Source organism: Lactuca virosa, chromosome 5 (genome assembly GCF_052849685.1).
Source record: "Lactuca virosa cultivar CGN04683 chromosome 5, Lactuca_virosa_CGN04683_v6, whole genome shotgun sequence".
In the NCBI taxonomy this organism is placed as follows: Eukaryota; Viridiplantae; Streptophyta; class Magnoliopsida; order Asterales; family Asteraceae; genus Lactuca; species Lactuca virosa.
In genome coordinates, this window is record NC_136430.1 from 364,861,082 (window position 1) to 364,933,170 (window position 72,089).

At 39.4% G+C, this 72,089-nt stretch overlaps 1 protein-coding gene across 1 annotated transcript; it reads right to left on the reverse strand.

The window, feature by feature from the left end:
• Window positions 1-9,980: 9,980 nt before the first annotated feature.
• On the reverse strand, window positions 9,981-54,635 carry LOC145113561 (uncharacterized). Its single transcript, XM_079049630.1, has 5 exons — window positions 54,385-54,635; window positions 54,089-54,225; window positions 25,706-25,854; window positions 25,089-25,630; window positions 9,981-10,221 (listed from the first exon to the last, which is right to left on the reverse strand). Exons 1-5 carry the CDS (start codon window positions 54,633-54,635, stop codon window positions 9,981-9,983), a joined length of 1,320 nt encoding a protein of 439 aa, XP_078905756.1.
• Window positions 54,636-72,089: the final 17,454 nt, after the last annotated feature.

Below are 72,089 nucleotides of genomic sequence, written 5' to 3' on the forward strand. Positions count from 1 at the left end.
GCTCAAATAACTCAAGGACACAAGATGATTGGAAGAAAACCCTAAAAGCTCCAAAAATGGGATCTAACAAACAAGAGGTCAAGATGAGAGCTTTATACCTCTGAATAGCAGCTAACGATAGAAGAATGCAAGATCCACAGCCTCCTCTTGATTAGATTCACCAACTCTTCCAATCTTTCCTCCAAAAAGCTCAAGAATGCTCAAGATGGCCTCTCTCTCTATGCACGAATAGGGCAGGTTAGGGTTTCTCTCTAGGGAAGGTGGCCACAAAAGAGGCTATAAGTGCCTTTAAATAGGTCTCAAACCCGGGGATTTAGGGTTTTCACTCCCAACGCCTACTCAGCGAGTCTACTCCCGGACTCGTCGAGTAGATCATTAAACCCACGTGGCCATCCCGTCTCTACTCGGCGAGTTATAGCACCAACTCGTCGAGTAGGTCAATGAACCTCAAAAATAAATACTTAAAATAACATACCTGGGAATCCGAATGTTACAATTCTCCCCCACTAGAATCAGACTTCGCCCTCGAAGTCATGCTCCACAAATAACTCTGGATGCTGCTCCCGCATCTTTGACTCCGGCTCCCAAGTCAAATCGGACCCTCTCCGATGCTGCCACTGGACCTGAACCAGGGGCACTTCCTTATTCCTCAGAATTTTCACCTTTCGATCCATGATCGCGGTCGGCCTCTCAATATAATTCAGGCTCGCATCTACCTGAATGTCCTCCAGTGGTACCACTGTCGTTTCGTTGGTTACACACTTCCTCAACTGGGATACGTGGAAGGTGTTATGGATGTGACTCAACTCTGCAGGTAGCTCCAAACGATACGCTACCTTACCCACTCTGGCGGTCACCCTGAAAGAACTGATGTATCGGGGACCAAGCTTGCCCCCTTTCCTGAATCGGATCACCCCTTTCCAAGGGGATACCTTCAGAAGGACAAAGTCTCCAACCCGAAACTCGAGCTCGGATTGTCGCCTGTCTGCATAACTCTTCTGGCGACTCTGGGCCGTCAGTAACCTCTGCCTGACCTGCTGAATCTGCTCGGTCGTCTTGAGCACTATCTAAGTGCTACCAATCACTCTCTGTCCCACCTCTCTCTAACAATTAGGAGTCCGACACCTCCTCCCGTATAAAAGATCAAAGGGAGGCATACCAATACTCGAATGGTGGCTGTTGTTGTAAGAAAACTCAACCAAAGGCAGGTATGTGTCCCAACTCCCACCGAAATCCATAACACATGCTCGAAGCATGTCCTCGAGAGTCTGGATCGTCCGCTCACTCTGCCCATCTGTCTGTGGGTGGTAGGCTGTACTGAAGTGCAGTCGCGTACCTAACTCCTCATGAAACTTCTTCCAGAACCTGGAAGTAAAACGCACATCCCGATCTGACACTATCGAGATCGGCACCCCGTGCCGAGATACCACCTCTCTCACATAAATCACAGCCAATTTCTATGCAGAGGAGCTCTCATTAATAGCAATAAAATGAGCACTCTTCATCAATCGGTCCACAATCACCCAAATCGTGTCAACTCCACGCGCAGTCCTCGGTAACTTGGTGATGAAGTTCACAGAGATCTGTTCCCACTTCCACTAGGGAATCTCCAAAGGCTGCAATGGACCGTATGGATGCTGATGCTCTGCCTTGACCCGACGGCAGGTCAAGCACCTCTCGACTACCCACGCAACATCCCTCTTCATGCAAGGCCACCAGTAATCTCTCTTTAGGTCCAAATACATCTTAGTGGCCCCGGGATGGATTGAAAATCTCAATCTGTGCGCCTCTTCCATCAGTATGCTACGTGCTCCGCTCGTATAGGGCACCCAAATCCGCCCTCTAAAGGTCATAAGCCCTCGGCTATCCGTCACAAACTCGGATACCTGCCCACTCACCCGCTCCCTCTATCGGTTCTCCGGTCACACGACCTCCGCCTGAGCCTCTCGAATGGTATCCAACACCGGAGTCACCACTGTCATCCTCATGCACACGTCTCGAATCGGAGCACTCTCCGCCCTGTGGCTCAGGGCATCGGCTACCACGTTAGCCTTACCCGGATGATACAGGATCTCACAGTCGTAATCTTTTACCACATCCAACCATATCCTATGACGCATATTCAGGTTGGGCTGATCCATCAGATACTTCAAACTCTTGTGGTCCGTGTATATGGTACACCGAACCCCATACAAATAGTGGCGCCAGATCTTGAGGGCGAACACCACCGCCCCCAGCTCTAGGTCGTGGGTGGGATATCTCGTCTCATGAGGCTTCAACTGCCTCGATGCGTATGCTATCACGTGTCCCCTCTGCATTAGCACCGCACCCATCCCGGACATAGATGCATCACCATAAACCACGAAGTCCTCCATTCCCTTGGGAAGAGCTAACATCGGGGCTTCGCACAACCTCTGGCGAAGAGTCTCAAATGAGGTCTGCTGCTCGGGACCCCAAGTAAAAGTAACGCCCTTCTGGGTCAACCTGGTGAGGGGGACGACAATCTTAGAGAAATCTCTGATAAACCTCCGGTAGTAGCCGGCCAATCCCAGAAAGCTCCTGATCTCGGTGGGGGATCTCGGCACCTCCCACCTCATAACAGCCTCAATCTTGGCCGGATCGACCAAAATCCCATTCTGATTAACGAGGTGCCCCAAGAACTGGACCTCTTGTAACCAGAAATCACACTTGGAGAATTTGGCATAAAGCCTCTCCGATCTCAATACTCCCAAAACCTCTCTAAGGTGCTCCTCGTGCTGGTCCCTGGACCTCGAGTACACGAGGATATCGTCAATGAACACGATCACCGATCGATCTAGCATAGGCCTGCACACCCGGTTCATGAGGTCCATGAATGTTGCCGGTGCGTTGGTGAGCCCGAAAGGCATCACCACAAACTCGTAATGTCCATAACGAGTCCTAAAAGCTGTCTTCTGAATATCCTCCTCGCATACTCTCATCTGGTGATATCCTGATCTCAGATCAATCTTGGAAAACCAAGATGCACCCTGCAACTGATCGAACAGATCGTCGATCCTTGAAAGTGGATAACGGTTCTTGACCGTCAGCTTGTTCAACTCCCGATAATCAATGCACATCCGATGTGAACCATCCTTTTTCCTGACAAAAAGGATCGGCGCTCCCCATGGCGAGCTACTCGGTCGTATAAAACCCTTCCCCAACAGCTCCTGAAGCTGCGAGGATAAATCCTGCATCTAGGGCGGCGCAAGGCGATAAGGAGCCTTGGCAATAGGCGCTGCTCCCGGAACTAAATCAATCCGAAACTCCACCTGCCTCTCGGGAGGCACCCATGGTAACTCTTCGGGAAAAACATCCGGAAACTCACTCACTATCGGAACCTCAGCAGTAGAACTCGGTCTCTCAGCAGTAACCCGCGTATCCATCACATATGCCAGAAAACCCATGCAACCATGCTGTAAACTCTATCTCGATCGGGCGGCAGAGCAAAAAGCTGATCCAGATCGGGTACCCTCGCCATATACTGTAAGCACTCCCCTACTAGGATCTCGTATGGTCACCAACTGATGCTCGCAGTTGATTACTGCTCCGTACCGGCTCGACCAGTCCATGCCCACAATGACACAGACGTCACCCATCGCCATCGGCATCAGGTCTATCGGAAACTCAACACCAAAAATCTCGAGTACACATCCTCGGATCACATCAATGGCAAACACAACACGCTCATCGGCTATAGAAACTCTCAGAGGTCGACTCAACGACTCACGTCCGACATTGATGTGGTGACTAAATGCTAATGATACGAACGATCAACTCGCACCCGAGTCAAATAACACTAAGGCAGGTACAGAACTCACCAGAAAAGTACCGGCCACAACATCGGGTGGTGTGCGGACCTCCTCCGCTGTCAGCTGAAAGGCCCTCCAACGAGCTTTCGGTGCCTTGGCCTTAGCTGGCTGACTCTCTGTAGCTCGAATAGCAGCAGGTACAGCTCCCTGCGCTGATCCTTGAAGCAGCTGCGGGCACTCGGCCTTCCGATGGCCAGTCTGGTTGCAGTGAAAGCAAACTGCAAATCCCTTGGGGCAGTCCTTCGCCATGTGCCCCTCCTTGCCACACTTGTAGCAAAACCCTGCTAGACATATCCCCTCATGACCCTTGCCGCACTTTCCACAAGTGCGAACCTTCTGACCTCCTGATCTCGAATCAGCGGGCTTTGCCCGCTTGGATGTCGGCTGAGACTGTGCCGGCCGCCGATCCCTCCCCTGAGACTCCGCCTCCTCCCTGGCCTGAGTCTCTAGCTCGATCTCCCTCTTCCGGGCATTTGCCTGAAGCTCAACAAATGACCGATAAGACGAGTTCGCCACGAACTCACGAATATCCCTCCTCAGAATGCTCAAAAACTGACTCATACGTGCCTGCTCGGTAGACACGTGCTCAGGGCAGAACAACGCCCTCTCATGGAATATCCTCGTAATCACTGTCACAGACTCTGTCCTCTGCTTGAGGGACAGGAACTCCTGGGCCAACCGTTCCCTTTCCACTGGGGGAACATACTCATCTCTAAACATCGTAGTGAACCTCTCCCAAGTCACGACAGTGTGCTCTGCAGGAGTAAAATGAGCCGTCACAAACTTCCACCAATCCTTCGCTCCCAAGCGAAGCTGGTTCAGTGCGGACCGTACCCTCAAGTGCTCTGGTCAAGAACAAGTGTAGAAACACCCCTCGATATCAAAAATTCATCTCATAGCAGTAATCAGATCCTGCGTCCCATCAAAATCTGGTGGCTTCGTGTTGCTGAACTCCCGGAACAACAACGAGTCACCTCCCTGTGGCCTAGCAGCAGCGACGGCTGCGATGGCGGCTGCAGCAGCAGCCTGAGTGACAGCAGCGTATCGCTCATCAAATGTCTCAATCAGGGTGGTCTTGATAGACCCAAACATCTCGGGAATCTCTGTTCGAATGGCTGCGGCTACCTCCTCATGAATCATCCTCCGGATCTCATCGTCACTGGTACCACTGGTACCACTGCGCCCTGGGTTGTGGCGCGTACCCACCATGATGTCTCTGTAATACAACACAAAATAATCAGAGACTCGCTCGAGTATACTCACACTCGATCACTCCCCCTACTTGTTCCCTGGCATCCCAACGATTCTTACTTGGACTGCTCACCGACCCGGTGCTTCTAGTAGTACGGGACCAATACTACCTTCCACACCGCATCGATAATCACCGAAAGTCCTCCTCCTAGGATTCCAGATAGCAGGTACTCTACATCTCGCCGAACCCAGACTACTCTCATAAGCTCATTCCCGCTACATACTCGTTCTCAAACAAATCACAGGTAGCAGAAACTCCTAGGCTAAGGCATCACAAATCAGGCCACTCTAGTCCTAAAATATGAAGTACCTAGCCTACTCTCTAACATGCATAATATATCTCATAATATCTCATAAATATCTCATAACACAGAAAGTAAGGGTATTTTGGGAAATCACTGTTTGGGCTCTGGCTGATTGTACACATCGCTCTTTCTCGTTTTTTTCTTAGAACTCTTGCTCGTTTTTTTTTGAAAAATCGTTTCTCTTGGAAAAATTCTCTCAAATCCTCAGTTTGAGTCCAGACTTACCTGGAGGTGCGTCCGAATCCCTCAAACCAAGGCTCTGATACCAACTTGTAACGACGTAAATTTTCAACCAAATTTTCATTTTTAAATCACATAAAACTCATATATTATATATCATAAAAATCAGAAGTGTCTCAAGTCAACATAAATCCATGACAAAAGTCAAATCCCAGAATCCTCAATAAAATCTCGAACATATGTGTACAATCATGCCGGTGCCTTCCCACGATCCTCTGAGGTACCTGAAACACATAACACATAACACATAACACGGTAAGCACGAAGCTTAGTGAGTTCCCCAAAATACCACATAAAACAATTAGCCACTCGAGGCTATAAATCTAATTGACCCTCTGGTCAGTGTGTCTCAGTGGGACCCTCCAGTCCCACAACTCTGGTGGACCCTCCAGCCCTAACTCTATGGACCTTCTGGTCCTAACTATGTAAACTCTGAATATTACATAGCAATAATCACATAGAAATAATGCAGTATATCACAGTACACAAATAACATATAAGATACTCTATCACACAGCTGTGGTTACCACTCTAGGTATGTATAGTGAGAAGACTCACCTTGAAGTAAGCAAGCTAATACACCTCGTACACGAATCACCGATCTAGCCTCCACCTAATACATGCGATGATTATCTCTAATTAGACCATAACTCTAATAAACTCATTCTAACCCCTCTTTAACTGTTGGTAAGGGCAAAAGACCCTTCTACCCCTCCATGGTCCCCATTGCTCATATTTGGTCAAAGCTCCAAAAGTCAACATAAGTCAGACTTGAGTAAACAGTCTGTGTTAACTCAACTCGTCGAGTGCACCGGGAAGACTCGTCGAGTTCCCTCGTTCCCTCAGGGACCTTATGAAGACCAACTCTACACGTCGAGTAGGCCCGCCAAATCGTCGAATCACAGCGTGCTCAGACTTATCGGGACAAACCCTAAGCGACTCGTCGAGTCAGTTCATGGACTCGGCGAGTTCATCCAGTCTATATTCCCATTCAGACGTTTTAGGGCAGATCTATCACTCCAAACTCTAGATCTAGGCTCCCTAGGCTCGAATGTCACGTAAAGCTTCGATCTTTACGTTCATGCATGGCATATTTGCTCCAATATTCCATTACAAGCTCCAAAGAAGGTTGAAAGCACATGAGCTTGCCTCTAGCTCAATAAAGCTTGACTCTTTGGGCTCTCAAGGCCTCCTATAGTCCAGATCTGAGGTCCTAACCTCAACCATGCTCAAATAACTCAAGGACACAAGATGATTGGAAGAAAACCCTAAAAGCTCCCAAAATGGGATCTAACAAACAAGAGGCCAAGATGAGAGCTTTATACCTCTGAATAGCAGCTAATGACAAAAGAATGCAAGATCCACAACCTCCTCTTGATTAGATTCACCAACTCTTCCAATCTTTCCTCCAAAAAGCTCAAGAATGCTCAAGATGGCCTCACACACTCTCTCTCTCTCTCTCTCTATATATATATGCATGAATAGGGTAGGTTAGGGTTTCTCTCTGGGGAAGGTGGCCGCAAAGGAGGCTATAAGTGCCTTTAAATAGGTCTCAAACCCGGGGATTTAGGGTTTTCACTCCCAGCGCCTACTCGGTGAGTCTACTCCCGGACTCGTCGAGTAGATCATGAAACCCACGTGGCCATCCCGTCTCTACTCGGCGAGTTATAGCACCAATTCGTCGAGTAGGTTAATGAACCTCAAAAATAAATACTTAAAATAACATACCTGGGAATCCGGATGTTACATATAGCCTATATGGACCGCTCTCCGGGCCTTCGTCCTGGATGGATCGCTTCGTAGGGCTTACAACCTATCCGGACCGCCTTGGGTATCTTGGCCTTCAACACAAAGCAAGGACCGCCTCAACCCATCCACAATATGTTGAATTATACAATAGATAAACATAAACATATATTCAGCAAGTACAGGTAATCATATAGATCTACTAATCTATCATATAACTAGCATAACATTATCCTATATACTAGGATACATAACCTAGTAGGTCGGCATTGGTGCCTTCGACCCACAAGTGCAGTGAGGAAAACTCACCTCTCATTCTGAATAGATCTCTGAATAGGACTCAACTCCAAATGTTAGCTCAACCGGTCACCTATTCATCAAATAATGACCAATCTCAATTACCATTCAAAATACCCTTAGGCCAAACTTGGTCAAACCCTGGTCAAATTCAACGAGTCAAAAAATATACCGAGTTGACTCAAGACGAGTACGCCCATCGTACTCAGCCTGTACGCCCAATGTACTCATGTTCTATCACCGGGGGATAAATGGAGTACGCGCAACGTACTCCAAAGTACGCCCATCATACTCCGCAACCAACTACCCCTTTAAGTCATGCCTAATCCATGAAGACTTTTCCTTTCATATACAGATCTAGGATCAAAACAAGGCTCTTATTCATAAAGTTTCTACCTTTATGACTTTCCTTGGCTAGGCAAGTCCCAAGTGCTAATACCCTAACTTCTTATCCCATTAAGACATTACAACAGTTGCATGGAGGAAAAAGAAGATCCAAGATCACATTTTTTTCACCCAAAACACCCTAAGACGTCCAAAAGGACAACTCATTTGTTCTAGGGTAGCTCATACCCAAATAGACCAAGATTATGGACTAGAAAGTATGAACTTCTAACACCAACAAGATCTAGAGATATGATTATCAAGTTCAGAACTTTATACCTCAAAATGATGCTTGAGGTGAGATGTTTCTGGATCTAAGTGGTCTTGATATTCCAAGGTAGTTCTTCAATCTCATCTTGCTTCAAAGACACCAAAACACACACTTTCAAGCTCAAAGGAACACACACAAGATATTAGGGTTGCTATGGATGAAATGAGGACTGGAGGTTGGTGAGGGAATGAACCTTGGTGAGTTAATGATGTTTATATAGGGTCCAAACCCTAAATATTAGGGTTTAAGGTGTTGGCGCGTACACCATGTTCGCCCAACGTACATGTGCTCCGCCCAATAATTACAAAAATGCCAACATGTGCCCTTTTTGCAATACTTCCCATACAGAAGGGATAAAATGAAAATAATCTTCATGCATAGGGTTAAAAATGGAAATAGCTCATCATCAGGATGTTACAAGGTGATACGACGCTTTAGCAATTAGGGCCGCACCTAGGATAAGATCGATCCTGAACTCCACCGGCCTCATAGGAGACACATCGAGTAGATTTTTCGGGAAAACATCCAGAAACTCCCTAACCACTGAGACATCCGAAATTGACTTCTTCCCCTCAATTCGAGCGTCAATCACATATGCAAGATAACCTAAACATCCATGTTGCAGATACTGCCTAGCCTGGAAGAAGAACAAAAAGCTTAACCAACTGTGGTACCCTCGCCATATACGCTTAGTTCTCCCCCACTCGGGGTTTGAACCACCACTAGCTACATATCACAGCCAATCATAGCTCAAAATATGCTAAGCTAATCCATTCTACAATCACACACATCCCCCATAGGGATGGGAATCTGGTCAATTGGGTAGGATACCCCGAATATCTCTAAGGTGCAGCCACGAAAGACGCTCGAAGTAGAAACCTTGTGTTCGTTGGTGATGGAAACTCGCAACATACACTCCAAATTCTCAAGGGTTTGAACCGCTTAGCTATAGGTTGAGTCTAAACTGCGACCTGCCTTTTCTCTCTTGTCTGAGTCTCAATCTCAATCTACTTCCTTCAGAAAAATGATTGCAGGTATGAAATGGAATGATACTGCTGAGTCAACACAAACTCCCGAATCTCAACCTTGAGCCTGCTCAATTATAGTGACATCTGAACCCGCTCTAAAGAAACGTACTCGTGGAAGAATAGGGTTCTCTCAGTAAACATCTTGGTGATCTTCGTTAACGATTTTGTCGTCAGCTTCAATGAAATATACTTTTGAGCTAATCTCTCTCTCTCTCTCTCTCTCTCTCTATCTCTCTCTCTCTCTCTATCTCTATCTCTATCTCTCTCTCTTTCTCTCTCTCTCTCTCTCTCTCTCTCTCTCTCTCTCTCTCTCTCTCTCTCTCTCTTTCTCTCTCTCTTTCTCCCAGTGGAACATACTCGGTACAAAAAATCTCAATGAACTACTCCCATGTCATAATGGTCCATTCCGTAGTGGAAAATCCCTGAGTGGAAAACTTCCTTCAATCCTTTTCCCTCGGGAGAAGAAGGTTCAGTGAAAACTTTACCTTTTGGTTCTCCAGGCATCAACACATGTAAAAACACCCCTCAACATCATATATCCATCTCATAGCGACAATCGGGTCCTTTAACCTATCTAACTCTAGGGGCTTCATGTTGTTGAACACTTAGTATTGCATAGACCCCCTCCCTAAACTCTTACAGCTATGATGACTGTTGTGGCTTTAGCGGAATCGGCCATGATGATGGCAGTAGAACGCTCATCAAACATCTCAATCAATGTGGTTTTGACAGACCCAAACACCTCTGGTATCGCCTCCTTAACTACCAAAGTCACCTGAGTAGTGACCAACTCATGAATCTCGTTGTCACCCAAACCTGGCCTCTTTGCGCCATCTACACCTGATCCTGAACCTCTTGTAGTCACCATACTGAAAATAAATCGGAACATATCAGAAAATAATATTATACCTTAACACATCATTACTCGACTACTCATCCCTTGGAACCCGTGACTTCCTTGATACGTGTACGAGTCCTGTGCTTCCAGTAGTATCAGCCCATACTACCTTCTATACCTACCCGCAGTTGTCTCGAAGGATCACCATGAAATTCCTAGGCCACTAGGCCCAAAGCAACTAGGGTATGCATACACCCTACAGTCACTCTCTCAAGAGTAACTAACAATTCCTTACTTCTTCTAGCACTCTAACAGTCACACACCCAACTCATGAAACCTTCACTATCACCGTGATCTCCTTGCGTATGATAATCATACAAAACACCAGACTCAATAGATAGAAAAATAGTTGACTCTACCCTAAGCCCACAACCAAAAAGGAATTTGACATAAGGCTAAATCAAGCATTCTTAGGCCATAAAATCCTAGTTATGTACAATCATTATGTATAACTTAGCAATCACAACAATAATGCCAGTTTCATATGGGACATCAAGAAATACCCTAGGCTACCAGACATCATAAATTGAGCAATTCTATCATGCAATTCCTGAAGATCCATATCCTATGATCTAGCATGTAGTTCCAAAACCTTAACATATCACCAATATACATATAACAAGTGTGAGTATCTTGGGGAATAACTTTCTCTTGAGATCCGGCTGACTGTACACATCACATCCTCATTTTTATTTGCTTAGAAATTATTTATGAAAAGTATTTTGCAGATCCATAGTTTGAGTTTGGAATCCCACGAGTGTTCATCCAAATCCCTCAAACAAGGGTTGTGATACTAACTTGTAATCTCCCAAAAACCATAGTAATTTTCTTATTTTTAAAAAACATTTTCATACAAATCATAAGTCACAAAAACATTGTTTTACAACCATATCAAAATAAGAGTAGTAATATCAGAATATCTATCAAAAACATGAATTTACTGGATGATGTGTACAATCACGCCTTCACCTTTCCCCGATCATCTGAGGTACCTGAAACATTTAAATCAACAAATGTAAGCCAAAGCTTAATGAGTTCCCCCAAAATACCCCACACAACAATACACATACAATGAATGCACACATGAGCCTACAATATGAATGGACCGCCTCGTAAGGCCTACAATACACCTGGACCGCTCTCCTGAGACTATATCATATATTCGGACCGCTACTTTGGGCCTACAGTTTGACTGGACCGCCTCGCAAGGCATACAGTACACCTGGACCATTCGAGTACCTTAGCCTACAAAACAAAGCAGGACCGCCTCAAACCAACTAACCACAATATGTAGATATATGCAAAGAAAATAAAAATAACCAACAAGGCACATGTAATCATAACAGATCTATCAATCCAACAGATCACTATAGCATACCAACATTCTACACACAAGGATACATACTGCAATACAAAGTATAATGAGAAAACTCACTTTACAGTCTAACAAATAAACAATATAGTTCACATGAATCCAAGAACTGGCACTATGAATCACATATACAAAAAATAGGGACCAATCCTCAATCTACAACCCAAAACCCTCAACTTGGCCAAAAGTCAACCGTCAAAGGCAACAACTAGCCACCACGTCGTGGCAAGCATGCCACCATGTCTTGGAAGCAACCCAAAAAATCAGTCGCGAAGAACCACTCCTCCATAGCGTGGTGAGCATGATGCCACACCGTGAGAACTGATTATGAACAACTTAATGGATTAAGCCCTTAATCCATTAAGCAACACTCTCATCTCTTCCAAAAAGCTTCCTAACGTCCATAAGCTTCATAAAAACCCTTGTTAGGTCAAAAATGGTGAAAATAAGGTCAAAATCTAATGCATGGAACCAAAATTCAACCATTATTCTGATCTGGAACACTAAACCTCAAAGGGACCCCAAGGATCCATAAAGTTGCTAACCTTATGGAATCCATCCACTCGAACTTTCCCAACATGGAGAACAATGCATAAAAGACTAGATCTAGAAGCATAGCACATAAAGGTTGGAACTTTAGGACTTACAGTGGTCCATAATATGTACTACAAGGTGGTGAGGGAACTTGCTTGTTAGATTGTTTCTCAAGGGTCACCTTCTTTTCCTTTATTATCACCAAAACCACAAAAAAGCTTCAAAAACTCACCAATGGTGGCTAGGGTTTGATCTAGGTCAAGAGGGAGTGATTGAGGCTAAGGGTGAGTAAACCTTAACCATCACATCCCTTAAATAGGAAAAAAAACCCCAAAAATCAGGGTTTAGCATAAAACGGCTGCCACGCCGTGGCGCGCAGCAAAATGTGTGTTTCTTAACGGGTGAGGCCACATCGTGGTGCCTTCCCCCACCATGCCGTGGCTAACCAAAACTTCATATTTTATTCTTAAATTCCAAAAACGCAAAGGGAAATATATACTTGGTACTAGTGTTAGAAGGAGGTTTTGGAGGCTTCCATAATCGATCTAAGTAAGAGATGAGGAAAGTATTTGAAATTGGATAAAATAAGATTATTTAATTGACTTAAATTAGCTTTATATACAAGTTACCTCAACTATAAATATACCCTTTGGGATTCATTAATTTCATTCCTTTTCTTCCATGCACTTAAAGAATCTGATTTCTCAAGTGGTCTCTCCTATCTCCTTAATTTTCTAGGGTTTTAGAATTTTAGGTGTGAACCTTTAGAGGCATTCCTACTTTGGATGCTAGATCCTTCCAAGAGCAACCAAGAGTTCAATATCTTCAAATAAAACACTATTATACACGATTATACTTGAAATTTTTGTAATTATATGCCTCTTGTTGGTTTACATTCATAGTTTTGAAAGTATGTTCCCATAATAGTAAAACCTAGATCTAGGGCTCGTGTACATTTAGGGTTATTTTTGAATGCTTTCGTTGCCTAAATTTAGTGTATATATGCATATAAACTTCAGCTATGGTATCAGAGCCATTAGGCTTTAGTTATGAAAACTACTTTGGAAAATTGTAAAAACATGTGAATCGCAAGACGTGACATGCCTAGTTCTGGACACGGCACGCCCTGGCCAGCTTCTAGGGTTTTAGGATTTTTTCTATAATTTGAGTTTTAGGGTTTATCTTTTGTTTTAAATGGTGTTTTAATATGTTAAAATAGAATAATTAAACTAAGAGTATAAATATGACTAAGTGATTTGAAATTATAGATAATTGATTTAAAATTAATTAATTAATAGTTAATTAAAGATAATATGTTTAAATCATGTATTCTTAAATAGTTTAAAATACACCTTACATATAGTTATAAGAGTTTATAAACACTATATGTAAAGTCGAAGGATTTATATATGTATAAGAATCATACAATATGTGTCCTCACGTCACAAAGCCAAATATGTATCCTAACCTTAGTAAATAATAAATTAGGGTTGAAATTTTTTTAAAGGATCAATAAAACAAACCAGAATGGAATTAATATTGAATGATGTCAACAATATAACCCACTAAAATCTACTGTTATAAGACCTCTCAAAAGGATTAGCTGGAAGGATGATCAAATTCGTATTTTAAGAATAGTTCTCATATGAATATAAAGATCATGTCTTAGATAAAGCTCATCCTAAGATTCCACTCTCAACTACATTCCAAAACTGTTAAGAACAGTTATCAAATAAACATATTTAAGTGAAATGGAATTTCATTTAGTTGGGAGTTGACTATGGTAATCAACTAAGCTACCAATGTACATATAATCAGTTCACTCTAATTTTGATATAAACAATTTAAAAGTGTCCATTTAGGAGTTGAATGGCATGTAGAGACCCTTTGGAACTGACATGAGCCAACCATAGAAACTCCAACTTCAAATGCTCCCATATTCACTATCATGAATAGAAGTGTCAAAAAGAATAAAGCCAGTTTCCCATATGATTTGTGGTAATCCGAACCCAAACGCTAAGGAGAATAGGAAGGCTTATTTTGATACTTGTTCTGATATACTATCATTTCAAAAATAAAAAAAGGACTTAGAAAGCATTCATGCCCAAATATGTCTGATGGATACAAATAAAACATAGAGATGACAATTTGATCATGGATTATGAGCCCATGCTAGTATCCATAGGATCAAATGACAACTTGTTCTTGCAAATGTTTGGTCTACAATTAGATATGAAAATGCATAATACCATTAGAACATTACTTCCAATCCTGATGTATTTTACTAAATGATAAAATACTGAAATGTACAGTAATGAAAAAAGGGGAGCAAAAGGATTGAAACAAGGGGAAGCAGATTTGATCATGAATATTAGGCTCCTGCTACTATTCATAGGATCAAAAGACATCTCATTCTCCCAGATGTTTAGTCTATGGTTTTATGATTCAAAATATGTTTTAACAAATTTCATGAGATTATTATGACTTATTTAAATGTAAAACATTTCATATGTTTTGTATTTAAAAGAAAAGTCATGAAATTTATGAAATGGGTATATTAGGAACAGTTCAATAAGGTTGATTCAAATATTTAGATGGGATGCAATATTGTGCAATCATATTCTTGAAAATAAAAATTGCATTGCCAAAGATCCAATTAGATAGAACTTTGGAATTTATTTGACCACAAGTCTTATGATAAATGCAAGACCAACTTCTCAATATAGATAATAAAAGCACTATGTGATATTGTGAATATCTATTGGAATTAGTTTTGACTAATAGGCCATTTAGACTATCTGCAATACATACTAATTAGAATACATCCAAAAGTTTTGATAAATGTATTTATGGAATCATTGTCTTGAGCATGTAAACATGAAATGCATTACCAAGAATCTAATTGGATCGGATCTTGGGTGTCATTTGATTACAAGTCTTATGATAAATACAAATCATGTTTATCAAGATAGATAGTTAATACTGATGAAGTGATGAATCAAGTAAAAAACAAATCAGAGTTAAACGAATGTAGTATGAACACGAGATGTAAATATAATCTGGTTTCAGCTCTATTATGCTTTCAATTATTACAGAGAGAATGTTTACAAGTTCATACACTGACCTTCTTGTATCTCTAAGTAATGTCCCTATTTATAGGAAACATGAAAGCACACAAAAAATTACAAGGACTAAACTGTTGGATTAATGTCTAAGTCCATAACTATAATTGGTAAGACTTGACCCGACCCGGCATGGTCCATTTGGGTTGCATGGCATCATGCATTTGGATAGACTATAATGAGAGAAATAACACTTAAGGTTGGTTAATATATTATAAGTTCTAATATATATTAATAAGGTTATTTAACTAGTATTGATCAAGAATTAATTTGGAATTAATTAAGTGATCAAAAGGAGACTAATTAAATATATGGGTTGATTGTGTAAATCATTCATTCTTATATATGTGGGCTTGTGATCCAAGATTCCTTATGTTGGACTAAGTCCATGGGGTGACCCATGGATACTCCATGGAGGTTAAAATCCATGGAGCATAAGGAATGGGTAAAGTTATGAGTTACATGGTGTAACCCTAATAGCCACCATATAAAAGAATCCCATGGCTCAAGAAATCGCACACTAATGTGTGAGTGTGAGGGCTAGACGATTTCAAGGAGTGTTCAAGTTTCTCTCAAGTTATTCCAAGTGTATTTGGTGTTGTGTGAACCATTTGAGGTGTCACACTTGGGGCACTAGGCACTCAAGCTTCATGAAGACATTCTACATCAAAGAGGTATGTATTCTATCTTGTTATATTTATTATTTTGTATGCTAGATTAGGATAATACCTTGGATGTTCATAATTGTATGTATAATAGAGAAAACATAGATCCAAGGTATTTAGGGTTGCATGTACACTTACGAGTGTTAGAATGCTCATAACCCAACAGTGGTATCAGAGCCTAGGCTTGTTTTCTTGTTATACTTGCAAAAGTAGCTGAAAAATCGAGTTGGATGCATATATTCGATTGTTTTGGCTGGAATTGGACTAGGAACATTACCCTAAGATGTTTTTGGACTTATAAACTTGTTTTTGATGTGGTAATGTTCATGCTAATCCAATTTCTAAGATAATTGTCATAATTTCAAGATTTGTATTAGTTTGTATGTTCATGCTAATTTCTTGAAGATTGATGATTTGAATTATCTTGTTCTTATGAGGTTCTTAGATTAATAGAAAAGTTGTGTGAAATAGTTGTTTTCAATCCATTTTAATCTAAGAGTTGATTCCAAAGTGTGTTTTTGTAACTTGTCCTCAAGTTATATGAAAAGTCACATTTAAGAATCATAAAACTCATAAAAGTTGGCAAAGGTTACAAAATGAAGAGTCTAGTTCTAATTAAATGGTTTTATGACTCCATAACTTGTCCTCAAGTTATGGAGGTTCAAGAGTCTCTTCATTAAATTAAAAAAAAAAGTGTAACCTTAATTAGTTCCATAAGTTACAATAAAAAAAAAGTTATTTTTTTTTATTAATTAGTTTAAAGTCTTCCATAACTTGTCCTCAAGTTATGGAACATGAAGAGTTTTTTTTAATTAAACCTACTTTAAACTCATAAGTTATGGAATTAATTAGTTTTGAATAGTTTCAAAACTTTCCCTCAAGTTTTGGAATTTGAAAAGTTTTCACTTATGAATACTTTAATTCCAAGTTAGCCCTTAGAATTTTAAAAGTTAAAATTCAACCCTTATACTTTATAATATTATAAGTTAATAATATTATATATATATATATATATATATATATATATATATATATATATATATATATATATATATATATATATATATATATATGTATAAGAGTAAAGTCAGTCTTACCGTTAGTAGGCCTCATTCACGAAGCCGGTCTATAAGGGGGTATAAGGTTACTGCCTATAAAATGGCAGTTTAATGAGTGCCACTCTCACCCACCGCTTCCTTGACTGGTGGAGGGTCGTTAGCCGAACGGGTAGGACAATGACTATAATTCTCCTTTCATTAAAACTATTAATGATAAATACTAAGTAACTAAACTCTTATTAATACCCAATCTTAGTTACTTAGGAAAATGTGAATTTGGTGCTAACCCATGAAATTACACTTTGCACTTTGCTTAAGTCGTTAGTGGAGCGTGTGTGGTTAACCGACACACTAACCTGGACTTAACAAGGTAGGCAAAGGGTAACTTAATATTTATCATAGTATCGGTGGAGCGTGTGTGGTTAACCGACACACTGATTAAGGGGTAAATATTAAAGGTACCAAGTATATTTGCATGGTTATTCACACCTTGTTTTGTGATCCTCGGCATCCCAGTCACAAAACCTGAAGGGCACACTCGAGATTGAAACATGCCTTTGAACAGTTCAATGAATCTCATAGATCTAGGACTTTCAAATCCAATTAAAACCTAATAAATTATTTCGTTTTTCATGGTGGAAATTGGTGAATCGTCATTCACCTACCTTCAAATATTTTATAGCTTGGATTACGGCATCCCTCTTCTAAGTTATAAAATAGTTTGTTGGGTCCTAGCCTTAATATTTCATATTGGGTGTCATATTAAGGACTTTAAATCAACTATCTTGAATATCTCCCAAAAAGATGTCTGGTCTAGACATTTATGATCTTCCCAAATCTCTTGAAACAAGCTTTCCTAAATGAAGATGATGTCCCATGGATATCATACTTCTTTCACCTCCTCCAATTATTCTCCCTAACCCACAAGTTCCTAAAAAGTTTAAGGTCACTCAAGCCCTATTGGCAAGGCAAGGTCTAGGTGTGATCACATCTTGGAGATGTAGTCACATATTGACAAGCCGGGAGAGTTGGGTGTCAAAGTCTTAAGAAAGTTGGTGGCTCAACTACTTTCTAAGTCACATAGTGAGTTCTTTTGGGAATCCTATGAAACAGACTAAGACAAGACCCTTAATGATCTTATCTATTTGCTAAGATCAACTTCCTAAAACGCTATGGACATTGACAATGATGACATTGGATATCCAGTAAAGCTCTCTCTTCCCAATGGAAAGGGATCGGCCATAGTCAACTCTGTTGACCCAATGGTAAAGAGAGAGGCGAAGTCTGAGATAGTCCCATTATCAAGGATCCATAGGTAACTATTGCCAAAGGAAGGGGCATTGGTTACGAAGCTGCAAAATTTACCTAAGGATGTTAAAGTCAATAAGTTTGGCTCTACTTCAGGTAAAGTCCATTGTCTAACTCTATTAAGTACATGCTGATTCTGATCGCGAAGATGGATTTCAATCACATGGTTCGGTGATCAGAATTTTGGGCTATTACTTAAGAGTTATGATATTTATATTGCTTAGGAATAGATAACAACAAGGTTTTCATATGGATTGTAAGGATAAGTTTTTCCGCAAAGTTTTAAAATAAAAGAAAAAGGTTTTGATTTTATTTATTTTAAGTATCCTTACAATGGCATTTGTGAAAAGTTGTTGCTTATAAGATTCCATTGATAACAATATTGGAAAAATGGATTTGATTCTTTCGGTTGTGGTAGTGTCTAATATTACCAAATAAGGAAAGATTCTCATCACCCAAGGTTCAATTGGACCGAAACTTGGAATCATGCAAGTTGTATAGTATGATGAATGAGAACTTTCAACTTGGAAAATTAAGACTAATTCCTTATGTGAATAAGGAAAGGACTAAGGGATCGAGTACACATTCTTGTGCACTGGTCAAGTCCACCACAAAAGATCAAGAAGACTATTCGTCATGATTTACTTAAGTTCAGTAAATATGGTTATACTTATAAGTTTAAGTATAAGTCTGTAGCATTGGAGAAGTTTCAATGTGAGACAGAACGAATAAGAAGAATCAAAGTATGGCAGAAAGATAAAAGTTTCTCAAATCTGAAAAGATGGGAGAGTACTTTAGTATCATGTTTATGATCATCTTAACGATTAAGATACCATATCACAATTGGTCCTCTAAAGTCATCTTAGTGCATTCTTATGACTAAGAAGAGGAGTCATGAATTGTTGAAATGGTTAAATCAAAAAGATGAGTCATACTTCGTTCCAAAACAATTCTTAGAGTCATAATCCAAGATTGTAACTTGAGTGACATATCTTAAAGAGGGTTTGTTAACACTAGTCAAATGTAAGAGTAAAAGGTTATCTACTCTTGTACATTTGAAATTGGTAAGTTGTGATGTTTTGGATAAAACAGAGACCAACTTAGGCCAATTGTGTAAAGTGTTAGTCTTGATAAAGAATCCGCACTATCTCTTGAATATTTGACCAAGGGAGTCTTATATGTCAAGAGGACAGTGGGAGTCTTAAAGCTCTTGAAAGTTTCAAGACTTAATCAAGAATAAAACCTAAAGTCCTTCACTAGCACACGACTTGAGGTTTATAACCTATCGTGTTGACATATTATGTGCCCATTCCAGTTAAAGTTGGCTTTGCATAGGAGTTCTGAAAGTTCTCAATTGGTTGCATAACAACTTGGAAGCAATGGCAGGCCCTGTACTGCCAGGTGGCAAGAAGTTAAGATTGCATAAGTTCAGTCCATATGAGTTTGGATTTGTCATTATCCTTGTCTTGTGACTATGGTTTTGACGATTCACATGGATAAGAACACATACACCATAAAATCTAAGGGTCATAAGGTTTCTCTCCGATTAATGAAAATGATGGTGAGGAAACACTTTCACTAAGTAGATTTTAGCTAGATAGCAATTGTGATATTTTCATTCTCAAAGTCGTTAGTGGAGCGTGTGTGGTTTACCGGCACACTAACATGGACTTGTGAGAAGTGGCAAAGGTCTAAACAATTGAGACTATGATTACGGCATCCCTTTTCATAGTTCTAAAATTGTTTAGACACACATGTGAGCTATCTAAGAGAGGTGTATGATTTTGATAAAGTTTTATAAAAACAATCTAGTATCAGAAATCTGAACTTTGGTAAGAAAGTCAGCTGATTTTTGAGTACATGTCAAAGCTAGTGGGAGCATAAGTGTTATGCTAATAATCATCATGTTAGTGGGAGCATGATAATTATGACAAAGGTTGCAAGTTAACAATGTTAATTATAGAAAACAAAAGTTTCAATTCGTGAGGTTGCAGGGGTTGAAAAAGTTGTTTTGCTATAATTAAGGGAGAGGAAATTATACTTCATTTCAATTCTAAAAGCTTAGATTGAGATTTTAATAGTATTTAATCAAGGATATATATATATATGAATTTCATGTTGGAATGGCTCAACATAAGGAAATTCTATATATGGGTCCATTATTTGCGTTCTAAAATTCGATTATGATTACGACATCCCTTTTCATAATCTGAATTTTGAGAACTTGGCAAATTGAAATGGAAATATTATAGCAAAAGATTGGTTTAGTGTTTATATGAGACATCATGAATCGTTACCCATATGCTTTAGATATAGGATCGATTACATGTGCTATATTCATCCCTTGTAAAATTTTCCAAATGCATGGGGCATTATGAAGGGAAAAGGTCTAGAATTGGATATGACTAAAATGATTAAGCAATTGTCGAGGACAATCTAAGGTTTACCAAAGATTGGTTGCTCAAGGACAGTTGGAAGTATAATGTTAATTCTGGAAGGACCATATTGACATAATCTGTAAGGAGGCAACTCTTGTTCAGAAGTGATAGTCAAAATGGAATATGGAAATGTTTCAAAGTTAGAAATTATTCAATCTGTGTAAGATTAGGAAACTTAATGAAAGAAGGATGTTTCCAAGGAGCTGATCTCCTTTGGAATGCTCTGTAATGATTGTTGTCAAGTCTTTCTGACTTGGTGCATAATCATTAAGAGGATCAATGCATATAAGTTTAGAATCTAACAGATTTCAGTAAATGGCATGAATTTGGAATTATTGCATTTGCAGTAAGGATTTGGGACTGTGAAAAGAGGATCATTGGAGTGATGTTCAATTGATCTATTTTACAAAGTAAAGATCATAGACAAACATAGTATGCATACTTGGTTTATGGCATGACTAGTGTTTAGAAAACATAGTGTACATGCTTGGAGCATGGGACAACTATTGTTTTAAATTCAAGTATAAAGTTGATAAAACCGAAACAATGAATAATGAGTAATCAGTATGGTGATAAATAAAAGTGTTTATTTATATTCATAGGGTTTGATACCATATTTGATTCATTTATTCTTGTGTTTCACTTTGCATGTTTTGACTTCCAGAATAACTAAGTCGCTCTTCCTGAATGATTAAGTTATTCAAACCATCCACAGTCGGTCATATGTTGGAAGTAGATATGAATCAAGACTGTCATGGGTTGGTTTGTAGAGGTCCAAGTTGGTGGACAAAGTGGTGCTACAACACTCATGAGTGCTCATAAGTTCTGAGTATTGGATTCAACCCGCGCTCATTTGAATCACTTCATGGATTTTATCACGAGTGATCATGAGACGATAATATCTTATATTCTTCAAACCTAGAGATATGAGTTGTTACTATGAGTTGGTTATACATTGATTGCACGAAAACGCATTGGTAACTCGATGTTATAAAACGTGCCTTTGTGTATGATTCAACAAGTAGTAGAACAAGCCATATGAGTCGAAGTTTATCCATTCCTTTTACCTTCGGGATAAAAGCGATATCTGTGGGCCCCTCGATGATTTAAAGATGATACATGTGAGTGCTTGGCCAAGCCAGGACTGATTTGATTTGTTCAATCAGTCAGTCATCATGAATCGGAAATCGGGAAACAACAAATGGACAGAGAGAATGATTGATAATCCATGTCTCTGATATCTAGAATGGAGGAATATATGATCCCTTATCTAATGGACAAGTCATTGACAAAGGTCAGAGTTCATCGACAAGGTCAGAGTTCGACAGAAGCTTTTGAGAGCTACAATTGCTGATCGGTTCCTGAAGTCATACGCAATAATAGTTTTAGACTTATCCAAGTGAGAGACTGTTGGATTAATGTCTAAGTCCATAACTATAATTGGAAGACTTGACCCGACCCGGCATGGTCCATTTGGGTTGCATGGCATCATGCATTTGGATAGACTATAATGAGAGAAATAACACTTAAGGTTGGTTAATATATTATAAGTTCTAATATATATTAATAAGGTTATTTAATTAGTATTGATCAAGAATTAATTTGGAATTAATTAAGTGATCAAAAGGAGACTAATTAAATATATGGGTTGATTGTGTAAATCATTCATTCTTATATATGTGGGCTTGTGATCCAAGATTCCTTATGTTGGACTAAGTCCATGGGGTGACCCATGGATACTCCATGGAGGTTAAAATCCATGGAGCATAAGGAATGGGTAAAGTTATGAGTTACATGGTGTAACCCTAATAGCCACCATATAAAAGAATCCCATGGCTCAAGAAATCGTACACTAATGTGTGAGTGTGAGGGCTAGACGATTTCAAGGAGTGTTCAAGTTTCTCTCAAGTTATTCCAAGTGTATTTGGTGTTGTGTGAACCATTTGAGGTGTCACACTTGGGGCACTAGGCACTCAAGCTTCATGAAGACATTCTACATCAAAGAGGTATGTATTCTATCTTGTTATATTTATTATTTTGTATGCTAGATTAGGATAATACCTTGGATGTTCATAATTGTATGTATAATAGAGAAAACATAGATCCAAGGTATTTAGGGTTGCATGTACACTTAGGAGTGTTAGAATGCTCATAACCCAACATAAACATCTAAGCTTCGTTACAAAACGCCTTGTAAAATAACATTAAGTCTTCGACATATTACAACAGGTCTTCGACCCTTACAAATACATTACCTGGTAATGTAAATATATGTTGGAATTAGTTTGCACTAATGGAACATTTAGATAAACCAAAATACATAGTAAGACTGGCTTTGTGTGAACATATTTATCTAAATAAACATTAAGACTGGAACCTTCAAGGTATTCAGAGTTTTTCATAAAACGACGCTGAGAATCAACTTGGAAAAAGGATAAGATACTCAAATCCAATAAGAATGGTGAAAATCTTAGTCAAAACCATATCGATCATGTAAGGAATTATGAAAAGGTTTTCAAAAGCTATCTCTGCCCAAAACAATGTCACAAGGAGTGTTGTTGGAAAGCGAAATAAATCATTGTTTTAGTTGATACTTGATGAGTCGAATTATGCTTAACATAACAGTTCATGGATTGTACCATGAATAGTGTTTCAAGAATCCTTGGTCATATACCAACTAATAAGGTTTTGAAACACTCTTTGAAATGTGGAGCAAGGGATCATCCCTCACTAAATACATTTGGAAGTCTATAATTAAGAGGTTTTCGTTGTTCGTGAAGTGCACAACAATCTAGGACTTACTTAGATTAGAGATGTGTTGTCTCGTTAGGCATCCCAACAAGCATTTTAGATAACTGTTTTAGAAAGCTTCAACGAACAAAATGTTTGTTACTCAAAGAACAATATTCTAAGAGAGGAGTTGATATCCACAAGAGTTAGTGGGAGCCACACTAATCGTGATAAGATTCAAGACTCAACCAACAAAGAACCTAAAGTTGATCCTAACATTCAATTCGATATTGAAAGTTCTATTGAGGAAACATACATACCTCCAACTCTTCCTAATATACTTGATAGAGGACATCATACCCCTAGTCGCATAGATTGAGGTTATATGTTTCACTTGGAGACAATAATCAGATTATGTTAGCTATCAGATTCTATGGCGGGCTCTATAAGGTTGCAAGATGGATGAGGAACATGGAGAGCGAGATTTTGTTTATGGATGTTTGAAAACTTGATTGATCAAACACTTCACGTTAAAACCGAAAGTGTTAGTGAATCTTCAAAAAGATGACAAACATGGATAGGAACGAACACATAGTAGAAATAAAATAGGTTGTAAAGAATGTGTAAGCTTATGAAGTTTATTTATGAATTGAACAAGCATCTTGCGATATGGGATCTTTGTTTCAATGATAGAATTCTGGGAGTTTGAATTCCGAGAATTGAAGATGGACAATAAGGTATGTCTAAGAAAGTGGGAGTTATTGGGATTTTTGTTTCAATGAGAAAGTTTAAAGAGTTTGAATTTTGAGAAACTAAAATAAGCTATATATGTGTGTGTGTATGTGTGTTTGTGTTTGTGTGTGAATGCTAGTAGGAGTAACTGGGATCTTTGTTCCAATGAGATATTTCAAGGAGTTTGAATTCGGGAAACTAAGATGAGCCATGTATGTGCCAATGCTAGTGGGAGAAAAAATACACATACTGAATGTGTTAATCTTAGGTAATTCATTAGAGCATCTCCAACCCACTCCCATTTTCCATTTTTTCCCCATTTCTTTCCCCATTCTTCACCAACCCTCCCCCATTTATTCCCCCATTTTGGGGTATATGAATAGTATTACACCAAATATGGTGTTATACTATTCATTTCTCCCAAAATGGGGATGAACTTTGCGTTGTCGGTTTTAGTCCCTCGGTTTATATATTTATACATTTCTAGTTCATTTTTACCTACTAATTATGATTTAAATATAATATTTAATACTTATAATATTTTTTTATATATTAAATTATATTAATTAATTATAAATATAAAGTTTGTTTTTTGTTCATCAAATTCATATAAAAAGTTAAATACATATTGAAATTTTTAAAAACGATAACGTATTTTACAAAAGCTTATAATTAAAATATATATTACAAACACGATAACATATGCTATTAAACATGTGGTTAACCTATCTATTATAATAATAATCTAATAAAAACTAATAAGTGACAATTCTATTAGCCTATTAATCAGGTAAACCAGATCAAGATCCCCCAAGGTAATTAAAATATTGTCCATATGATGAAGATGTCGGAGGAGTTTGTTGATTCTGTTGTTCAAACCTTTTTGCTAAAATCTGTGCTTGTTCAACCAAAACAAATGCTCGAACGTTTGGATCCACTATTGTGTTCACATCGTGAAACAACATTTTGTTATCTTCTTTAACCTGTTTCAAAGCATAATTTTTGCTTTGATTATCCAAAAACTGCTGTCTTTGAGCAGATGATATTTTTAATTCTTCTAAAATTTGTTTATTCCCTTCATCAATGGCACCGACAGCCGATGCTATTTTATCATCCGTTCTTCTTTTCAGTTTTGATTTTTTCACCCCCAAAGGTCGCTCCGAGGGAGAACCACCTGTTATATCGTCATCTTCATCTAAATTTAAAGAAAATGAAGACACTCCAGGAGATGCTTGTGAAGATTCATGGGTGCGGTTTTCAGACCCCGAAGATGCATATCCATGTGGTTTTGATACTTTTGGACTACGGGTTTTACCAACTTTAAACTTTTCAAAATTTTTTACAACGTTCCACACATGATCAAATTTCCATCCTGTTGTGAACTTTGGATCTTCCAACATCATTTGTTTGGCTTTATCGAACTATGTATAATAATAAATAAAAAGTTTATTTCTCAAATAAAAATAAGCAATTCAAAATTACATATTTATACTTACAATATCGTTAGATGAAGCACCACTTGGACGTCTTTCCTCACATTTTTTTATACAAGAATGCAATTTTCTTGTTGCCTTTTCAATTCTTTGAACTTGGGCTTGAAGAAACTTCCTTGTACGTTCACTCCAGAGTTGAACTTTTATAGAGACTTCCAACGCATAAATATGTTATCTATGCATGTATAATATTTATTTAAAAGTGTGTATGTCTAATATTTATATAAATGTATGTATAATATTTATTTAAAAGTGTGTATGTGTAATATTTTTATAAATGCATGTATAATACTTATTTATAAGTGTATTATAAATATAATCTTGTTTATTTAATATTAATGTAATGAAGAAAATATAGATTATATATTTCTTAAAACTAAATTAGTAGAGGAGTGTGTTTGACAATCTATGTAAGTTGGAATAATGGAATATACCAGGAATATACTTTTTAAGGTAAAATATAGGGTAAAAATGGAGTAGGGTTGGAGATGAAACACTATTTACCCTATTTTTTACTCCATTGGGGGGGGGGGGGGGAATGGAGGTGGTTGGAGATGGTCTTAGGATAAGCCAAAGTTCATGAATTCTCGAGGTAACTCGAAATAGTTCATAATGTGTGGCATGCCATTGAGCTAATGTGATAATTCTAGTATTGAGCTAGAATAAATTAATCTTTTCCCACATGATTTTGCTTATGGGATCGATCATGTATGCCACGACATATACCAGATCCGATGACGCGTGTGCCACGAGCGTGATATCACGAATCAGATCAACCTGGAGAGAATCAATGAATCAAAACCAAGTAAGTTCCTTAATGCTCTAGGAGGATGAATAAGATGATCTTAGTATGAAAGAGGTCATTATAAAAATTACACTAATACTGAGTTCCACTCTAACAAAGATGGTTTCGTATGCAATCAGAATTTGTGTCTTTTACTGAATGGTGATGTATTTGCTTGGAGATTACCAAGTAATACACCATAGTGGATTTAACAATAAACTAAGAGTATATTGTAATTAGTTAGATTGCAAAGGAAGCTATGTGAATTAAAATGATTCATTAGTGACATCATTGTTCAAACATTGAAGATCCTTTTGAAGGTTCTTGTGATTGAAAGGGTGAACTTACCTCGAGTATGGATCATAAAATCACGCAAGCTCACATGGAGTATACTCAGTATGTACCATCACATTTGATAATTGTTTGAATGTGAAGACATCATAGTCAATAAATTCATATCAAAAGAAAACTTGTCGATCCATTCTCTAAGTCAACAAGTCTAATAGTAAGACTGGCAGTGAAACTTGATCATGAGGCAATTGATTTTACTAGAGCCCACTTTAAATAATTTGTTTTAAAATTGAGAGATTAAGCAGTATAAAGTCTTAATATGATTTTATGATTATTAAGTAAAGTTCTTAATATATGTTGGAGATTAGTCATTTCATTAGTTTATCACTATTTTCTCATTTTGCATGTTTTGAACCCACTTCCTGAATATTAATTTATTCAAAACTCCACAGTCGCTCATACACTTGGGAGTGAGTATAGTAATTAAGTTTGTCATGAGGTTGGTATATTGTCAATAGATATTAGACATAAAATGGACATTACCCCAAAACTCATGAGTACTTGAAATGAATATTTAAGTATTAGAACAAACCACACTTAGTGAGATTGCTTTATGTATTCTATCACGAGTAATTCTAAGATGATAATATCTTTTATTCTTAAAACAAAGAGACATTGAGTTCTTTGCATACAAGTTGGTTGTGCATTGGTTTTACTATAATGTTATCCTAACTGGTGGTTATAATCAGTAAGTCCATGTGTGATTTCACAAGTAGACAAAAACTATATAGCCAAAGTTTATATGTTCCCTCTACCTTAACAGGAGAAGCGATATCCTTGGGAACCTTGATGGTTTTGTGCTAATATCTAATGCACCTACCCATGTCCATATTAAATTGATATGTTCGATTAGTAGTATGATTTGATCATCAGAAATCGAAAATCAAGAAACATAATGTTAAATTGTTAGGTTGATTCATAATCCATGACTCAATTCACAATGATATATTCTAGAAATAGAGGAATAATCGATCACTTCTCTAAGGGCTGATACTTGATAAAATCAGAGTTTAATGGTTGATGTGGAAGACATGTTTTGTTGTTTATTCTAAGATTATTTTACCAATAGTAGTTAATGAATTGTCCAAGTGGAAGACTGTTGAAAATAGGTGTCCAATGTTATAACTAAACTGGTATAACTTTGGGAATAATAACAAAGTCCTTTTAGGGTTGCCCTATAAAGCTAAAATAGCTAGAAAAAAGATTTAAGAGAGTGAGATAAATAGTTTATTAATTTATCATAGTTTGATAAATTAATTAGAAACTTGTTATAATTAACTTAGAATTAATCAAGAATTGATTAAAGGTGCACAGACTGAATGTTAATTGTTCAATAGTTGAGCAAGAGGAACATTTTGGATCCCCACAAGGGGTGGACGGTTTTGAGGAGGTCTTGGAGGATTCCAAAATTGATCTAGGTAATAGATAAGGAAATAATTTGAATATTAACTAAATCTGATTATTTAATTGATTTAAATCAGCTTTATCTACAAGTTACCTCATCTATATATAGACCCTTTTGCCTTCATTAATTTCATTCTTTTTCTTCCACGCAGTTAGAGAATATGATTTCTAAAGTGTTCTCTTTTCTCTCCTCAAATTTCTAGGGTTTTAGACTTTTGGGTGTGAGCCTTTAGAGAAATTCCTACTTTTGGTGCTAGATCCTTCCAAGAGCAACCAAGAGTTCAAAATCTTCAAATGAATCATAAGTATATACGATTATGCTTTAAAGGTTAGTAATTCTATCCCTCTTGTTGGTTTATATTCATAGTTTTGAAAGTAGGTTGCCTTAATAGTAAAACCTAGATCTAGGGTACATGTACAGTTAGGGTTATTTTTGAATGCTTTCGTTGCCTAAATTTAGTGTATAGATGCATAAAAAACCTAACACTATTGTCATTATCAATTTATCACACATTCTTACTAATTAAATCGTCTATAACGGTAGTACTGACTTTTTTATGATTCTCCTTTTGTAATAATGTTGTCAGAATGTGTTCTTGATAATCTTATTATGTAAGAATGAGGTAGAGTGAATAACGATGTATGAAAAAGAATGAATGAGAATTAGTGAGAAAGCATGATAATGAGAATAGTTATGTGAGGTTGAATGTATTCACATTACTAAATAACTTATTCTATTAGTCATTCTCACATAATAACACTGTTTACACACTTACGTATAATAGATGTCATCCACATTTAAAGCTCGCCCGAGTAAATATAGTTTGGAGGACCAATCTGATCGTGTTTTCTTGAATTATAGTGAATCATGATCATAAAACTATGACTAAAGATGTACCAAATCCTAGGGTTAGGTTAATAAAGCAATGAACTTTAATCTATGTGAATTTCATTGGATGACCATTATGTGCACCAACTGATTATCATGACCGTTGAGATCTATTACCCGATTAAGTCATGTGGTTTCACACCTAATGCAATAAAAAATGACCATTGGAAATTAATAAATATATTTATTTTTAATGTTTTTCAAAATTAACCTTATAAATACCTTATATTTTATAAAAATTTCTCACAAAGACTTCACTATCTTATTCTCAAAAACATTCTACAAAACAATTAAAAGATGAAATTTTCTTCGTCTCGTTATCATCAAACGATGATATATTTTTCACAAAATCCACTCAAGTGGTAAGGAAATTTTCCATCAACAAGCAAAAAGTTCGTATGTTAGAAGGACCGGAAATATAATAAACAAAGATCGTGCAACACAATATGACTTTTTAATATGTAAGTAGACATATATTTATATGTATACCTAATGATTTAGGAATAATCATCAATTCTTTAAATTCAAAAGAGATGCTAGAGGTAGATGAGATTTTTACTTAGATATAAAAGTATACAAATGCAATTCAACGTTTGGCATACAAAATCACGGTAGACGCAACATATGAAGATTTGAAGATGTTTGAGAGAACAACGTGAGAATGAGCGTATTTGTTTTATGAATATGTTTTCGTACTTTATGGGAAAATATCTTTGAGGAAACCAATGAGAAATGATATTGAACAATTATTTGCGACACAAAAACCAATAGTTTCCCAGGAATGCTTGGAAGCATTATGTGTGGAAAATTTATCCAAATGTATGGCGATGCTGTTACACTCTAGCCCTGGTAAATTTCCCTTTCTAACCCCTTTAAATTATGATTTTTTGCAACTTTGGCCCTTACGCGGGGCGTACCTGGATGGTACGCTGGGCGTAAGCGGAATTTATCTAAATGACAACGTTTTGGGGGAGTACGTTGGGCGTACTCTGAGTACGCCGAGCGTACTCCGCCAGGACTCAAACCCTAATCTTTAGGGTTTGGACCCTATATATTGCACCTTAAGTCCCATTTTCTCATCCCATTTCCAGCCTCCATCACTTGAAACGTTTCCCCTTGAAAACCTTGTCCCCATTGTTGCATTTTGAAGCTTGAGAGAGTGTTTTTGTGTGTTTCAAAAGAAGAAGAAGGTGGTGGTGATGCTTAGAAGCTAGAAAAAAGCATGGATCTGGAAGTCTTGCATCATCCTCAACCTCTAGAAGGTCTAAAGTTCATACCTTGGTGATTAAGTTGATAGATCTTGTTTGTATGTTGGTATTATGAACTTTTGTCCCCAAATATGGCCTTCTTGTGTATGGCATGCTATATAGCAAATGGGCTGTCCTTTTGGACATTTTTTAGGCTTAGAGTGATAAAAATGTGTTCTTGACCCTTAGTTCTTCCCCATGCAAGAGTTTGGTTGTCTTAATGGCTTAAGATGTTAGGGATTTTAGTGTTAATCACATTAGGGCCATGCAAGACCATAAAGTTGAAAAATTTATGGTCAAGGACAACATTTGGGACATGGATCTGTATTTTGGACGAAAAACGGTTATGCATTAAGCACTTATTGGGTTAAGAACATTCAGCTGTGTAAGTTAGGCGTCGCGCATACGCGGTTAACCCCCCTCCCCCCCCCCCCCCCCCCCCCCCCCCCCCCCCCCCCCCGACTGTTTGGTCACGATCGAGTACGCCCCGTGTACGGGACTGAGTTGAGTCGGCTAGGTTTAATAAGATGATTTGTTGAGTTTGAACAATCTAAGGATATTTTGGTTAACCTAGTATTAATTAAGGTTGGGCAATGATTTACATAATAGGTGACCGGTAGAGCCGGTATTCAAAGTCGATGCTTATTTCAGCTTGTGTTTTGTGTGAGAGGTGAGTTCTTTCACTATGTCAATGGGTCTAAGGCACCAAGGCGGGCCCATTTATTGTGTTTATGTATCCCAGAATGTAGGATTGATATGATAGTTATATGTGTGATTTTTCGTATATATGTCGACATATGAGTGGTTGGGTTGAGGCCGCGCGCCAACAAACCCAGTATGATTGGGTTGAGACTGGAAGTCAACATACCCGGGATGTTGAGGTTGAGGCCACCTTCCAACAAACCTGGATGGTTGGGTTGAGGCCACATGCCAAAAAAACCTTGGATGGTTGGGTTAAGGTATCACCGCTCTGTGTTGTAAACCAAAAAACCCGTTTTGGTTGGGTTGAGGTCACAGACCAACAAACCCTGTATGCATGCTTGTGTTATATCTGTAATTGTTTGTATTATGGGGTAATTTGGGAAGCTTACAAAGCTTTGGCTTACAGTTTGGATTTCAATGTTTCGGGTACTTCTGATGAATGGGGAAAGGCGAATGCGTGATTGTACACATCATCCTGCAGTTTATGTTGATTGATACTTTGATTCGATGTTTTAACTTATTATGATTTGTAAACAATGTTTTGGTAGCTTTTGGGCTTGTGGATTGTGTTTTAAAAATAAAAAAAAATTACTCTAATTTTTGGGATGTTATAAGTTGATATCAGAGCCTTGTTTTGAGCAAACTGGATGAGCATTCGTGCGACTCCAGACTCAAACTAAGGATCTGCAAAGTATTTTCAAAATTATTTTCCAAATAAACACAAGATGGATGCGATGTGTACAATCAGCCGGAGCTCAAGAAAGTTTCCCAAAATACCCACACATGTTATGTTATGTGATAGAACTGCATGCTAGAATATAGGCTAAGGATCCTCAGGAATCACATGATAGAATTGCATGATACATGATGCCTTATAGCCTTGGAGATTTATTTGAATTGTTTATTTGAAACCGGAATTTATGTTGTCATTAGCTGATTATATGTGCTATAATTGTACATAGTTAGGATCTTATAGCCTTAGAATTCTTGATTTAGCCTTACTTCCTGTTCCTCGTTTGGTTATTGGCTTAGGGTAGAATCACTTATTCGACTGTCTATCGGATCTGGAGCTATGTATGGTTGGAATATGCGAGGTGACCGCAGTATTAGTGGATGTTTCATGAATCGTGAGCAGGATTTGTAGAGTCCTAGTGGAACTAGGAGTCATGGTCACTCTTTAGGAGTGTGGTTTAGGGTGTGTGTGCACCAAGCATAGAGGGCCTTGTGACCCAAGGGTTTTGTGGCGATCACTGAGACAAATACGGGTACGTGTGGAAGGTAGTATGGTCCCGTACTACTGAAAGCACATGTTTCGTACGCGTGTTAGGGAAACCACAAGACCTAAGGTTGAGATATGTGAGCTGTAGAGAGTTACTCTATTGGTGATCTGATGAACTTATGTTTATTTTTCAGTATGGTGGTCACTAGAGGTTCAAGATCGGAGCTGGTGGATCAGGAAATGGTGAGCCAACAAGTTTGGTTGCACTGGATGAGGAGGTTCATGAGTTGATCTCTACAGAGGTAGTTACAGCTGTTCGGAGTGCTATCCCAGAGATGTGTGGGTTAGTGAAGACCGCTATGATTGAGGTCTTTGATGAGCGCTATGCTGTTGTGATGCAGGCTGTCATTGCCGCAGCCACTACAGTTGTTGCTGCAGCTGGTGTAGGAGGATCTTTCCAGTATCGGAGCTTTAGTAACACGAAACCTCCAGAGTTTGATGGGGTCAAGGACCCAATTGTAGAGATGAGATGGTTGTCTGACGTGGAGGGATGGTTCTTCATGTGCTCTTGTTTGGAGGACCAGAAGGTCAGGTGCGCCCTGAACCTTCTACGCTTGGGGGGGAAGGACTGGTGGAAGCTTGTGACCAGTTCTTACTCACCTACGGAGATGGTCATGGTGACTTGGGGTCATTTTACTGAGATGTTTCGTGCATAGTATGTGCCTTTAGTGGAGAGAGAGCGTTTGGACCAAGAGTATCTATCACTTAGACAGACGACGGAGTCGGTGACGGAGATCACCAAGAAGTTCACAGAGAGGGCACTTTTCTGCCCTGAGTATGCATATTTGGAGCAGGTTCAGATGTCACGATATCTAAGCATGCTCAAGACTGAGATACGAGAGTTTGTGTCTACACGACAGTACCAGACTCTTTCCGAGCTTCAGTCTGCTACTCAGATGAGAGAGATTGAGATTGAGACTCGGGTTAAGGAGCAGATCAAGGCCCCAGTCCAGTCCTAGTCAGCGACAAAGCGAGCCAATCTCGCTGATTCACGCCCTAGAGGGCAGAGGGGCCGCACCTATGGAAGGTGCGGGAAGACACATGTGGGAGCCTACCGATCAGCGATAGGGTGCCACAATTATGGCAGACATGGTCATTTCGTTATGGATTTTTGACAGCAACAACAATAGACCCCCTCACCAGGTGCATGTATTTGTTACCATTGTGATCAGGTTGTCCATGTGAAGGCCTAATACCCCCTGCTTGCTACTAGGCATGTGCAGACACCGTTCCCGATTACTCTTCAGATCACAGACGTACGTCAGGGGAGGGCTGAGGTCCCGAGAGCTAGATGACGGCTAAGGAGGCCAGAGCGGCGTCGGACGTCGTTGCTGGTATGTATATATATATATATATATATATATATATATATATATATATATATATATATATATGTTTCTGTCTGATTATTTTTACATTATGCTTATGTTTCATATTTATGTTAGGTACTTTTCTTGTGAACTCTTTGTCTGCATTAGTGCTATTTGACTCGGGTGTGAGTCTGTCATTTGTATTCTAAGATTTTAGTAGGAGTTTTGGCATTCCTCTTGATGCATTAGAGCATCCTATGTGGATTTCTGTTGCCAGCCAAGACAAAGTCCATGTTGCGAGTGTTTTTCGCGATTGTACTTTGGAGATTTTTGGAGTGTTATACCCAATCGAATTGGTCCCGATTCCTATGGGGGATGTCAGCGTTATTGTTGGGATGGATTGGTTGAGCCGGTTTGGGGCTCATATTGATTGGAAGAGACAGCTCGTGGTGGTTCGTACCCCAAGTAGGGGAGAGCTGATCATTTATGGTTAGGGTATCGGGATTGGTTCATCATTTTGCTCAGCAGCGAGGGCCCGAAAGTTTATCCAACATTGGTGCTCAGGTTACCTGGCGTATGTAGTTGTTACACCCCCAGACGAGCCGGAGGAACACGCCAGGATGTGCGACTAAGTTCATGAATCATAAGTAAACTGAATATACAGCAGAAGTACAACAATAAACAAAATAGCATTCGTGTTCCATCTTGATATTTGAATATAAGGTTTTTACAGATAATAATAGTACATGAATTTCCTTAACAGATAGGCATATAATACAACAAGTAAACTAGATCACCTATAATCAAATCCGTCTTGAATGTATGTTTAGTGATTTCCTGAGAATACATGTAGTTTTGAGGGTCAACACAAGGTTGGTGAGTGTTACAGGTTTTCTGCTAACAATTGTAATACTTTTAATAAGTCTAAAAAGTATTATCTTTGTATGTATAACAATAGTTAAAACTGTGTTTTCAAAGAGTCTTTGAAAGCCAAAATGTATCTTTGTATAAGTAATTCCATACTTAAAACCGTATTTGTAAAGAAACTTTGAAAGCCAAAATGTATCTTTGTATAAGTAAATCCATACTTAAAATAGTTTTGAAAGCAACCAAGCCCATGGTTTGCAGTGATATATATATATATATATATATATATATATATATATATATATATATATATATATATATATATATTCCTGTTAATGTTTAAAGTGAGTCCTATAACCGAGTTATGTGACTGAATGTACCCCCCTACAATGTTTTATTGGACGTTGTAATAACAATTGTAGACACTTATCACCCGCTTCGATTGATTAGTCGAGGTTGTAGTTAGCAACCGCAGGTGGGGATGTCAACCCCGTATAGATCTATACATAAGTGTTTAGACTTAACTAATGAATATAGTCTCACTAAAAATCCCTTAACTAAAAAGTATGTGAATAACTCTCAGCCCTAACTTAATTGTGATTATGTAACATCTCAAAAATCACAACCAATTTAAACTTTTCAAATCAACCCATTTACTAATACAAATGTTTACAAAACCATTGTTTTCAAAACATTGTTCAAAATAGAGTCTCGCAAGATCAACAACATAAAAATCAGGATGTGTACGGTTCCACCTTCGCCTTCCCACGATCCTCGAAAGTACCTGAAACCATAACCAAAAACTGTAAGCCAAAGCTTAGTGAGTTACCCTAAGGTACCAGCACACAATACACATATCATATACAAACAAGCATGTTGGGTCCGATCAGTCATCACACTAGAATACCCACGGGTCCACATCCATCGGGCTGGATTACCCCTGGCTCGATCAGTCATCGAACTGGAATGCCAATATACGACAGGTCCACTCAGTCATCGGACTGGAATACCAATATACATTGGGCCCACTCATTCATCGGACTGCAATACCCTCGGGTCCACTCAGTCATCGGACTAGAATACACCCGGTCTGTTGACTGCCACACATAGCAATAAAGTCTCAACCCAACACAATATGTCAACATATAACAGATAACAAACATAATCAACATACAGATAATCATGCAGCCAGAAATCATAGGTAGCCCTATAGATCTACCGGTCTATGCATATCAGCAGATCATATAATCATACAGATCTATCCCATACTCAGCATATCATAACTCAATGTATACCAGGATATCAATCCAATGGGTCAGTCTTGGTGCCTTCGACTCGTAAGTACAGTGAGGAAAACTCACCTCATAATATGACGAATAGTTGATCAATATTCTGATCCCAAAAACTGGCTCAACCCAAATCCTAAATGTGAAAACATTATCCATTAATAACATTTTCCCCAAAATACCCTTGGTCAAACCTGGTCAACGGTCAGAAATCAAGTCAACACCTAGCCGAGTCAACCTAGCCGAGCCAACCCGAGCGATTCGACTCAGCCAAGTACGCTAGGCGTACTCTTGTGTACGCGGGGCGTACTCAGAATTTGACCAGTTTACGGGATCATGACCGCGTACATATAGCATACCGCTTGGTACGCCCAGAGTACGTTCCCTGTTCAGCGCTTTCCCCATTAAGAGCTTAACACTCCAAATCTTTACGTCCAAAGTCAGATCCAAAGCCAAAATACCCTCAAGAGTCATAAAGTTTCCAACTTTATGACTTTGCAAGTCAATTAAGTGCTTAAAACACAAAATCTCAACATCTTAATGCATTAAGACCTTCTACAGCATGCATGGAGCAAAACTAACCATCAAGACCACATTTTTATGACTTAAGACCCCTCCTAAGGTTTGAAAGGACGACTTATTGGGTCAAGAACATTCCATGCTCAAGAATCACCACATTTGAGACAAAAAGTGTCTTAAAGGAAGAAATGTATAGATCTACAGGATGGAGTGATCAAGTTGTGAACTTTATACCTCCTGGAGGTTGCTAACAAGAAGGAAATTTCAGATCCAAGATGCTTCCAAGATCCAAGCTCTTCTCACCACCTTTTTCTTCTTCAAGAACACATCCAAAACACTCCAATTGGCTCAAAATGCACTCTTCTCACTTAGGGTTTGCTTGGGGTCGTTTTTCATAAAGGGAAGCTGATGAAGAAACGAGACATGAGGCTATAATGGGATTAAAATATGGACCAAACCCTAAAAATTAGGGTTTCACTTCCTTCACGTACGCCCCGAGTACGATGTGTACGCCCAACATACTAGGGCGCACCTTAGTACTCCTAGAGTACACAACGTATGCTCGACGTACAAATCCTTGTCAAATTTACTATTGCCACTATGGGCCAATCTAGCAACCTTCCTCAAACCTATGGGTCAAAATGCAATATTATTCAAACATAGGGTTGAAATTGAAATTACCTTTACATCGGGATGTTACAATTCTCCCCCATTTGAACTAGAGTTCTTCCTCGAAGTCAGCCGTCGTGAATAACTCAGGATAATGCTCCTTCATCTCAGCCTCCGGCTCCCACGTCCACTCGAAGCCTCTCAATGTTGCCACTGAACCTTTACCAAAGGTATCTCCTTGTTGCACAATACCTTCATCTTTCTCTCCATTATAGCCATCGGCCTCTCAATATAATTCAAGCGCTCCACACCGTTCAACACACACTTTCGCAACTGAGAGACATGGAAAGTGTTGTGGATCTGACTGAGCTCACTCAACTGGTAGGCCATCCCTCCTACCCTGGCGATCACACAGAATGGTCCAATATATCAGGGACCCAATTTCCCCCTCTTCCTGAAGTGTATCACACCCTTCCAGGGCGAGATCTTCAGTAATACCATATCGCCGACCTGAAATTCCAACTCTGATCGGCGCCAGTCAGCATAACTCTTCTGTCGAATCTGAGTTGTCTACAGTCTCTGCCTGATCTGCTGAATAAGCTTTGTTGTCTAAAGGACTACTTCGGTCCTTCCCATGACCCTGTGACCAACCTCTCCCCAACATACCGGGGTACGAAATCTCTGACCATACAAGACCTCAAAAGGTGGGGCACCAATGTTGGAGTGATAGTTGTTATTGTAAGAAAACTCCGCAAGAGGTAGGTAGGAATCCCAACTCCCACGAAAATCTATGACACAAGCCCATAACATATTCTCAAATGTCTGGATGATCCGCTCACTCTGACCATCGGTTTGTGGGTGATAAGTAGTGCTAAAATGTAGCATTGTGCCTAGTTCCTCGTGGAACTTCCACTAGAATCAGGAAGTGAACCGAACATCAAGATCTGAAACAATGGAGATCGGAACCCCATGATGAGCAACAATCTCCCGGACATACACATCGGCCAACTTTTCGGCCGAAGAGTTCTCCTTGATGGCCAAAAAATGGGCACTCTTGGTCAATCGGCCTACGATGACCCATATAACATCAAAACCCTTGGTAGTCTTCGGCAACTTGGTGATAAAAATCCATGGTGATATGTTCCCACTTCCACATGGGAACCTCCAAAGGTTGCAGCTTGCCATGCAGCCTCTGATGCTCGGCCTTGAGCATCCTACAGGTCAGGCGCCTCTCAACATACCGGACTATCTCCTTTTTCATACACGCCCACCAGTAACTCAATCTCAAATCCTGATACATCTTGGTGGCTCCCGGGTGTATAGAAAAGCGAGACTTATGAGCCTCCTCCAATACTATTTGACTGATCACACTAGAAACTGGAATCCAAACCGGACCGCACCGCGTCAACAACCCCCGACTATCGGTGACAAACCTATCGATCTTGCCGCTGATCCTTTCCTGTTTCCAGTTCTCCACCCTAACTCCCTCTACCCGTGCCTCTCTGATCAAACCCAAAAGTGGAGAATCAACGGATATCCTCATACACATCTCTCCAACTGAAGATCCATCCGACTTGCGGCTCAAGGTATCCGCTACCACATTCGCTTTACCCGGATGGTAAAGGATCTCGCAATCATAATCCTTGACCACGTCCAGCCCCCTGCACTGCCTCATGTTCAGGTTCGGCTGGTCAATAAGATATCAAAAACTCTTGTGATCCTTGTAAACAGTACAACTGACCGCATAAAGATAATGTCTCCAAATCTTGAGGGCAAACACCACTGCCCCCAACTCCAGGTCATGAGTAGGATATCGTGCCTCATGTGGATTTAGCTGCCGAGAAGCATAAGCAATCACTCGCCCCCTCTGTATAAGGATCTCCCCGAAACCAGTGATGGATGCATCACAAAATCCTCGACACCCTCTGGAAGGGTCAACATCGGGGCCTCACATAACCTCTGCCGCAATGTCTCAAAAGCAACCTGTTGCTCAGGGCCCCATCGGAAATCTACTCCCTTCCTCGTCAGAAGAGTGAGGGGTATTGCGATCTTGGAGAAGTCCTGAATAAATCTCCAATACTATCCCGCCAAACCCAAGAAACTCCTAATCTCTGAGGTAGATTTCGGAACCTCCCACTACATCACGGCCTCGATTTTTGGACGGATCGACGAAAATCTCGTCTTGGTTAACGAGATGTTCCAGGAACTGGACCTTTCGTAACCAAAACTCACACTTCGATAACTTGGCATATAGTCATTCCCGCCTCAATACTCCCAAAAGCTCTCGAAGGTGCTCCTCGTGCTGCTCTCTGGTCTTGGAATACATCAAGAAATCATCAATGAGCACAATAACTGATCGGTCAAGCATCAACATGCACACCCGATTCATCAAATCCATAAATATTGCAGGTGCATTGCTGAGCCCAAATGATATCACCACGAACTCATAATGCCCATAACGAGTCTGAAATGTTGTATTCTCTACATCCTACTCTCTCACTCTCACCTGATGATATACGGACCTCAGATCGATCTTGGAGAACCTAGATGCACCCTGCAACTGATCAAAGAGGTCATCAATCCGCGGAAGGGGATAATGGTTCTTCACATTAACTTGTTCAACTCCCGGTAATCAATGCACATCCGGTGTGAACCATCCTTCTTCTTGACGAACAGTATCGACGCTCCCCACTATGAATTGCTCGGTCTGATGAACTGCTTGCCAAACAGCTCCTGAAGCTGAGAGGACAACTCTTGCATCTCGGGTGGTGCCAAGCAGTACGACGCCTTGGCAATCGGAGCCGCACTTGGCACTAGATCAATCCTGAACTCAACCTGTCTTTCGGGAGGCACATCGGGTAACTCCTCCGGGAATACATCGACAAACTCCCTAACAAATGGCACATTTGAAACCAAGACCTGCTCCTCCTCCCGAGTATCAACCACATAGGCAAGATAACCCGTACACCCATGTTGAAAATACTGCCAAGCCCTAGCTACCGAACAAAACCCTTAACCAACCTTGGTACCCTCTCCATAGATAACTAGTTCTCCCCCACTTGGGGTTCGGACTACTACTCGCTGACCTTCGCAGTCTATCATAGCACCAAACCTGCTCAGCCAATCCATCCCTACTATCACGCATACATCCCCCAATGGGATAGGGATCAGATCAATCGGATAAGGCACCCTGAAGATCTCCAATACACAACCCTGATACACTCTAGATGAAAAAACCCCTTGTTTGTTGGCGATAGAAACCCGCAACGGACACTCTAACTCCCCAATAGGCATATCAAACTCCCTATTGAACGTCTGGGATACAAAATACTGACTCACACCCGAGTCAAAAAGCACAAGAGTAGGCAAAGAGTTCACTAGGAAGGTACCTAACAGAATCATAAACATAAGCATACCATAAAATAATCGACAGAACAATAAATAGAAACATATCGGTAACGACGTCTGGCGCTGCCCTGGCCTCCTCTACCGTGATCTGAAAAGCACGACCTCGAGCCCTTGTAGGCTCCGACCTTCCCTGGCTCCCATCAATGATCCTCAGAGTAGCCGGCGCTGGAGCCTGTGCCGGTCTAGCAGCAAGCAAGGGACAACTGGCCTTCACATGGCCCACCTAGTGAAGGGTCCAGTTAATGGTTTGGTCTAGGCTTTCATTGTATTTTGTTCAGTAGGAGTCTGTAATACAGTTTGTGAGTTGTTTATGTGTCTTTGGTCAGAAAATGTGTTTGCGACCGTAAATAGAGTTTACGGCCGTAAACACGTTTACGGCCGTAAACCCTGTTTGCGGTCCTGTCTAGTATAAATAGCAGAGGTGTAGGTCATTGTGCAGTAGTTGATGCCATAAGTGTTTACAGTGTATTCCATCGAGTTGTACCTGACGTTTTTCTGATATAAACGTGTGCAAGCTCGATTTCTTTTCATCTCCTTGTTCTATTGTGATTGTTTGTTGCTTGATTACTGGTAAAGATCCTTTTGAGGACCTTACAATTGGTATCAGAGCAAAAAACCGGTGTCAAAGCTTCATTCAATCGAGATTTGGGGTGCTTAAACTGATATTCTTATTATTCGAAGATTGGTTTTAGTGTTTTAGTGGTTAAAGGAACTAAATCTACTGCAAAACTTGTTTTTGAAGGCTTTCTAGGAGTTTACTGCCAACCGTAAACCCTTTTTACGGTTGTAAACTCAAGATCTTCAACAACCGTAAACTGTGAATCTTCAAAAACCGTAAACCAAGCTTCAGTAACCGTAAACGCTTAAACCATAAACATACAAACCGTAAACTCATCAACCGTAAATGTAGTTTACGGTCGTAAACAGCTCAACCGTAAACCCAGTTTACGGTCGTAATCACTTAAACCGTAAACCAAGTTTACGGTCGTAAACCCAGTTTACGGTCGTAATCATCATCAACCTTAAAATTTTTTGTGACTTCAATCTGCTTTAATTTTAAATGGAATCTCAAAGTCAAAATCATTTTCACGAACTTGATACTGTCATGGGTACTACTACGCGTATTCCAAGATTAATGTCTGCAGATGGTTTTCCTGAGTGGAAGTACAGAATTGAAAAATACATTAAAATGAAGGATTTCAAAGTCTGGAGAAGCATTCTTAGAGGCCCTGTTAGAATCACTATGACAGTCGGAGGCCAAGTGATTGACAAGGCTGTTGAAAACTACACTGATGAGGAGTTTGAGAAAGTTGAAGAGCAGGAAAGGGCTTTAGCCACTCTAACCATGGCATTATCTCCTGATATTGCTCAAGGGTTCCGAGAGTACACTTCAGCTAAGGATTTGTGGGAAGCCCTAATTGAGGTATATGAGGGCAATGAAGATATGAAGGAGAGTCGCCAGGACATGTTGAGACAAAAGCTCAATATGTTCAACTACATTCCAGGAGAGACTCTTGAGGCTCAGCTGCAGCGGTTCATAACTCTCACCACTGACATGAACATATCTGGGATTTTCTTGAACAAGTCATAAATTAACAAGAAGCTTCTGAATGCTCTTCCCAGATCATGGGACATGAATGTTGCTGTGATTAAGAAGACCAAGGATCTAAATCGCCTCACTCTTGCTGAAATCATGGCGATCATCAAAGCTTGTGATATTGATGACAAACAGAGAGAAATAAACCATGTGAACTCGTACACTACTGCAAACCTTGGAATCTCATCCAACAATGCTCTCTCATCAATCATGACTTCCTCAGGTCAAGCTTTTGCTGCTCAACAACCTCAGATTCAAACCTTTGCTGCTGCATCATCCATTCCTCACTCTCAAAGCCAGCCATTTGTCACTCCACAAGCTGTTCCCCATCCAAATGTGCCAGTTGTAGCCTCTTCCTCAAACACGAAAGACACTGATGAAAATCTGGCTCTAGCCACTGGGCTTGTTAACTGCTACAATGCTTCTGTAGATGGAGAGCTTCCACCTCAGCTGTCATTTGCTGACCTGGATCAGATTCATCCTGAAGACGTGGAAGATATGGACATCATATGGAAGATTGCTATGGCTGTTTTCAGGGCCAAGCAGTTTGCTAAGAAGACAGGGAAGAGCAACTGGGGCATGAATGCTGACAAGAAGGTGGGATTCAACAAGGGCATGCTGCGATGTTTCAACTGCCACGATCCGGGTCATTTTGCTCGTGAGTGTCCAAAGCCAGATCGTAGGACGAACAACAACAGGACGATGGTTGCAGTGGGAAACAACCGTGCAGGTGGTGCGGTTAATGGTGAAACTGCTATGGTCGCTCAGTCTTTTGACTGGGAGGATCAGATTCAGGCGTTGAACATTTCAGGGCCAAAAAATGCTCACCTAGCTCAGATTGATGATGCTTCCTTGAAGAATGATGCAGCTGATCCCGAAGCAGAAATGATGGAGCTGCAGTTTGCTCTGATGGTGTCTTCTACTTCCGAGCCCAGGAAAAGTGAGGTAAATCTACCATCTTGTTCTCAGGCTTGTAATGAATATGTCAAACTTCTTCATGATGAAATTCAATTATTACGTAGAGAAGTAGAGGACCTTAGATATGAGGGCTATCAACTTAGGAAAGGACAGAAACCCCTTAAGGCCCAGTTAGAGACAAAAATAAAGGACTTTAAGAGAATTCAAACAGAATACAGTGAAAAGTATGAGCTTTATGATTATGTTACAAGACAAAATGATGCGCTAATTACCGAGCTTGATACATTAAAAAGACAATTTGAAACTGCAAATTTTGATTTTAGAAAATTTGATGGATCAAGCGAGGTAGTTGCCAACATGATCGATCACTGCATGCAGTTCAAACGAAATCAGTCAAAGGGTTTAGGATATGATAGTGTACCTCCTCCTTACAATCATACATATCAGTATCAACCCCTATCCAAGGATGAGATTGCCAATGAACCGTTTATGGTTTATGGCAAGCCATCTGGTTTCGTTTCAGGAGGATTTATTAATGTTGAAAGTACTGACATTTCTACTTCCCCTGCAGATCAACCATTAGATCAGGCAAAGCATGCAGCTGGAGAATTTGTTTCTGTTTCTGTTCCTAATTCTGATATTTTTGTTTTAAATGAAAATGTTTGTGATTCTGATGTTAAGACTGATAATGTTTCGTGTGATGTTTCTACTTCTGCTACTGTTGAACTTAATTTCTTTGATATGTTTGATGAATTGTTTGGTAATTCTGATGCTTGTGATTCTCATGAAAACCCATCAATTCCACAAGTCACACCATCTGAGGCACCCTCACTTATCTCACAACCTATTTCTCATGCATGTTCTTCTGAGAAGAGTAAGAGTGTCTGTCAAGAAAATAAATCTGAGAAATGTAGTACAAGTTCAAATAATAAACAAATTTGTTTTAATTGTGGTGTTGGTGGTCATATAGCTAGGAATTGTCAAAATAGGATCTTTATGAACTATATGTCACCAAGAGGAGGGAATGAATCTCGAGGAAGGTCTTTAATTAGAAAATCCTCAAGAACTCGTTCTCGAAATGATGATTGGAAAGATGATCGAAGCAGAAAAAGGGTTGTTTTTCAAAAGAATGAAAAGGTTTTTACTAACAAAGCTCAAAATAGTTTGCAAAAACCGAACAAGGCTCCGCCTAGATCGGTTTCGTCAAAAAGAAATTCTGGATCTTCAAACACTTCTGGTAGAACATCCAGAGGCTCAATGCAAACTCAAAAGGAACCTATTTCAAAACCACCTGAGAATGTTGTAAAATCTAAATATCACTGGATGCCCAAAACAATTTCCAATCCATCATCTACATCCTCTGAAGTGATTAGGAATGAGGATCCTAATTTGTTTTCTTTAAAAGATAAATCAGAGAAAGCGAAAAGGAAACCCAGGACAGTGATGACCTGGGTTCCCAAATCTAAATGATCCTGCTCACTTTGCAGGGACAGTTGCGGAGGAATGTCGTCCGTCCCCTGTATGTCGACAGCGGCTGCTCCCGGCATATGACTGGAGACATCTCCCAATTGAGCGACATTCAATCTTTTAATGGGGGTTATATTTCCTTCGCAGGCGGAGATGGTGGAAAGATCACTCAGAGAGGAACCGTTACAAATGGAGTGCTAAGCTTTGAGAATGTCAACTTTGCTCCCGAGTTAAAGCACAGCTTGTTGAGTGTTTCCCAAATTTGCGACAAAGGCTATTCTACCCATTTTACCGATAAAGAATGCATGATTCTCAAGCCAGGCATTGTCATCCCGGAAGAGTGGATTCTCGTCAAATCTAAACGGGATGGGAATGCTTACATTATTGACATGAACAGTAACATCCCTGAACAAGTCACTTGCCTATTTTCAAAAGTCTTCGAACAAAACGCAATGCTGTGGCACCGACGACTCGGTCATGCTAACGCGAAAAACCTGAATCGCCTTGCTAAGAATGAGATGGTCAGAGGCTTACCTGTCAGAGACTTTATTACATTTCAGAAGTGTGTGTCCTGCGCCCAAGGAAAACATCATAGAAAACCACACCTGCCTAAGCAAGTCAACTCAATCAGTCAGGTGCTCCAATTATTGCATATGGACTTATTTGGTCCGGTCAACGTCCTGAGCATCAACAGAAGCTCGTACTGTCTAGTTGTGATTGATAATTTCTCTCGTTTTACGTGGGTCTTCTTTTTATCCAACAAAGCTGGAGTTGTTGATCTGATAAAGAAGTTTATTGTGATGATTGAGAAGCAAACCAACAACCAGGTGAAGGCGCTTCGTACTGACAATGGAATTGAGTTCAAGAATGCGGTTCTTGATCATTTTTGCGCAGAAAAGGGGATCGTGCGTCAATACAACTCTGCTCACACGCCTCAACAAAATGGCGTTGCTGAAAGGAGAAATAGAACTTTAAAAGACGCTGCAAGGACAATGCTTTGTGATTCAAAATTACCTGTTTTCTTTTGGGCCGAGGCGATTAACACTGCTTGCTACGTGCAGAATCGTGTTCTAATCAACAAAGCTCAGATGAAGACACCGTACGAGATTCTCTATGGACACAAGCCTTCAGTCAGCCATTTCTGTGTATTTGGCTGCCCTTGCACCCTTCTTCATCTGGAATCCAACCCTAAATTCAATGCCAAAGCCGATGATTGTTACTTTATAGGGTATGCTGCGCGCACCGCATATAGGGTTTACAACAACAAGACTAAGCAGATTGTTGAATCCTATGACGTGCGCTGGTTGGAGGAGAATGAAACAGACACTCGAGTGGGTCCTAACTGGTTATTTGATTACACATCGCTTTTCAAATCCTTAAATGTGTCTTCAGATGGCTCAAATGGATCCTCCTCTGGTTTGAAGATTGTTTCTGAAGACGAAGACAAAGAAGTTGTTTATAGACCTCCAACGGTTGAGGGGGAGTCCTCTGCTCCATCTGAGGGGGAGTCCTCTGCTCCACCTGAGGGGGAGTCATCTGATCAACCTGATAGTACAGAGTCTAAAGTTCAAGATGGAACTCCTGATGCTGATGCTACACCTCTTACCCCTATTGAAAGAGAGTTCATGTCTAGAGATGCTTCCGCTGTCAATCCAACTTTTATGGAACTACTCTTTCCTGAAGAAATTGCTAATGAGTTTGTAGCAGATCCATCCAATGTGGATCAATCAGCAAATGATGGAGGTTTCAACATTCACACTCTTCCTGTTTCACTTAATGATATCAGCCAAGACATTCCTTCAAGAATTCAACGCGATCATCCGATCGATAACGTCATTGGCCAGCTGGGTGACGGAGTTAAAACTAGAAGTCAGAGTGGAGATGTCAATGCATGTCTCTATTCTTGCTTTATATCTCAAATAGAGCCCAAGAACATTGACATGGCTTTGAATGAGCCCAGCTGGGTAGATGCGATGCATGAAGAGCTAAATCAGTTTGAAAAGCTCGGGGTTTGGAAATTGGTTGAGTTACCAAAGGGCAAAAGGTCTCTTGACACGCGTTGGGTATATCGTAACAAGCAGGACGATTCTGGTGTAATAGTGCGCAATAAAGCAAGGTTGGTGGTTCGCGGGTTTCGACAAATTGAGGATCTTGATTATACTGAGGTTTATGCTCCCGTGGCTCGATTGGAGGCTATTCGTATCTTTCTCGCATATGCTTCCTACATGAACTTCACGGTCTACCAAATGGATGTCAAGACTGCCTTCTTGTATGGCAAGGTGAAGGAAGAAATTTATGTTGATCAACCCCTTGGGTTCGTTAACTCAAAGTTTCCTAATCATGTCTACAAGTTGGACAAGGCGTTGTATGGGTTACATCAAGCTCCTCGAGCATGGTATGCGACTCTAACAAAGCACTTGCTCGAGCATGGATACTCTCGTGGCACTATTGATCAAACTTTATTCATCAAGCATGTTGGTAATGATCAGATACTAGTCCAGATCTACGTTGACGACATAATCTTCGGGTCTACCAGTCCACAGCTTTGTAAAGAGTTTGAAGGCGTGATGAAAAAGCGGTTCGAGATGAGTTCACTGGGTGAAATGACCATGTTTCTGGGGCTTCAGGTCAAACAAAATTCAATCGGAATCCTGCTACATCAAGCTAAGTATGTGGAGGCTATTCTTGAGAAGTTCGGGTTTCAAGACGCAAAACCTGCATCGACACCAATGGCTGAAAGACCCCTGCTGAATCCAGATATTGATGGCGAATCCGTAGATCAGACACACTACAGATCGATGATCGGATCGTTGATGTATCTTACTGCAAGTCGTCCCGACATCATGTTTGCAGTTTGTCAGTGCGCTCGATATCAGGCTAATCCTAAACTTTCACATCTTATTGCTGTCAAAAGGATTTTTCGGTATATCAAAGGCAGCCCAAAATTGGGTCTTTGGTATCCGAAGAATTCTGAATTTGATTTATATGCTTTTGCTGACAGTAATTATGGAGGCTGTGAGCTTGACAGGAAATCAACATCAGGAGGGTGCCAATTCCTTGGTGATAGGTTGGTGTCGTGGCAGTGCAAGAAACAACATACCGTCTCTACCTCAACAGCAGAAGCGGAATACGTTGCTGCATCTGCTTGCTGTTCTCAAGTTATCTGGATCGAACATCAGCTGTTGGACTACGGTTTGAACTATCTAGAAACCCCCATTCACTGTGATAATGAGGCCGCAATTCAGATTACTAAAAATCCTGTCCAACATTCCAAAACCAAGCACATTGATATCAAAATTCACTTTATCAGAGATTGTTATGAGCGCTCGCTCATTAGGCTAGAACAGGTTCCCACTGCCAATAATGTGGCGGATCTGTTCACCAAGCCTTTTAACAAAGCTCGATTTGATGTGCTTGTGGGATTTTTAAAAATGATTCGTTTTGAGGATTAAAATTTTGTTATTCATTAGGTTAGTTTAAATTTGCGCATTTTAGTGTTTTCATTCTCACCCATGCACAAATTTAGGGGGAGAAATAAACAAAAACCAAACAAAAATTGAAAAATTAAAAAAAAATCCAAAAACATCTTGTTTCTGTTTTATTTTTTTCAGAAAACATTCAAAAATCCAAAAACATTAAAAATTCAGAAAAATCAAAAATATTGTCGCTTTCAGTTTTGCTTGTTGATGTAGTATTGGTAAGTGATATTATCAAGTGATAACAGGCAGTCTGAGTCTGCGTAACGTACCCAAAGTTGAAGGGTCTATGCTCTGGGTTTGATGCGTTGGTAGGCACGAAAGATTCTAAATGGACATGACTAGGCAGAGTTGAACTTAAGGAATTCATAGACTTGACAAATCTTGACCTAGTTAGATCCGTTTAGCCTGACAATACGACGCTTGGATAGGTTGAGCAGGGAGATATATATGGGAATCTACTGGTCACACTAAAGAACCTGTACTTGGAACCGTTGATTAACTTTTCCTTGATGTGCGGATTCTGTCCTTAATTCCGGTATTGATGGGGCGACTGGTGAATTCCGATGAATTAGGTCTGTAGAAAATTGTTTTCTTTCTCTATCTGTCTGTTAGTCATATGTTACCTCCTCTACGTGACTCAAAATCCGACCTGGACTGTAACATATGCAATTCTATTTCTCTGCATCTTCTATCTATGCAATTCTTTCTATCTGTTAGCCATATACTGTCTCCTTTGCGTGACTCACAATCCGACCTGGTACACAGTATATGCACCATTCTACTTCTCAATCCCTCTAAAACTTCAGTTAGTCATATGTTCCACCCTCTGCGTGATTGGAAGAGATCCGACCTGGGTGTATAGCATATGCATTCTAAATCTATATTCTCTCTTAATGATTGTCTGCTCACCCGATGTAAGGAGTATTCTAGAAGTCCTTGATTACTGGAGCATATCAGGAAGCGAGAAACATGTTCCAGTACAATTAAAATTGAACACTCACAGATTGTCTATAGATGTCGCTGCTAAATTTAGGTGGACAACAATATCCCTGGTCGTCGTCAGCTGAATGGTCCTTAAGATATAGTATCTAGGAACTTAGGATCACTTTGTCTTATAATTAATAGTATGTCCTAATTTTATCACAATTTTTCGTGTTTAAGTGGACCACAATACCGGCGATCAACCAGACAAAGACATGAAGATAGACGGTACCGACAAGTGGAGTAAGGTTGTCTAACAACTTTGATCCCAGTGTCACAAGATAATTTTCAGTGAATTTTGAGATAAATTTTGTTTGTGTTTATTCTAATTTTATTTTTACTTTTATTTTATTTTAATTTTATTTTTATAATTGTCAAAAATTTAATTTTTAAATTTTTTTATTCTTAAATTTTAGAAATTAGTTTATTTTATTTTTAGTTTAATTTTAATTTTACTTTTATTTTAATATCCTCAAAAAGTTTTATTTTTGAAAATTAATCGGGATTTGGACTGTGCATAATACTGTGTGGGAGACAGATAAACTCCAAGGAGATTACAATGAGGGGTCTGGAACGGAGACTGATTTGTACAAAGGCCTCGACCTCATAGGATTCGATAACGATGAAATTCCTCTCAACTTCGGTAGCAATGAAGATTTCATGACCGGCGTAAACCTCAACACACTACTTGAAAATATCAATGAAGTTGCTCATCCAGTAACGGAGATAAGGGAAAAAGAAGACGTTCTCGAAGCCACGCCTCCTCCTTCCAATCCAACGGCGGAAATAGCAATTCCTATGGTGACAGTATCAGGGATTCCTCCCCTTAATGTTGTTTTACCTACATCTGAGCCATTGGAAAGTGATCACCCAACTACACAGGCCTCTCAACCTCCAACAAAAAGACAAAGACTTGACCCTAGATAGGGAATTCTTGACTCGGGTACACTTCAAAGTTTTACAGCTCCACCAACAACAACTCCTGTTATCGTTTCATCTGAACCTGTCAGTGAAGGTCCTAGTACCTTCTATGAAGCTGGTGGCTCCTCCTTCCCCACAGATTTCTCTCCTCCCAGGCCAGATCATGATGCTGCCTCGGTTAAGTTAGCCAGGCTTTTGGCCAGAGAACAACTCACAACGCCTCCCTCACATGGAAAAGGAATTTCTATTGGGGGTGGCAGCTCAGGAGAAGAGAATCCTTCACTTCTTGGACTCCAGAAAGAGATCGATGCTCTGAATCAGAAAAATGTTGATTTAGATTAGAGAAATATTGAGCTGGATATCAAGGTCGCAGACCTTCAGACTGAGAATACAAAGCTCAATATTCAAGTGGCCGAACTTATCGAAGACAAAGCTCTGAAGTCGAAGCAAATTACTGACCTTCAGACGCATTTCGGCCTGTTGACCGCCAGCTACTACGATCTTAAGAAGAAGTTGGAAGAAAACTTTGGCGACAAATTCAAGTCATCTGTTGACGAGCCAAAGATCTATCTTCCTGATCAAGATACTCCCATAGTTCCACAACCTACAAGGACGACCACCGTCGTTAATCGTTTTGAGAAAGAACCGGCTCAGGCTCCAAGTGTAATGGCATTAAAACGCGCTAAATTGGCCAAGTCAGCTGAAAAGAGTCAACTTCTATTCAAAAGGAGCACAGATCATAATGCCCCCTGGGATCAACCACAGATCACCGTTACGGATCTGGGCGAACATCGTTTCAGAGACGTTTATGGTGATAGGTCAGGAATCATCCCGTGGGGATTCCATGACACTATGAATATGTTTATGGTGAGAAGAAAGAGCGGCAATATTGAATTATACAAAGATGCTCACGATTTTCATTCCTTTACTAGGATTGATCTTACGGAGCTGTCTAAAGCTCCTTTCTCAAATCCATCAAACAATCCTAGGGCGACTCAGTTCAAATCTTTTTTGGAAGATCAAGTAGCTAAGGGCTTCCCTTCGATGAAGACTGCTGAGTCTTTAATCAAGGTTTACTCTAACGTCATTGATCCCAAAACAAGTCAGCCCCTTCGGTCAGTGATGTGGCCCGCTACTGCTCAAGTTAAGCAGACTCCCGTTCTTCAAAATTATCCAGATGGATCTCTCGCATCTATGCTATATTGGGTGTATGATGAATCCACAGCTGCTGCTGTCATCAAGCTTAAAGACGATTGTATATGCTTGTATGACAAGAGGGATTTGCTTCAATTTGGTAAGTGGGATATACATCAGCTCTCCGTTCATCAGATCGTGGTGGCTGAAGAACTTTTTGAGTCCGCTGCAAAGGAATACACTTCGATGGTTGCTGAGATTATCGAGAAAGAGATGTGGAACGGAGCTATGGGAAAATCTGATGTGCTGGTGGTCAACAAAAGCTGAGTCCAAGCTACCATCAAACCAAGGGGGAGATTGAAGGGTCCAGTTAATGGTTTGGTCTAGGCTTTCATTGTATTTTGTTCAGTAGGAGTCTGTAATAGAGTTTGTGAGTTGTTTATATGTCTTTGGTCAGAAAATGTGTTTGCGACCGTAAAAAGAGTTTACGGCCGTAAACACGTTTACAGCCGTAAACCCAGTTTACGGTCGTAAACCCTTTTTGCGGTCCTGTCTAGTATAAATAGCAAAGGTGTAGGTCATTGTACAGTAGTTGATGCCATAAGTGTTTACAGTGTATTCCATCGAGTTGTACCTGACATTTTTCTGATATAAACATGTGCAAGCTCGATTTCTTTTCATCTCCTTGTTCTATTGTGATTGTTTGTTGCTTGATTACTGGTAAATATCCTTTTGAGGACCTTACACCTAGTCATAGTGATAGAAAATCCGTGTTTTGGGTACTTAAGCCTCCTGACGGCAGTCCCTCTTAATGTGGCCTTGCGTTCCATATTTGTGCCATCCAGAAGAAGATCAACAAGAACCATCACAAACCTTTCCGCACTTCTCACTAGTGCGGCCCCTCTGACTCTCAGATCTCACATCATGGGCCTTGAACCGCTTCGTTGCAGGCTGTGACTGCGGCCGGAGCCTGCCTCTTCTCCCTCGTCTGGAGCTCCATCTCGATCTCCTGCCGCCTAGCGGCCTCCTGCAACTCCACTAGTGAACCATAACGTTGTGTAGACACAAACTGCCAGATGTCCATCTTGAGCATGCTCAAGTACCGGGTCATCTGAGCTTGCTCAGAAGTAGCAAACTCAGGGAAAAACATAGCTCTCTTTGTAAACATCTTGGTGATCTCCATCACCGACTCGGTCCCTGTCTCATATCCAAGTACTCCTGAGCCAGCCTCTCCCGCTCTACCAATGGAACATATCTTGAGCGGAACATCTCAGAGAACTGCTCCCATGATATTGCAGCCCCCTGATCTGGAGTGTATGAAATAGTAATCGGTCTCCACCAATCCTTCGCTCAAAACCTAAGAAGGTTTAGAGTGTACTTGACCCTGTGGTTAGCTGGGCAGGAGCAAGTAAAGAAACATCCCTCAACATCTGATAGCCACCTGATGGCAATGATTGGATCTTGAACCCCGTCAAACATCGGGGGCTTCGTATTGTCGAAGTCCCGTCACTGGAAGGCTCTCCCAGTGCTAATCCCTACTGCAACGACGACTGAGGTGGCTGCATCAGTAGCAGCCTCTAAAAGTGCATCGTATCGGTCATCAAAGAACTCCATAATGACGGTCTTGATAGACCCAAACAACTCCGGTATCTGCCCCCGGACAATAGAAACAACCTCATCATGAATTATCTCCCTAACCCGATCCTCAGTCAATCCTGGCCACCTACTCCGGCTCCTGATCCGGATCCTGACTCAAATCGCCTCCTAACCACCATACTGAAAATAAACCAGATAGATATCAGATAAAACGCATATCATACCATAAGAACCATTCCCTAACAAAACCCTATGGGTTGTGACTTCCCTTCTACGCGTACGGGTGCTGTGCTTCCAGCAGTACGGGCCCATACTACCTTCCGCACCTACCCATATTTGTCTCAAGGGATCATCACAACGACCCTAGAAACACTCACTATAATACGCATACACCCTATTCTCACTTCCTAGAGAAAGGCTAGACATCCCTCGACTGGTCGGCTTACCCCACATCACTCATCCATGAAACTTCCACCAACCCTGCAGCACTCGTGTATGCTAATCATATAAAACACTCAATCCTATAGAAAGTCGAATACTTGATTCTACCCTAATCCCACAACCAAGCAAGGAACATGAAATAAGGCTAAATCAAACATTCTTAGGCTATAAAATCTTATATATGTACAATTTTTATGCATACACTAAACAACTACATGAATGATGTCAATTTCATATAAGGAAGAACCCTAGGCTATCAGGAATCATATAATCATGCAATTCTATCATGCAATTCCTGAAGATCCCTATCCTATCACTAGCATGATGTTCTAACATATCATAATACCAAATAATAGTGTGGAAACTTGGGGTCTACTTACTAGCTCGGGCTGATCATACACATCACATCCTTTCTTGATTATTTTTTAAAACAATTTCGAAAATCCTTTTTAAAACTTTTGCAGTTCCTTAGTTTGAGTGGATTCACACGGATGTTCCTCCAATTCGCTCAACCCATGAATTCTCTCGAATTGAAGAAGGTCGACATTATTACAAAGGGGGATATTATAAGGGTCGAAGACCTATTGTAATATGTCGAAGACTTAATGTTATTTTACAAGGACTAAACATCTAAGCTTCGTTACAAAATGCCTTGTAAAATAACATTAAGTCTTCGACATATTACAACAGGTCTTCGACCCTTACAATCTCCCCCTTTGTAATAATGTCAACCTTCTCCAATTCGAGAGAATCTGTATAACATACAGCATCACCCTTCGTATTTCAGAACAATAAAGTTCGTATACTGGGACGTAGTATATCTTTCTACTTCGCATGCTTGGAACAAAAATCTCTTGGCCTTCCCATTCTTATCCTTCCCTGCGAAGACTAATCCAAATGGCTTCAAGCATATCTCCCCATCTGCATACTTCTTTAACTCAGTTTGGGGCTTCGTTGGTTCCATGGGAACTTTCACTTTCAATCCCTTCGCAGTTCCCAACTCCACATCAGTTAGTGCCAAACATTCATAGTAGTTGTCTATGAATATTTTGATGTGAGCAAGACCAAGATGAAAAACTTCTGGATCAGTTTCTCGAAGATACGAAGCATCTTTATCTTTCAAAAGCAATGCAACTTGTACAAGATCATACAAGTTCATCAACGGAAAATCAGCCACATAGAAATCACATACTTGACCATTCGCCCTTGCAACATGAAAACGAAAGTTCTGCATCATGTTCTCGAACAGAACATCCTTCTTAATGCAGATCACCTTCTTTATTTTCACTAGTGACCATATTTCCTTTGGAAGTTTCCCAAGAACAACATGAAACCTGAGTTTCATATATGTGTATTCATCATCATTGTCAAATTTCTCAGCAACCTTGTACTGAGCCATGATGAACATCATTTCGTTGATTGGAAAGTCAAGTTGACTCATATCTGTATTCGAATAATTGTAGCTCTGCTTTGGTTTCTTCTCAAAAGCATACATATGATTATATGCAACTCTCGCTTTGATTGTTTCATAGTTGTAATGCTTGCTTGGATCACCCTTGTCCATTCCAGGTGGATCACTTGCACGTCCAGTCATAATGCTTTGAACTAATCTTAGTTTCTCCACTTCAGCTTCAGCCTCAGCTTTCTTCTCCTCTTTTGAATTTTCAATTAGAATATTTTTCCCTTTGTCTTTGTGCAAAGAACTATCAACGGTATCCTTTGGCTTCGAATGTGACATCCCCATTTTCACGGCCAGAAAAGACCGATTTTGTTTATGCTTGTTTGAAAATCAGAGTAACATTTTAAATAAAAGTGTTGCGGAATTTGTCCCAAAACAAAATATGATAAAGATTTATCAAAAGCATTTCTAAGGAAATTTTTTTCATTAAAAGACTCGGGATGTCATGTTCGATACAGATCAAAAGCATAAACAGTACAATATAAGCCTTACTACATTATTTCATATCTATAGGCCTATATTCGTAATCCCTCATCCAAAACATCACATCTATGCTCGAGCGCCACTACCTGTAATACATGAAACTGAGTGGGTCAGGCTTGGGAGCCTGGTGAGCACATAGGTTTTTCAACCCACAATAAATAAGTTTATTAATTTCATCAATCAACAATAACCCGATTACCCGTTCCTGTTATCCTCACTTTACGTCCCTAAACACCTATCATAAGGGACCTAGCCTAAGGATCATCATCGGGATGGACACTACTGCTAAGGGGGTTCCTCAGCAATAAATGTCCTAAAGGCAACCATGGGGGGATGGAGTACACCAGTGAACACATCGTTCACAAACACCTACAGGTTGCGAGCCTGCTAGCGTTCCACTGGACTGCTAGAAGAGTCCGTGGTCGTCATCTATACTCCGCTAGATGACTGGATCACCAAAAACATCGAGGCCTCTCATCATTTTATCACACATCGTCTTATTACATCTACCCATGTTTTACCCCAACATTTTTGTAGATATAAAATACATATACAGTTTAAATCATGAAAAACGTGTATAAGATCATTCATCCAACATAGACAGCAAGTATTCAGATAATACGCACACATAGCACGTAATTTATATAAAATACTTCATATCTATGTATAAGATGAAAGTAACTATGCACTCACCTGATTAGGTGGTGACTCGGTACTTGAACATCGCTTCGTTATCTCAAAACAATTTTTCCTTGACCAAAACCTAGTATCAATACCACTAGGGTTTAGTTGTAACGTTAATCGTGAATAATTAATAGTCTAGCTATTATTATTTATTATATAAGCGTTAAATAACACCCAATATAACCCATAATAATAGCTCAAATAATTATTTTAAGGACCTAATAACATTACTATAATTATTTAAAAGTTATATTAAAAATTGCGTAGGCGTAGCTCACTTACAGCGGATTTTAAAGAAAACCGGGCCTTGCTCGGAGCAGCGTTTCCGAACCGAAAGACCCTTTTTCTCGGGACTCCGGGAGCCTCGGGGCTTCCTTAGGGTGCTAGGGATTTTTCCTAGGGTTTAGGGGGGTTAAAGGGGTAGTGAGAGAAAGTAGAGAGAGAAAGGAATGGAGAAATGAGTGAAAAATCCGGAAACCCTCGCAACCTATTTATAGGGTCGAACTTCGGACCTACGCTGCGCGTACCACTCAACTACGCTGGGCGTAGTTCGGATAAGGATGCCAGCTCGCACCAGCTGGCTCGCACCCACTCTCGGAACCGGACAAGATCAAGTACGCCGGGCGTACCCAGCTTCGGACGCGGGGCGTAGAGCGAGGCTTCGTGGCCATCATCGGATGCGAGGCCGTGCTCAGCAAGCAACGGCTGAGATTTGGCCACGTCACCACCTCCTTGCAGATTTCGCAATTTTCCTTCCCGACTTCTAAAAATCATAACTTTCGCGTACGAACTCCGTTTTCGACGTTCTTTATATCCACACGTAGGCGGGAACGTACTCTACAACTTTCGTTTAGACTCCGTCGGCTAATTTTGACTTTAATTTAAAAGTTATATTTTTAACAGGCCGGGACTGGATTGGTCCGTTAAAAATTCATAACTTCTTCATCCGACGTCCGTTTTCGTCTGTCTTTTTATCGTTGTGCTACTATTAACGAGATCTTCGATTCTCGTTTAGGTTGTGTTGGCTAAAAACCGCTCGATCTAATATTCGAACTTTGGGCTGTACACTATTAAGCCGAAACTTCGAAAAATCATAACTTCCTCATACGAAGTCAGATTTGGGCGTTCTTTTTATGGACGCTTTCGGTTTAATGTTTTCTACGACTTTTGTTTAGATCGCTAAGGCTAAAACTCGCTCTATCGTAAATTCACTATTTACGCTTCCCGGTATCGTGCCGGTTCCATCACGAAACTTCGACGGGTCATAACTTCTTCGTTATAACTCGGATTTCGGCGTTCTTTATATCTCCGGAATCCTTGTTTCGACTACTACAACTTTATGTAAAGATATCGGGCTTATCTCACACTTTAATTTTGACGCTTACTTTTATTCTTTATTTATTATACATTTATAAATAAATAATAAACATATAAATTCACATAATTCACATAATACTCAAATATTTCATCTTTATTACTTCAAAATAGTTACAATAGTTGACCTAGACTATTACATCGTCTAAAAATGCTTAGCCTCGAAACCCGGGCGTTACATCGAACTACTACCACCTTCAGCAGAAGAACCAATCATAATTCCTTTAGAAATTGGTCTTGTAATTGGCATCGTGGTAACAACCGTTGAAGTAACAGGCCCAGCATTTGAGACTATTGGCTTTGTTGATGGAATCTTTGTTTGAAATTTTTTCCCAACAGTCTTAACAACTTCATGCGAAACCTCACCAACCTTCGCATCACCAACCTTCTTTTCTCCCCCTTGCACCCCTATGACAACAGGTGGGGCATCTGTTGGTAGAAGACTTGAGAACTTGGACAATGGAGCCAACTGTTTATGCAAAACAGTTTCGAATTGAGAAAACTTTTGAGATAAGAATTCTGGTGTAATGATCGAAGAGGAAACAGGCTTGACAAATAATTCTTTCAGCTCCTTTAGCAAAGTACTAAGCTCCACAAAACTTTGACTGTTATCCGTAGAAAGTTGAGTTACTTGAGGACTCAAACTTTCATACAGCTTAACATACTTTGTGACAGCATCACAAATAATATCCACCTTCTGATTAAGAGATGCATAGTCTTGCTGAGCACTAGCAAGCTCTTTGACCATATCTTCACGAAGTTCTTGAAGCTTGAGATTTACATCGTCACGAACTTGCTTCACATCAAGAACGAATAAGGTATGTCTTTCTTTGGCCGCACTTTTCAGGTCTTTTACTTCACACAGAAAATTCGCGGACTGAGAGTTCATATGTAATTCATTGTTCTGATCATTATGGTCCACAATCTCCAAGATTCTAGACTCCGAGTCTCGAATCATTCCAGAAACTTTGCTAACCATCATGGCTTTGAATGCTTTCATCATAACATCGATTTCTAAACTTGAGACAGATTGACTTCCCCCCATGTCAGCTTGAGACTGAATAATCGAATTCATCTTTTTATTCAGAATCTTGAATTGCTTCATCATCATTAACATATTATCTGGAAAAGTTTCTTCTTCTTCATCAAATTCCAACTCTTCAAATGTACCTCCAAATCCTCCTTCTTCAGTATCAGTGTCCTCATTAGATTTGGGTGGATCAGTTGATTGAGATGAGAACAAAGTAGTGAACGGTTGATTGAGAATGGTTGCAAAAGTGGGTGATTTGGTATTGTTTGAAACAGGAATGATATAAGGAGGTAATGAAACAAAAGTATCCATTACATAAGGTTCAGGATTACCTTGAGTTGTAACAAGAATTTCTGTATTTGAATCTCCTTCACCCATAGTGACATTTAAATCCGTATCAGATACGTGTGTAGTGATGTCTGAAGTTCGAACCTCCTTAGAAACTGACTTGGTTAACGAAACTTTGGGTGGTGTAACCTCAGTCTTCTCAGGAGTCGATTTGGGTATGGAAATATTAGCTTCAGGTGTTTCAGGAACTTTCTCACCTTCGGATGATTCCTCTTGAAGAACCAACTTTCGTTTCTTTATCTTCTTCTTGGAAATAAGTTTGGCCACATCTTCAGCTCTTCGTTTCTTTGATGAAGGAGAAACAGGAGCTGGAACCTCACGAATAAGGATCCCTTGGTGATTAAGATGTGGTTTACAAACCATGGTAGGAGAAAACTTACAAGATCCATCTGTAGAATTTCGTGAACCACTAGACTTCTTCTTAATTCTTCGAAAGATACCAGATATTGATGGAATGTTTTCCTTTGCGTTTTCATCAATAACAGGCTCTACCGGCTCAATCAAAACAGTCGAAACTTGTTCTTCTGGCTTCGTCTGTTTCTTTGGTGACTTCTTTTTCTTGGGTTCCTGAACAGGTTTCTCAGGAGTCGTTGTTGCATCCTTCTTTGATTTTCTTGACTTCTTAGACGGACATGCTTCTGCTTTTGGCAACAACTTCCCAGTTTCAACATCAGGATTAATTGTTTTCAAATACTCCACGAGTACGAAGTTTGTTGGATCAACACGCTTTAACATTGCATCAGGGATTCTTGCAATGTGCGTAAATACTTCAGCATCATCAGTAACCTCCTTTGGAAATTGATATTTCATGAATTCAGCTGTCTCTTCACCAGCAGGCACCTCAATCCCTTCTTTGTCATAAAAATAACGAATAATCAAACTCCAATACCTTGCACACGAAATTCCTTGAACAAAATTCCTGTTTTCAACACTCTTCTGAAACTCCTTCCATAGTTGTGTAGAGTAATCGACTGAAATATCATAATACAATCCAGCAACCATAGCATAAACTTCCATTCGACCTTTATCTAATCCAACTCTGCGACCGTTCAAGTAGTGTAGAATGATTCCAAATAGAAAATTCCAAACAGTCGGAAGTCCAGACTTCTTGAAATCACTGATCTTAGTGGGTGGGGGTTGATGACCCATCTCATTGAACATGTAGTTGACTTGAGCAGAAGAAAGATCAGCATATGGTGGAGAATTAGGGATATCAAGAATCTGACAGAATATCTTCTTGGTCAAACGTATCTTCTTATCATTTACCAGTTGGAAGATAATAATATCCATTACTTTGCTGTAAGTAGCAGTGGATCCTGCTTGTGAAAGCCATGAAAGAGGAACAGCAAATGAATTGAACATGGTTGTCGATAGAACAGAGCTTTTCAAAGCGACTACCAACATCTTCAATTCTTCTGGATAAAGTGAAACATCCGCTTCGACTTGATAGTTCGTGCCTTGAATCTTCATGATTGGTTGTGAAGTAACATCTTCAGTGGATTGGGATGGAGCATTGACAGCAGCAGAAGTGGCCATGATTAGGGTTTGTTGAAGCTTTGAAGAACAATGTGAATTTGCAGAGAAAATTTGCGAATTTTCCTTTTGAAAGCGTAAACTGATAAAGATCCCTTGATTCCCCTTTTATATGTAACTCTAGAGTTTAAATTTGAAGCGGTATGTGCATTAAATAAGATCTGATGTGGCACCTTGAATCTCGCACCACTCTGCCGATAAAGTAGCCATGCATCAAAAAGTAACTGTCACATCGCCTTGAAACCCGGACTGAATACAAAACGTCGCATCAAACAGCCTGTATTGTTTCACCAATGGAATTGTAACCGTCACCAACCTTCAGATGGAAGTAAGGCTCATTCACTTTTGGGATGAAAAGCGAAGTCATGTGCCAGATGTTCGAAATCATCAGCCTAAGTTGGTATTACTCACAACCTCAAGGATTTCATGAGTGCGGTGTGCAAAAAAATAAGATAAGAAGCAATTTAACAAAAAATTTGGAATATGTGATGTCAAAAAATTTCGAAACGAAGGCGGTAAAAACCCCGGGCAAAGGTTGCTTTGTTAATCATCAAGAGAGATGATCAACAGCTTGTGTATTCTCCCGTGAATTACAATCGAATACTTATAGAGAAGTATCGAAGGGCTTCTTTTATAAGGCTTCGTGGGTGGCTTACTAATTTCGTTACATATCAACCTAAACATAAGGTGAGTAATTGTAACAGAAATTACATGTTTGACCAGTGTAGTCAGTGACAAGTATGCTTTGGAATTATTTTGAAAGTGACTTTGAAATCGAATGAAACTCAAACTGAAATCATATTCATGAAAAAAAAAATTTGTGATGGATCCTGTTGGGTAACAAACATCGTGGGTTTCGATAGTTTGATCAAGACCACTCATAAGAAATGAATATGATTTGGAGTTTCAAAAGTCGGTACTGAAACAAATGTTTCGGTAAAATCTGGAACATAGTTCCTCGTCAATTCCTTACAAAGTTAGAATTTTGGGTTTCACTTTCATCACGGCCTCATGATGTCAGATCATTAACACAGAGTTTTGATATGTGTAAATCTTGATGAGTTGTATCAAAGATCTCTTGGACATATGTCTTTGTGTGTGTAAGTGTAAGAAATTTGTAGATAAAAAAGATTGGTTTGAGAAACAACTTCTACCTCTGTTATATTCGGACCAAACTGAAAACTCTTAACTTAGTTGAGAAGAGTAAGGTAGCTCATTTGACTAATGTGAATATAAGCCTAACTTGGGAAGCATTTTTCGTATGAAAAGTTTCATTAAGGCTTTCGTACACACACATGGAGTCTATTGATGCTTCGGTCGACATGCTGCAGCATGCTTCTAGGGACAGTCTAACTAGTACAAAGTTGTCGAAATTGTACCTTCTCATAGAAACACAAGCATGACCATTGTAAAACTTTCTTGAAATCTGCACTAAGGAAAGACAAAGAACAAAATAACAAAAATCTTTTTGATATTTTTGAATTTTCGAAAAGAAAGAAAATATTTTTGTGTTTTTGTAAGTTTTTCGAAAAAGAAAACAATTAATCAAAAGAAAATCTTTTTGGAATTTTTGATTTTTCGAAAATAAAATGACAAAACAAAGAGAAAATCTTTTTGAAGTTTTTGATTTTTCGAAAATTAAATGACAAAACAAACATAAAATCTTTTAGTAGTTTTTGATTTCTCGAAAATAAAGCTATTTTACTAACGAACGTAAAAGTTTTACAAACTGACGAAAATTTGAAAACTAACGAAAATTTGATAAACTAACGAAAATTTGTTAAACTAACGAAAATTTGTACCCCACGACCAAAATCCTCAATGTGTCGAATTCGAAGCGTGTCGAAGTGTTGATCGTGAACAGTAACCTCTGAACGGTTAATACTGTCAGCCTCTGAATGAAACATTATTGCCTCTGAGTGGACACATTTGTATAACACTTCTTTGTTATACATTCGAAATCATTCTTGGACTGAACTTGCTTCGATCATTCCTAAACCTGTCAAAATTCGAACAAATGATTTTTCATCTAATGCTTTTGTAAAAATATAAGCAAGCTGATCAGTTGTTTTTACAAAATGGACTTCAATGTTGCCATCTTCCACATGATCTTTGATAAAATGATAACGAAGAGCTATATGTTTTATTTTCGAATGTTGTACTGGATTATGACAAATGCGTATAGCACTTTGTGAATTACAATACAATGGAATCTTTTTCATATTAATGGCATAATCTCGCAACTGACTCTGGATCCAAATAATTTGTGAAGTACAAGCAGCAGCTGCAACATATTCAGCTTCAGCAGTAGAAATCGAAACACACGTTTGTTTCTTCGACTGCGAACTAACCAATTTTCCATCCAGAAATTGACAACCACCACTTGTGCTTTTTCGATCCAAAGTACATCCGCCTAGATCTGCATCTGAAAATCCCTGAATAAAAAATTCTGATTTCGAAGGATACCACAATCCTAACGAAATTGTTCCCTTGAGATAACGAAAGATATTTTTCACAGCAGTTAAGTGTTGTTCTCGTGGATTTGCTTGATACCTAGCACAATTACATACAGAAAACATGATATCAGGTCTCCTTGCAGTAAGATAAATCAATGAACCTATCATACTCCTATATAAGGTAAGATCAACCGCAGGCATTTCTAACGAAGGTGATAGCCTTGTTCCAACCGCCATTGGTACTCTTAACTTCGTGCTATTTGACATTCCAAATTTTTCGAGCAAATTCCTTATATATTTTTCCTGATTGATGAAAATGCCTTCTCTGCTTTGATAAATGTTTAAGCCAAGAAAATTATTGATTTTACCCATCATGCTCATTTCGAATTGGCTTTTCATCAAGTTTTCGAATTCACTAGACAAAGCAGGGTCAGTAGAGCCAAAAATAATATCATCGACATATGTTTGAACAAGCATTAGATGATTCCCAACTTTCTTTCGAAATAATGTGGGGTCAACTGATCCTTGTTTAAATTTCGAATGTTTTAAGAAACTGGTAAGAGTTGCATACCATGCTCTTGGTGCTTGTTTTAACCCATATACAGCTTTATCTAAAATATACACATGATCAGGATGCATTTCATTTACGAAACCTGGAGGTTGTTCAACGTAAACAGTTTCTTCGAGGTCACCATTGAGAAAAACACATTTCACATCCATTTGATAAACATCGAAATCTTTGTGAGCTGCATAAGCCAAAAATATTCGAACAGCCTCGAGTCTTGCGACAGGGGCAAATGTTTCTTCATAATCGATACCTTATTTTTGCAAATATCCTTTTACAACTAATCGTGCTTTATTTCGTACAATATTTCCATCCTTGTCGGTTTGTTTTTGAAAATCCATTTTAATCCGACAATCGAAACATTTTCAGGTTTAGAAATTAATCTCCAAACCTTGTTTCTATCAAACTCAGCCAATTCAGATTGTATTGCAACAACCCAATCACAGTGTTCCATTGCAACCTTATATGTCTTTGGTTCGATTTTTGAAATGAAAACATTGAACATACAGTATTCTTGATGAGTATTCAGTACCTCATTCTTCGCACGAATTTGAGCTATTGTTAAGACTCCTTCTTGTGGATTCCCAATCACTTGTTCTTTCGGATGATCTCTTGTCCATTTCTCTAATGGTGGATATGCTGGATCAAAATCCAAATGTGCATCTTCGTATAATTCTTCATTTTCTGAACCTGCAACAGAAAGATTATCATTAATTTCGTGAAATTCATCATTCTGATCATGACTTATCATATCATTGTTATTTTGTTCAATTTCAACAGAAAGGTCATTCTGATGCTCCCCCTCAACAGGATGCTCCCCCTCAACATTTGCATTCATTCTCCCATTCTCCCCCTCGAAAGAATGCTCCACCTCAAGCAGAGTATTTAAATCCAAGTGCTCCCCTCCACTGGATTATTGTGCATACTTTCGCCAAAATTTAGAGAATTCGATGTTGAATTACTATCTACAATTGTTTGAGGGATTTCCAAGTCAACATTATGCTTCTTATATTCAGATTGATGATTATCATTCGCATGAACTTCAGCATCCACTGCCCTGTCAGGAACACCAAAAATTAAATCATAATCAAAATCAGATGAATTCACAATTGCAGATTCATCAGTTGATTCATTAATAATCGGCTTTGTTCAAAATGTTTTTCAGTTTGTTTGACATAATAATCATCAAAAGTAAGATTAAATGTCTCTTCGACTTTTCGTGTGCGCTTATTTAACACTCTGTATGCAACCGAATTGTGCGAATATCCCAAAAATATGCCTTCGTCAGCCTTAGCTTGAAATTTCGAAAGATTATCCTTGAGATTCACGATAAAGCACCTACAACCAAACACATGAAAGAATTTAACATTTGGTTTGCGGTTATTGATAATTTCATACGGAGTGATTCTGAAATGTCGATTAATAAAAGAACGATTCTGAGTAAAACATGCTGTTGAAACTGCTTCGGCCCATAGATATTGAGGAAGATTCGCATATGTCAACATTGTTCTGGCTGCTTCGCAAAGTGACCTATTTCTTCGTTCAACTACACCATTTTGTTGTGGTGTATATGGTGACGAAAAGTTATGTGAAATTCCTTTCTCAATTAAGTACGAATCCAACATATTGTTTTTGAACTCAGAGCCATTATCACTTTTGATTTTTCGAACATTCTTTTTCAAACTCATCTCAATTTTCTTGATAAAATCAATCATTGTTTGAGCGACTTCAGATTTTAACCTGAGAAAATACACCCAAGTGAATCGAGAAAAATCATCAACTATAACCAAAATGTATCGTTTCTTGTTGAGAGTTTCAACAGTTGATGGTCCACAAAGGTCAATATGAAGAAGTTCCAACGGTTCCACAATTTTCGAATCTATCACAATTGGATGTCCTTTCTTATGCTGCTTCCCTTGTTCGCAAGCTGCACATAATGTATCATTGTCAAATTTTAAAACCGGTAAGCCTCGAACAAGATCATCTATTACCAACTTATTTAAATTTCGAAAATTTAAATGTGATAAACGACGATGCCATAACCAGCTAACATCAGATGTAGCTTTCGAAAGTAAACAAACTGAAGGTTTCCCAACAATCGGTTTTAGATCAAGAGTAAACATATCGCCATAGCGTTTTGACTTCAGTAACACTTCGTTCGTTTTAATCTTTGAGATTATACTCCCTTCTTCGTCAAACACAACTTGATTGCCAGTGCCCACAACTAGTTGTGAAACACTTATCAAATTATGTTGAAGACCTTCGACATAAGCAACGCGATTTACAATAAACTGTACATTCGTTACTTTCCCATATCCTTTCACTTGACATTTATGATTGTTTCCAAACTTCACAACACCTGCATTTTCCAAGCTTCGAAAATCTCTCAAATTTTCCTTTCGTCCAGTCATGTGACGTGAGCAACCACTATCGATATACCATTTCTCATCATATTGCTCGTCACATAGCACCTGCGATCAATGAAAGAATTTAGGTACCCAAGGCTGTTTGGGTCCTTGGAAATTAGCTTTAAAAACAGAATGAAATGCAGAACTTTTAACCCAATCACAAACTTTAGTTTTGAAACTATCAATTAAGTCCACATCACTAGGTAAAGGAACTGAAACATAAGTTTTTGATAGTTTGGGATTGTCACTGACATATGCCTTCGTCTTCTTAGGTTGTGTTTGAACATGCTTCTCTTTCGAAACCGGTTGCCAAGTCTTTAATGATACATTCGAATCTTTTGACGATGAGCTTTCAGTTGACGAAGTATTCACATACTTCTCATAAGCTTCTTGAATTTGTTGTTGAGAGTATTTCCTTGATTGATACATTCGTCCTTTTCCTTCAAGCCAATGATCGATGTTTTTGTCACGAGACAACCTTTTGTGTACGAAACTTTTAAGGTTTGTTTTGCAGACGGGTTCGGAAAATTCGGTTTTTGTGGAAACAAATCAACATTTGATTTAGGACGAAATGCCATGGCATAACGACTGCCATCATTATTTCCAAAACTTGCATTTTGAGAAAATCGATTGTGAAATTGTTGTTTTGAAGAATATATTTGTTGATGAGTAGAAGAAAATCGTTTTGTTGAGGGTTGATTTTGAAATCTCTGTGATGTATTTTTGACATTTGTGGAAAACATTGTATTTTGAACTTTCGAAGAATTTGTTTTTGGATAAAATTCAGATTTTGTGTTGTTTGATTGAGCGGGATTTTTCTTTTAGTCTAAATAAGATGCTAAATTTGAAGACTTGGTCTGAGAACAAGTCTTCAAATTTAGCATCTTATTCAGACCAAAAGAAAAATCCCGCTCAATCAAACAACACAAAATCTGAATTTTATCAAAAAACAAATTCTTCGAAAGTTCAAAATACAATGTTTTCCACAAATGTCAAAAATAAATCACAGAGATTTCAAAATCAACCCTCAATAAATTGATTTTCTTCTACTCATCATCAAATATATTCTTCAAAACAACAATTTCACAATCGATTTTCTCAAAATGCAAGTGTTGGAAAATAATGATGGCAGTCGTTATGCCATGGCATTTCGTCCTAAATTAAATGTTGATTTCGTTCCACAAAAACCGAATTTTCCAAATCCGTCTGCAAAACAAACCTTAAATGTTTCGTACACAAAAGGGTTGTCTCGTGACAAAAACATCGATCATTGGCTTGAAGGAAAAGGACGAATGTATCAATCAAGGAAATACTTTCAACAACAAATTCAAGAAGCTTATGAGAAGTATGTGAATACTTCGTCAACTGAAAGCTCATCGTCAAAAGATTCGAATGTATCATTAAAGACTTGGCAACCAGTTTCGAAAGAGAAGCATGTTCAAACACAACCTAAGAAGACGAAGGCATATGTCAGTGACAATCCCAAACTATCAAAAACTTATGTTTCAGTTCTGTTGAAACAAAGTTCAGTTAGGATCGATAGATTCTATGCAGACAAACAATTAAGAACGTAATTATGAACACAAGAATGGCTTTGAATGTGTCGTATGATTAATGCTTTAACACCTCAGAAGAGCTCGATTAAGAACTTCGACTGTAGAGGTGTTTAGGGTTACAAAACTAAAACGATAATAATCAGGAACGTTAACCTATTAATGCATACATGCATGCATTATTTATAGTCTAACCCTACTAGCTAATCATGGATGGACAGGCCCAATCCGGATACAAAACACAAGCCCATGACGCAACACAATAAGACTCAACAATCTCCCCCTTTGCGTCAATGGAGCCGAAAGCTCACTTCGGTTGAGCTGCCGAAATCTCCTCAATTATTCGTTTGAAATTCAGTTTCGCTCCAAGATTTAGGATAACCCCTGTTGCTCCAGAAGATAAACAAAAAGAGAACCAACAGCAACCAGAATGTTGGAAAATAAAAATTTTTGTGCAATAGAGTGACAAAAAAATAAAGAAATAAAGCAAAATGTGTATTGGATGTGAGTGATGTCTATTAGAAGACAGAAAGCAGGTGATTCCGGGCAAGAATCGCTTCCTTCAAAGTCAAGAGAGACTTGAAGTGCTTGAGTGGGTTCCCGAGAAATAACGATCAAGTGTTTGTAGAGAAACATTGAAAGGCTTCTTTTTAATTTATAGGCTTAAGGTGGCTTACCTTCAACCGAACGTCCATTCTTAACATAAGACCGAACGTTGGAAGAAGGACTTGTGAGACCGATGTGGTCTGTTAAACAAGAAGGTTGGATTTAAGATTTAGTGACTGTTCAAGTGATGAAAATCTCAAAAACAAAAATAAACTGGATCTTTTTGGGAAGAAAAGCCTTGGTGTTAGACAATTTCATAAAAGATCACTTAAAAATAAAAATGAGATTTCATTAGATAACCAGTAAGATCTTGAATATAAGAATTCACCGTCAATTCATTGTTGGTGTTGGATGGTGGGTTTCACTCAGCACGTGGTGTAGGTATCTAAGATCACAAACACATATTTTATGCAACCATAAACCTCAGTGGTAAAGACCGAGAGTCTCAAGGGTTACAGTGGTGAACCGAAAGTTGATGGAGAATATAAGGAGGGTGGCTAAAGAACCGAAAGTACCTTCTGCTGTAAAGACATGACTAAGCAGAAAAACTCTTAACTCATTTGAGAAGAGTAAGGTAGCTCTTGACTTGAGTTGATTTTGACAGCCTGATTGGGAAGAAACGATAGGTAGAGATCGAATCATTAAGGCCTTGCTCTAAGTCGTAGAGGCTTTGGTCAACATGCAGCAGCATGCTTCTAGGGACCCTTAACTAGTTCAGTTAGAAATAATCATACCTACCGTAGCTCCAAATTCTGTTGTTCTAGTATACTTGAGACCTAATTAAAAGAACAAGCAAACAAACACACCACACAAACAAAACAAACAAACAAACCAAACAAAAAAAGATATTTTTGAAGTTTTGAGATTTTCTGAAAAATAATAAAAACAGAAAAAGAAAATATTTTTGGATTTTTGAAGTTTTCTGAAAAATAATAAAAACAGAAAGAGAAAATATTTTTGGATTTTTGAAGTTTTCTGAAAAATAATAAAAACAGAAATAGAAAAATAAAGTAGCAGAAAACACTCAAAAAAGTTATAAACAAAATGTACCACCGAAACCTTATCTTAAAAGAATGAACCGAAATAAGCCGAGCGTTCGGTTCATTTCGGTTCCTTAAAATTCTAGAGCCGAAATAGACCGAGCGTTCGGTTCATTTCGGTTCCCGAAAATTATGGAGCCCAAATAGACCGAGCGTTCGGTTCATTTTGGTTCCTTAAAATTCCAGAGCCGAAATAGACCGAGCGTTCGGTTCATTTCGGTTCCCGAAAATTATGGAGCCGAAATAGACCGAACGTTCGCTCCATTTCGCTTGTCTAATTTTTAGTAAGAGATTTGAGGATTCGGTACCGACTCTGCTTCCATCATTCCCAAGCCTTGTAAAATTTTATTGAAACTCGCTTCAGGTAAGGCTTTAGTGAATATGTCAGCCAGTTGATCAGAGGACCGAACGAAATGTACTTCCACGTTCCCATCTTCTACGTGGTCCTTGATGAAATGATATCTTAGTGCAATATGCTTAGTCTTAGAGTGTTGCACTGGATTGTGACAAATCCTTATTGCACTTTCTGAGTCACAATAGAGAGGAATTTTCTTCATACTCAGCCCATAATCTCTTAGTTGACTTTGAATCCATATTACTTGAGAGGTACAAGATGCTGCAGCTATATACTCAGCTTCGGCTGTTGAAAGTGATAAGCAGGTTTGCTTCTTGGACTGCCAGCTAACAAGTTTACCGTCAAGAAATTGGCATCCACCTGTAGTGCTCTTTCGGTCTAGACCACATCCTCCAAGATCAGCATCAGAAAAAGCTTGAATGAAGAATCCAGATCTAGCAGGGTAGCAGAGACCGAGAGATGAGGTTCGCTTCAGGTAACGGAAAATATTTTTCACTGCCACCATGTGAGGTTCTCTTGGATTAGCTTGAAACCTGGCACAGTAACAAACAGAAAACATAATGTCCGGTCTACTAGCTGTTAGATACATAAGGGACCCTATCATTTGTCGATATAGTGTTATGTCAATAGCAGGTTTTTCCAGAGAAGGTGTTAACTTAGTGCCAAACGCCATAGGAACCTTCACTTTTGAATCTCCCGTCATACCAAATTTTGTCAGCAAGTTCTTTGTGTATGCCTCCTGGTTGATAAACATACCTTCTGGTCCCTATCTAATATTCAAACCAAGGAAAAAATTAATCGGACCCATTGCGCTCATTTCAAATTTAGTCTCCATCAACTTCCTGAATTCAGCCGTTAAGCTAGGATTCGTGGAGCCGAAGATGATATCATCGACATAAATTTGAACTATCATTAGATGTTCGCCTTCTTTCTTTCGGAAGAAGGTTGGGTCAACCGAACCTTGCTTAAATTTCGACATTTTCAGAAAGCGAGTTAAAGTTTCATACCAGGCCCTCGGTGCTTGCTTCAAACCATATACAGCTTTATCCAGCACATAGCAGTAATCAGGGAATTTATCGTTCACGAACCCGGGAGGTTGCTCAACATACACTATTTCTTCTAGTTCTCCATTCAAGAAAGCGCATTTTACATCCATTTGGAAAACTTCGAAGTTTTTATGAGCAGCATATGCCAGGAAGATTCTAACTGATTCCAACCTAGCTACTGGAGCGAAGGTTTCCTCATACTCTATTCCTTCCTCTTGGCAATATCCTTTAACTACTAACCGAGCCTTGTTTCTAATAACGTTCCCCTCTTTGTCCAATTTATTCCCGAAGACCCATTTCAATCCAACCACTGAAGCATCCTTTGGTGTGGGAATCAGCCTCCAAACTCGATTTCGTTCGAACTCATGAAGCTCATCTTGCATTGCTTGAACCCAATCAGAATGATCAAGTGCAGCATTAACTGTTTTTGGTTCGACTTTGGAGATAAACGAATTAAACATACAGAATTCAACTTTAGAGAATAATGTAGTTTGTTTCGCTTTCAATTGAGAACGAGTGAGAACTTTCTCAGAAGATTCACCAATGATTTGTGCTTTGGGATGATTCTTGGTCCATTTCACTAACGGAGGATAATTTGGGTCATAGGCTGGATCCAACTCTGCATTTACTTCCTCTTCAAGTTCTGATTTATCACCTTCGTCAGTTGTATTTTGTTTCTCCCCCTCGACTGGCGAAGCGTAACCTGTGTCAGGCTCAGAGTTGTCATCCTCTGTGGGAGTCGGATTCTCCCCCTCGATTTGACTGTTATTGGGTGGGTTTGGAGTTGTATGCTCCCCCTCGCCTGGACCTTTATGAGTTGGGGATGGATTAGGATTCTCCCCCTCGAAAGACATTTCGGTTGTCTTTGGTGCTGATGAACTCTCCCCTTTGAACATTGAGCCGTTGTTTGGAGAGTCGGTTGAGGGTTGACCACCTGTCGGTTTAGGAGGTTCACTTTCCATTTCTTTGGCAGCTTCATCTATGATCGTTTTGATATTGTCAATTTTGTTGTCTGCTTCTTTCGCCTCTGAGTGTGCTGCTTTCTATGGTTCATCGAATAACCGAATGTACTCATCAAACAAGTTGGATATCGGAACCGAGACTTGTCCTAATTCAGGAAATATTTCCCCCAAGGCACTTTCGCTTCTTTGAACTTTCTTCGTGTACTGATCATCAAAGGTTACATAATATGTTTCTTCAAGTCTTTTGGAGCGTTTGTTCAACACTCTGTATGCCATTGACGTTAGCGAATAACCTAGAAAGATTCCCTCATCGGCTTTGACGTCAAACTTGTTTCGGTTCTCTTTAGAATTGAAAATAAAGAACTGTGAACCGAATACGTGGAAAAATTTGACGTTGGGCTTTCTATTGTTCAGAATCTCATATGGAGTGATTGAGAATCTTTTGTTGAGCAAGGATCGGTTCTGAGTGTAGCACGCGGTTGCAACAGCATCAGCCCAGAAGTATAACGGAAGGGAAGCGAAGCTGAGCATGGTTCTGGCTGCCTCACATAAAGAACGATTTCGTCTTTCAACAATCCCATTCTGTTGTGGAGTATAAGGGGCCGAAAAGTTGTGAGATATCCCCTTGTCAGCTAGAAAGTCCTCAAAATCTTTATTCTTGAGTTCCAGCCCATTGTCACTTCTGATACTCCTCACTGTCTTTCGCAGCTGTACTTCCACTTGCTTGATGAACGCCTTCAGCTTGGGAGTTGCATATGATTTCTATTTAAGAAAGAAAACCCAGGTGAAGCGAGAAAAATCATCTACTATAACAAGAATGAACTTACTACCACCGAAGCTTTCGATAGCCGAAGGTCCACATAAGTCAATGTGCAGAAGTTCAAGAGCTTCAACAATCTTTGTATTGATTCGTGTAGGATGACTCTTTCTGCTTTGTTTGCCCATCTCACACGCTGCACACAGATGTTCCTTGTCAAACTTGAGAAGAGGAAGGCCTCGAACATGATCACCAAGCACCAACTTATTAATGTCTTTGAAGTTCAGGTGTAATAGTCGTCGATGCCACAACCAGCTTTCATCAGTGTTCGCCTTTGATAGCAGACATATAGCTGGTTTTCCTCGAATCGGGTTGAGATTTAAAGGATACATCTCTCCCTTGCGTTCAGACTTCAACATAACCTTTTTGGATTGTTTCTCAATTATTTCTGAGCCATCATCATCAAATGAAACTTTTCATGCCTGTTCCCACAACTAATTGTGATACACTGATGAGGTTATGTTGCAATCCTTCCACAT

Excerpts from the sequence above, each read along its gene's own strand:
- LOC145113561 (XM_079049630.1), bottom strand. The coding sequence starts at position 54,635 with ATGGGGATGTCACATTCGAAGCCAAAGGATACCGTTGATAGTTCTTTG. Across the intron at positions 54,226-54,384 it reads AGAGTTGCATATAATCATAT|GTTTCATGTTGTTCTTGGGA; the intron begins GTATGCTTTTGA and ends TATGAAACTCAG. Across the intron at positions 25,855-54,088 it reads TCATGTTGCAAGGGCGAATG|TCTCTATAAAAGTTCAACTC; the intron begins GTCAAGTATGTG and ends ATGCGTTGGAAG.